Here is a 72089-nt window from a genome sequence, read left to right on the forward strand (position 1 = left end):
ATCAATCTCGATAATTTCAAACACCAATAATTCATATCCCGTTACTCTATAATTCCTGGTAACACTCTAATCATTAAAATCACCCCGAGACTCCTCTCGAGCCTCGAACTTAAACCTGTTATAACCAGACTTCTAATTAACATACCATGGTCGTCTCATGCCGAATGGCTCAAACAAACCCACATTATAATGTGGTCTCAACATATATCAGCGACATGCATACAAATATACAATTTACCCTCAACGGGCCAAATTACCATCACACCCCTGTAATTAGAAATATGGACTCACATGCATGCATTTCACATCATATTATAATATAATCCACTTATACATGCATTTTATCAATTAATGACATAATTAAACAAGTATGGCCCTTCCGGCCTACTATTCCCGTCATTAAACCATAACGGAGAATTCGGGGCATTACACTGTGACTGCTAAGTAAACAAAGAGGTCTTCCCCATAAACTGGCTTCAAAAGAATAGGAGGTTGAGCCAAGTGTTCCTTTATGGATTGAAAAGCTTGCTCACATTCTTCCGTCCATTCAAACTTCTTGCTTCCTCTAAGCAAGTTAAAAAACGGGACACATTTGTCCGTTGATTTAGAGATGAACCTGCTTAGAGCAGCAATCCGCCCAGTCAAGCTTTGCACATCCTTAATTCTGGCTGGAGACTTCATTTCTGCGAGCGCCTTTATCTTCTCTGGATTTGCTTCTAGTCCTCGCGAGTTAACAATAAACCCAAGAAATTTTCCAGAACTTACTCCAAACGAGCATTTGAGGGGATTCAACTTCATGCTGTACTTTCTCAGTACTGCAAAGCATTCCTCCAAATCTCGTACATGTCCTTCAGCTTCCTTTGACTTCACCAGCATGTCGTCTGCGTACACCTCCATGTTCTTGCCGATTAATTCACGGAACATGCCATTCACTAAACGCTGGTAGGTGGCTCCCGCGTTCTTCAAGCCGAATGGCATGACCTTATAACAGTAAAACCCTATGTCTGTTCGGAAACTGGTATGCTCCTCATCGGGAGGATGCATAATAATCTGGTTATACCCTGAGTAAGTGTCCATAAAGGACAAAGTTTCATGACCAGAGGTCTCGTCCACCAACTAGTCAATTCTTGGCAAAGGAAAACAGTCCTTTGGACATGCTTTGTTCAGGTCGGTAAAGTCCACACAAGTCCTCCACTTTCCATTGGACTTGGGCACTAATACTGGGTTTGAAACCCAGGCAGGGTAATATGCCTCCCTTATAAACCCGTTTTCCTTTAGCCATTCCACCTCCTCCTTGAGAGCCTTTGCTCGATCCTTGTCAAGCAACCTTCTCTTCTGCTGCATTGCTGGATATCTTTCATCCACGTTGAGCACGTGGCTACTCATAGTTGGTGAGATACCCACCATATCCTTGTGAGACCAGGCGAAGACATCTTGATTCCTCCGCAAAAATTCTACCAGCTATGCTTTTACTTCTAACTTCAGCTTTCTTCCAACCTTGACTCCTCTGGTCGGGTCATTCTCATCTATTGGAACCTCCTCTAACTCTTCCGTAGGTCCCACCTCACTTTCATAATCCCCAAAGCGAGGATCAAAGTCCATTCCCTCGCTTTGGGCAACGCCCTATTTGGTGACTTCATCACCGGATGGGGCTTGTTGTTCACTTAAACCAAGAGTGCTTTCTTGGCCAAACTCTTCAAACATTCCTTCCTGATCGGCTACGACTGTAAAGCTTTGGTCGACATCCATCTCCTCTACCTCCTCTCTATCTGCACATACAATCATGTTGTCTTCTTTAGCCCCCTTTCGTGCTTTAGCCACCGAGGCATTATAACATTCTCTAGCTTCTCTCTGGTCTCCTCGGACACAACCTATGCCTGCACTAGTCAGGAACTTCATAGAAAGGTGCCATATAGAGACTGCCGCATGCAAGGTTGTGAGTAGTGGTCGACCAATGACCATATTATAGGCGGACGGGCAGTCGACTATCAAAAACTCTGTCATAACTGTCTCATGCTTAGGAGCATCCCCTGTTGTGACTGGTAACTTGATCGTTCCAGCCGGTGACAACCCTTCTCCAGTAAATCCATAAATGACTTGAGAGTATGGCTTCAAGTCATTGATAGATAGTTTCATCCTTTCAAAGGATGATTTGTAGATGATGTTCACAGAGCTCCCCGTGTCGACCAGGCATCTCTTCACCTTCATGTTTGCTATTTGGACTGTCACGACAAGAGGGTCATTATGAGGATATCTCACGTGTTGTGCATCATCTTCATTGAAAGTGAGGGACTCACTTTCATACCGTGGGTTCTTCGGAGGCTGCTCCTCTACAGTCATGACTTTGGACGTTGATGCTGCGTCCAATTCATGCCGAAGTGTTCGAGCATATCTCTCCCTTGCTTTGTTGCTATCCCCAGCCAGATGTGGACCTCCACATATGGTGTCAAGAGTGAAGTCCACAGGCTCGGGTTGTAAGGGTGGAGACCGCTGTCGCTTAAACCCGAGATTATTATTACTTCCCTCTCCTTGGGTCTTTTCTGCTCAATATTTTTTCAATTTCCCCGACTGGAGGAGAAATTCTATCTCGTCCTTGAGATGATTGCATTCATTCGTGTCGTGACCATAGTCTCCATGGAAACGACAGAACTTATTCAAATCTCTCTTACTCATCTCCTTCTTGATGGGTGGGGGTTTCCAGTAGGGGACCTCCTGATGACTCGCGAGATATATCTCTGCTCGGCTGGCCGAAAGAGTGGTGTAATTGGTGAACTGAGGTTCATACTTAGTTGGCTTGTCGTTTAGTCCCGACTTAGCCTTCTTTTCATTGTGGCGGTCAGACCCGTTATTTCCACGTTTCTTACCACCACTTTGTTCATTTCCACCATTCTTGGGAGGATCAGTTGATCCGCTCAGATTGTTCAGGCCATTCTCTCCCTTCTCAATCGCGTCATCCAATTTTATATATTTGTCCGCCCGGTCAAGAAATTGATGTAACGTTGAAATTGGGTTGCGATGAATATTGTCCCATAAAGGACTCCAATAGATTATGCCAGAAGAAATGGCCACCATCTTCCCCTCATCTCCAACTGCAGTTGCTCGATTGGCTTCTCTCATGAACCTTTGTATGTAGTTCTTGAGAGATTCATCTTTCCCTTGTTTAATATCCGCCAAGTGATTGGCGTAAACTGGAGGGGTCCGAGCAGCACTGAACTGCCTGCAAAACTCTTTCCTAAAACTTTCCCAAGAAGTGATGGAGTTTGGCTTAAATTTCCAATACCACTCTTGGGCAGTGTCGGATAATGTAGTGGGGAAAACTCTGCACCGATAGTCATCACTCACTCCGAGCAGCTCCACTTGGTCTTCGAATTTCCCCACATGCCTTATCGAATCTGCCTTTTCTGTATAAACTGGCAGTACCAGTGCTTTATACTTCGCTGGTGGCTGGGCTGCTCTAATTCGAGCACAGAATGGGCTGCCACTCCTGTGGTCTACTGGATCAATTGCAGAAGGTCGTTTTGACAGACCTTGAACTGTTGCCGTCAGCGCATCAAGCTAGGCTTGGATGCCTGGGGCCACTGCCATGGACTAAAGTTCTGGACCATTTGGTCGGGCGCTCCTATCCGGCGCACCATCATCAAGTATTTCAACTTGACTGGTAGGCCGGTTCGGATCTCGCCCTTCGACCAGGACGGTCCTTCTTCTGTCGGCAATGACATCTCTTAGATCCTTCTGAGAGGTATGCCTCCCTAACCGATCGAACACCGTGCTCCGAGTTTTTTCGGAAGGCCTGACGTGCGGGACATGCTCCTTACCACTGCGCTGCTGGTTGGGATGCAGTGGTGGCCTTCCTATCTGTGATGGGCGGTCTTTTCCTCCTCGCTGGTTGTTGTCATTCTTTTCCTTCGACTGGTCAGTGTGATGACTATCAGCTTCATCACGACCATGCCTGTAACGACCCAAATTTGCTAATAAGGCTTAAGGGCCTTGATTAGTGTGCCTGGAGGGCATAATGGGAATTATGTGTGACTTTAATGAGTAAAATGCATGATTATGATTTAAAGCACGTTATATGACTATCTGAATATTTGAGATGCATGACTATGTGTATTAGTTTGCATGTAGGCCTTGATTAGGTTAGAAGGGCATAATCATAATTTTGGCCATTATGGGCGTAACTGTATTGATATATGTGATAATTGTCAAGACCACATTATTATGTGGATATATATCTGTGATCTGTGACTCGAGACGATCCTGGTGAGCAAAGTAGCGAAAAAGTCATGGCGGGGTTTTATACCCGGCTCGGGGTGAGCCTAGGGGTATAAATGGGAATTTAGTGAGTATATTGGAGTCTATTTTGACATCGAGGAATATTATTGGTGAATAATTAGGTATTGGGAATTAAGCGGTAAATATTAGCGACACTCGAGGAATTAGCAGGAATTGGGTAAAATGACTAAAATTCCCTTAAGTGGATTAAAGGGTTAGAAATAAAGGGGAGGGCATTAAGTTCATTTGGCTTATTAAAGATGGGAATTACTGAGGCTTTATGTTAGTGGAAGTTCTAGAAAATTATAGAAGTCTGAAAGAGAGAAAAGAAGGAAAAGGAAGAAAAGAGAAAAGGAAGGGAAAACAGAGTTGTATTCTCTTGGGTCGGTTTGTGGTTCTCTCACCACTTTTCTGGGGTTTTCTTGGAGCAAAGCTCAAAGGAGAGCTGGGTTAGGCTAAGCATTAAGAATCCTAAGCTAGGCTTGGAGAATTGGCAGAGGTTTAGCAGGAACACCCTAACACTTGAGGTAAGGTTCTATAGTTTCTTCAGTTTCTGGTTTTGGTTTTTGAACTGTGGTGCATAAACTGAGTTTGATGGGAAATTTAGGGAATTCAGGGCAAAGGTTGAGGAAGAGAAAGCTAAGGTGGTGTAGAGGTTGTCTTGAAATCGAAATCCCATTAAAGGTATGAATTCTAAGCTTCTAACTATGATGTTTTGACTGGTTTTGCTGAGTTTTTGAACTTAGGGTCAGCTATGGTAAATTTTGGGATTAGGGATGCATGTGTTTGGGTTTTGAGTATTTAGGGTTCTTGGGATGAGTGGAGTATGTTCATAAGGTTGTTTTTGAGTTTGGTGAAGGTTTGGAGAAGTTTTGGTTGAGTTTGGCTTGAGGGAATCGCAGGAGGGAAAACTGTGGTGGTGCCTGTCTGTGACTAGCGCTATAGCGCTAGCCTTTGGGCGCTGTAGCGCTAGGCCATGTATGCTGAGGGGATTTTGCTTCTGTTTGTAGCGTTGTAGCGCCCTCCTAAGAGCGCTGTAGCGCTGCCCCACTTTCAAAAAGGGATTTTAGGGTTATTTTCAAGAGTTTTTGACCAAGGGTTTGGGGTTTGATTCCACCACCTTGTTTGGTGGAACTAGGACTTCTCGGGGGCTCGGGATTGGCCCCGAGACTAGGTTTTGGACTTAAGGATTTATGATGACTTTGGCCTATGGTTGTGTTTAGGGGAGCGCTAGGGCTCGAGGGGGATCGTGCTCAAGGAGTCGAGAGATCAAAGTTAGCGAATCGAAAGGTAAGAAAACTGCACCTGGTTATATGATTGTGATGGGATTAAGTGCTCCCGATATTTTTATTATGTCAATGATGGTATCATTCCATGGGACATGTGATAGCGGCCTAAGGGTGCCGTACACAATATTTGCGCACAGGGCGCGGCTTGGCCACTGGTAGCCGAGGACAGCTTAATATTCACTGAGCTCGGTTTAAGCGGGCCGGAGTCAGTGGGATAACGGAGGGAGCGGCCTGAGGGTGCTAGCCCTATGTAACGACCCCAAATTCACTATTTAGGCTTAAGGGCCTGGAGTAGTGTGCCTGGAGGGCATAATGGGATTCTGTGTGTGACTTTTATGAATTTAATGCATGATTATGACTTATTGCACGTTATATGACTATCTGATTATTTGAGATGCATGACTATGTGAATTAGTATGCATGTAGACCTGATTGTCTTAGAATGAGCATGATTGTAATTTGGCCATTTTAGAGCACAACTGTGATAATTGTATTATGTAATCGTGCCATGTGAGTGTGATGTTATTATCAGGATGCACGCATCGAGACGGTCCTAGTGAGCCAGTTAGTCTAAAAGTCACAACGGGATGTTGTACCCGGCTCGGGAGGAGCCTAGGGGTACTTCGGGAATCTTATAAGTGAGTTGAGAATGAGTGGTTAGTTATTGGTAATTGGGTAACCTGGGTAACCATTTGTAACTGCTGTGAGTAACAAGTTTTAGATAGAAAATGGTAGAAATGAAATAGAAGTGAAAGGACTTAAGTGCCCTTGAAGGTTTAGCTAAGAAGGATTATTAGGAAGGGGTAATTTGGTCTTTTGGCAAGGGGATTATGAAACTCTCAGCTGGGATATAGGGGGTACGGTTTGGGCATTTGGGTTCACTTGTGGCTTTGATAGAAATTGAAGAGAAGAAAGAGAAGGAGAAAGAAGAGTTAGGGCAAGCAAAAAGAAAAGAAGAAGAAGGGTAGAAGGGCTGAAGTGGGAGCTTAGGAGGAGTTCAAGGAAGCTTGTTGGGGTGGATTCTTCACTTGAGGTATGGATTTATTACACTTAAGTTTGGTTTCTGTGTTGATTTGAGGAATTTAATGCTTGAGTTAAGATTTTCATGGGTTTTGGTTTGAGTTGCTGAATTTGAGATCAAAGGTGTGGATCTTGGGTGTGTTGATGTTTTGATCTTGATTCTAGTGTCTATAGGTTGATAGATTGTTCATATGAAGTTTGGATTTGAGTTTTGGGGTTTAGGTATTGGTTTGGGGTGATTTGGAGAGGTTGAAGCTCGGGAAAACGCGAAGGAAAAACCCAGAATTCTGGGCTGCAAAGGCGTGCCGCGGCACAGGTTTTTCGTGCCGCGGCGGGGGAGCCCCTGACTTGCTGGGTGCCGTGGGACAAGAAAGTTATGCCGCGGCACAAGGCCAATTTCAGGATGTCATTTTTGGCAATTTTAGGCCTTTGCTCCGGGGGTTCGGGGGATGTCTTCGGTGTGTTGTTTTAAGGTTTTAGAGGTCCCGGGAGTACGGGATTGGTCCCGGGAAGTGGTTTTGGGCTTGGTTAGTATTAAAAGTGTTTTTTTGTGTGTTATGACTAGGATTTCGGGGAGGCTCGTGCTAGTGGACCGTGCTCGTGATCGTGGTGCATCGGAAAGCAAGGGATACAGGTAAGAAAACCGTAACACCCGAGATTAGGGCATGGCCCCACTGTGTGATTGCAGGGCATGGCCCCAGATTGTATTATGTGCAAATGCTTAACCTTAAACGAATCATGATGTGTGTTAATGATTATTTCGAATGTACTATATGTGTGATTATAATGAAATGAACGGCAAGGGCCGAGTGCGGCGTAGGCCGGGTACGGCCGTGGGGCCGAAAGTAACACACAGCACATGGGATGCTTATATTCAGGGTGGGACCCAAGGGATACATGAGTTATCCTCGCGGTGAGAACCGAAACCCCAGGCTTTGGTAAGGCCTCTGGGGCGGCATGGCCGTGCTTGTTTATTATGATGGTTTTCCTATTTATCAGTGAATTATGCCAGCTATATGAATTGCATACGTTATGTATTATTTGGGTTTTCTTGCTGGGTTTCGGCTTACGGGTGCTCCGTGTGGCAGGTAGAAGCAAGGAGTCAGTCAACCGGCCATGAGTATGGAGAGCGTGGGGGTGGCGCGTACATGTTCGGCCTGCCCGACTGCTTTGGTTGGGGGCATTTTGTAAATGGCTGTATTGATCCATTCTTTTGATAGTTAACCTGGTGTAAATCTATTTTTGAGTTGTAAATATTTTGTAAACCTTATTTTGGGATCCCAGATGTTTTATACTTACGTTTTCAATGAAGTTAAACATTTTTAAAGAGTACAGCCTTAAATTCTGATTTATCCACACTTTTGGTTTTTGAGACCACTTAGAGTCAGTCAAAAGCACGATTTCTATTTTAAACTCACTTAGTAACGGCTCTAAGGTAGTAGGGCGTTACACCCTAGTTATCATCTGTGAACTTGATAAGGTCATTTTTGTATTAATATTTGTTAAGTTTTTCTATGCTTGGATGGTGTTATGATAGCATTTTTTATAGTTTTAACTAAGTTTCGTGATTCTACAACATATTTTCTACGTTGCGTTTTATGATGATAAATCTGACATTTTTGATGGCAAGTGTAGTTAAAATAAAGTTTTAGGAGTATTCAAAGCTTTCGAGATTGAAATGTAGAAGTGGTGGCAACATGGAAGCTTTCTAAGATCAAGAATTGAAGAATTTTGAGGTAGGCCGCGACACTTTAAATGGAAATTGCAATGTCATAATTTTTCTTCCAGACAGGCCGCTGCGCATAAAATTCAGGCCGCTGCCTATGGTGCTAGGCCGCTGCGCGAAAATTTCAGGCCGCTGTCTGAGGGACAGATTTAGGCACAGTTTTGTTCTAGGCCGCGACTCGCATTTTTCAGGCCGCGGCTCGCGACGTCGTTTTCAGATTTTTTATTTCTTTTTAATTAGAATTTAATTGAGACTATAAATAATTATTAGGGTTAATTTTAGATTAAGTTTTGATTACGGTTTAGAGAGAAAAAGAGACTCTGAAGGGGCTGGAGAGAAGACTACAACGCGACAACAATCTTGTTCATCCATCTAGTTTCTTTTCTTTCCTTAACCTCTATAATTTTAATTATAATTATGTTTGTGATTATGATTACAATTATGGAGTAGATTCGTTTTAGGTTAAGGGTTAATTCAAAACCCAAGACATGAATTCTTGATTATTGATAATGAATATTGTTCTTCAATTTCTCTCAATATTAGATTGTTTCTATTTTTCCAATTGAATGTTATGAATTTTGTGATTTCTTGTTAGGTGGCCAACTAATTAAGGTTTTACATTGTTCAATTGTCATCTTAGAATTACTACTCACCTAATAGTTTAGGATTCTAAGTGTGTGTGATAAATTGCAATTGATAGTTAAGTAAAAAGAATTGTTGATTGTGATGAAAAATAGAACCTAGGTTAAATGAATTATATGCTTCATTAATTTATTGCCTAGATTAACTTGTTTCCATAGAACTTAATGCTTTATCTAAGTTAAATATATTGTATGCTTCATAGATTTATTGCTTAGATAAAAGAGTTAATTATTGAGCGCTTCGCCTTGATTACTTATAATAGGGAGACTGGGATAATTGTTTGCTTTAGCGTTATCTGCGGGGTTAATAGTTTAATTGAGAAATTTGAATAATATTTATTATTAGTGATTAGGAATGATTGTTGAGGGTGGAGATTAACCTTTAACTGCTTCTTAATATCGTAATATCCATCTTTAATTGCTTTCTAGTTTATGCTATTTAATTTTGAGTTAAAAATCAAAATCCCCTTTTAAGTTTTAGTGTTAATTCTTGAATAATAAAGTGAACGATAGTCCTCGTGGGTTCGACCTGTGCTTGCTATTATACTGAAATAATTGGAAGTATTGAAAGAAAAATCATTGTTAAATTTGTGTGGTATACGACAGAACTGATATATGATATGAGTTGATATGTTTAGTATGTTGAATACTTGATTATACTGAATGATTATATGGTTGAGAATATGTGATGCAATATGAGACATTGATTTGTCTGTTGATTGCTTATGCTCTGCTGTTGTGTTTTCTCGCTGGGCCTTGGCTCACGGGTGCTATGTGGTGCAGGTAAAGGCAAAGGAAAGTTGGACCAATCCTGAGATGGAGAGCTGCGGGGTTGAATGTACATAGCCAGCTGTTCGATCACCATGGTCGAGGAGTGGATCAGGACAGGGATTGCTTAACTGTTTGTTTTGCCTTAATATGGCTTGATATTGCACTTAAACCTTATGACTTTTGTAAACGGTCTTTAAACTTATTATTTTTTGGATCCCGTGTAAACAGACAATGTTTCTTAATGAAAAATGTGACTTTTGGGACCAAAACATTTAAACCTTAGTTCCTTTATAGTTTCAATGGCACGTTTTCAATTAAATGACTTGATTAGCAAGTCCTACACTTTATAAACACACAGTGTAACGGTCTTGCCTATCCAGGGCGTTACAATGCCCGTCTTTGAAGTGCAAAGTTTCTTTACCTCGAGGAGCTCTATTTTGCTCTTGTTCAGGTGGAGTTTTCTTACTACCTGACTTGTGACTTCCAAATCTGGAAGTCTTTTATCGGTGGCTCCTTGAGGGGGTTCTAGAGTTCCCCTTTTGGGTTGAGGCAATGCTCGATCGAATCCAATCTTCTTCCTGACCAGGTGGGTTACTACCGCTTCTATTTGCTCCTCGAGAATTGGGTCTGCCAGTGTTTTTTCGACCAGCTTCTGTGGTCCTTGCTCCTTGGGTGGCTGCTCCTCGTGTTGCAGCTTGGGCATTGACTTGGGCCAGCTGCATAGCTGCCTCCAGAGCGAGTGCAGCCTCGTGATATCACCTATCGACCTCCTCCTGCTGTCGCCTGATCTCTTCGCTCCTAGCGTCCATCTCCCGTCTTTGCTGCTCAAATACAGCCTTCTGTCTAGCCATTTCTTCAGCGAATGACTCCTGTTGGGCGTTGAATTGTGCCATTTCCTCCTGGAAATCCCCCATGGCTTCCTGGAGTTGTTCAACCTCTGGAGTCACGTCCTCGAGCAAGACTCTAGGCTCAGTCTCATGGTCTTGAGGACCAGGACCTTCTGATCTAGCAGGCTCTTTAGAGGAACCTGGCTTCTTGGAGGTCGCATTGGTGTTCTTAGGCGCCATAATGCTACGGTAATTGTCTGTTTTTCTCTTCAGGCTCTCAATGAAAGCACCAAAATGTTGACCGCAGTTTTGGCCAACGACGTGTAGACGTCAAAACGACAATAAACCTTCAATAGAAGAATACGACACAGACAATTTTTATAGTGGTTCAGCCCCAATGTGTTGGTAATAGCTTAGTCCACTTAGAGTTATGATTATGAATCTACACTCAAGATCAGATGAACTTGAGTCAACTGAATTTCTTCAGTGCAGATGAAAAGAATACAATATTTCTCTCAAGATACAAATGCTCTCTTAGGAAAATTAGAATCCGACCCCTCAATGATGCCATGAGCTTTGTATTTATAAGCCCAGGATCGTACAAATGCAGTCCCTCATAATCGGGATCTTTCTGTTATTCTTTCAATATTTAATTAATAATAACATCTAAAATACAATAATATGCGATTCTTTGGGATAATATGAGAGATTCCCGCGCAGGTATGACTGATTCTAGCTGAAGCCGTTACTAGGATCTTTTATGTAGCAATGATTTGTTTAGTTTGTCCACACCACGCCCAGAAGGAAAACTGGAGGGCCAAAACACTTCACCGGTCGCCCAAACCCTCACTGGTCGGCCAATACAAATGACTGGTCGGCCAAACACTTGACTGGTCGGACAAACACCTGACTGATTGGACAAGCACACCTGATTGGTCGGACAAGCACCTGACTGGTCAGACAAGCACATGACTGGTCAGCCAAAAATCTTCACCGGTCTACCGGATCACTCCTAAGCCAGATTACCCAACCATTCCTTGCCATTTGTCACTTCTTATTGCCACACTTCCATAAGTTCATTCTAAGTTCTTATCTAAATATCTCCATACTTACCTTTGAGTTTTCCAATCTAATTTTGTTGACGAGATTTCACCGTCAACAATCATATCTCTATTTCTTTAGGTTTTTAACTAATCTATGATATCTTTGTCTCGTTTGGCGAGAGTAAAAAATACTACTAGTTAAATAAAGTTGTAAACTTAGATAATAATGGACACCATTATTAACAACATATTATTCGATCAAAATAAGAAAACAAAATCTCTTATTTTATGAGCTAGACCACGGTTTCGATAATCAATAGATTTAGTCCTAGTAGTCACCGTATGAGTGAGTCTAGTAGAATTTGACCTATAATTATCTATCTTTCGAAATTTAACATTGTCAAAATAACTAATGAACACATTCCATAGGGGGACGAATCAAAGCGTCTCGAGGCCCCCATTAAGTTATTGACTTTGTTAAACCAACGGTGGAGATCGAATATAATTCTTAAAATAAGTTCATTATAAAATAATATTTTTATTATTTATTTTTAGAAAATTAATGACTATGGTTCTCCAAAAAATTGAAAATATTAAATTATTAAAACTAAAGTCCTATAATTTCCTATTAATTATAAAGTGTCACATTGAAACAAATTCAATAAACTTAGAATTAATTTGTTGCTAGTTAATATTTAGGTATAACTAATATAATGAACATATACAATTAAGTTCAACTCAGATAAATGGGCCTTAATAGTTGGACTTGTATGGAGGAGGGCTGAGTCCAATATGTCATTCCCACTACAAAAGCTCTCATACTTCCATACAAGGTCCAAAAGACAGGAATTTAAACATTCATTTTATTAATTGATTATACCCATTATAGTCATGCAAAGCAAATGAGCATTCACAAGTGGAATCACCCATAAGAGAGGAATTCAAACTTTACATTTTCTAATGGGCCCAAATAAAACCTATAATTTTATGAATATTTTATTTGGCAAAATCCATATATCTAACAAACATATGAGTCACTATATGCATATAAGCCCAATTGTAAAATACCACATATAGTGCAAACAGACATGTAATAATTGGATGGGCCTAATCATGTTACTATATGAGCAAGTCTATGAATTTATGCAAAAATACCACAAATTATTTTATTTGCAAAAATATCACAATTAATTATCTAGAATTTATCAAAAAAAATTCGAATTAATTAAATTTTACAAAAAATAAGTCAATTTAAATGAACAATTAATAATAGTTAATTTAAATTTTATTTATCAACAATCAATTTGGTTTAGGTTAATTTGAAAAACAATATCAATTTAATTTAAATAGGATTTATCAACAATTAACCAAAGTTAATTTAAATCTCATTTATTAAAAAAATATTTTATTAATTGGCTGAAAAAATTGATATTTTTCAAAATTTAACCAATTTTAAACTTTAAAATCAATATCTTAACTGTTTTTAAAAAAATATCTTGCGTTGTTACAACTATAAGCTAATATTTTAGCCATAAAAAACAAAATATTAATAGTTTTAACAACCCTAAAATATCTCAAAACAGTTAAACAATTTCAAATATCCATGAAAATATCTAACTAACAAATTTCAAATAATTTAAATATTAAAAACTATAGAATAAACAGATATTTGTATTTTCAAATAAAGATTTAATAAAAAAATAAGTATTTACAAGAAAATATCTCATATCTTAATTCTAATATTTTAATATATTAAAATATTTTAAATTAAGTTGTTAGTCTATTTTTAAATTTGAATTTGAATCTTTGTAAAAATATCTAATTATTTAAATCTCAACCAACAAAAATATCTTATTTTAAAAAACATTTTTAAATACAAAAATAAATATGATATTTTTTGCTTTGATTATAAATAATTAATTTTCACTTTTTTTTTTAAAAAAAATTAATTTTTTTTGGATAAATGGGGCAAAAAATTTTTGTGTGTAATTTTTCAAACAAAAAACGTTTTCTAATTAATTTTTAACATGTTTTACACAAAGTAAAGCATACATAAAAATCAATTGCATAGAAAACACAACAAAATAACCTAAAAATTAATAATAATCACATAAAATCAATATGTTTCATAAGAACATGAAAATCTATTCAATTATTCAAACACATCAAATAATTCAATTTTTAACATGTTTATGCATGAAAATAAAGATTACAAAAGGCTCTGATACCAGTTGTTGGGAAACTTATACATGATATTTATTTATTTCATGTAGATCTAATATTAAACAAGTTAATATGAGACAACCTAGAACATGTTTATAAAATTGAATTCAAAGAGAAATAATGATAAGAATACTTACATTATATGCAGCAGAATGAATGAGTCATTCCTTCAGTTTCTCTAATCCTTGTTTCCTTTCTGTCACTGAGTATTACTGTAACGCCCCACGTCACTATGGCTATTTCCTGGAATGACGACTGGCCCTACAAACCAACACGAGTCTTTCCAGCGTGCTTTGTCCTCACTCGCACGCTTCCTGGGAAAACTTCCCAAGAGGTCACCCATCTTGAGATTACTCCAGGTCAAGCACGCTTAACTTTAGAGTTCTCAAGTAATGGGCTACCGAAAAGAAGATGCATCTTGTTGGTATAGGTAGTACCCCTCAATCCATTTATGCCATCTTCAACTGTGTAGTCCCATACCTACACAATCTTAGAATCATCACACATGACCTTGCCCATGCGGTGTGGGATTGCACAGCTTTCACCCAGTCTTTCCCCCTGCGGATCACGAGATTCTGACTGTCACAATTACCAAGAAACTAAACCGATCTTTAATTTTCTTCACAGTGTTCCAAAGTATCCTTAGGATCACCTAGACTAGAGTGGGCAATTTTCAACACACGAGATAAATACAGAGAGAGTAAGAGAAAAGAACAATAAGGCTTATAAAATGACTTGTGTTTAGAGAGAATCTAAAATCTATCAGACACTTGTGTTTCAAAAATCTGACTTGTCAAAACTTTAGTTTTCAACTCTCTCTTAACATTCCTTTTATAAACTTAATTAGGTCATTTATTTAATTAAAAAATCAATAAAATAATAGCTAATTAACAACCTTAGGTCGAAATTATCATGGGCTTTAGGCCGGTGAAATTTCTCATTTGATTATAAGCCCATTGGACTTAAAATCAAGACTTGTATTATTTTCTATTGATTAAATAATTATTTAAATCCTTTATCAAATTAATTATTTATAATTTGAACATTGATTTAAACTGATTTATTAATTTAGATACCAATTTATCTTAATTAACAAATCTGCCATAATTTCTCTTTTCTTCTCTAAATTACATAATCATGTAAAACTATCCAAAATTGACCTGGTCAACTTTGATAATTCTAATTTATAATTAAATCAATTAATTGAGACTATCTAGATGATTTTATCTAAGGTACGGTGGAGACCATGAGCTTATGAAATCAAGCTCCAATAAGTTATCATAAATTTACTAACTTATTAATTCCTCATGACTCAACTAAAGACTCAGAATTGCACTCTTGAATTCATAGAACGCTCTATAAGAAATATAGATACGCTATTAATTATCCATTGTTACAACCATACTTGTCACTCAATCCTCTATAGACGGTCTACAATGAGATGGGACTAAAATACCGTTTTACCATTCATTGTATTTTATCTTTAAAACACTTAGATCCTTGAAAATGATATTTAAGTAAACTAATATTAATTACTGAAATGAGATTTTTATCATTTAGCACCTTGAACCAAACTAAAAGGAAACCATCGTTTCACTTCTTCATTAGAAGCTATAGATGTTCATATCTATGATTAACACTCCCACTCAATTATACTACCGAGTTCCCAAGATGTAAGTATGGGCTAGTCCGTAGGGTAAACTGGTAATGAACAAGTCAAAGAACTCAAATAATACAATCACTTAGAATGCTAACCACTCAGAATTGAGATTGAATTGACCTATGGTCAACTATATGATATGACTAGAATAGATAATAACGGTATGTTTACTTATCCTATCAACTGTCAATATCGGTCATGTTCGATGTAACAAATACATTCGATCTTATCTACTTTGCTAATGTTCTGGAAAGAACATAACACTACAATGTGTAAGTAGATCATATCGTAGATTGGCAAGTCAGTGTAAATCCTGTGCACTGACTAATTTTAGGACTAATTTATTTTGAACATATAATCTTATTGATATTCCACTGTGATTACGTCACTATAAATACGATTAGCTATATGCTCGGGATTTAATAGAAGTTTATATTAAACAAATAATCATGAAAATAAAATATGTGAGCAAAATGATTGACCAAGTCAAAAAATGATTTCTATTCTTTTATTGATAATAAATGAGATTACAAAGAAATTGAGTTTTAATTAGGGCATAAAACCCTAACACCAACACCATGCGTAAGAACACCTTCAGACATTGATGACAGTAGCCAAGAGTATAACAATTGATCTTGTTTTACCTATTGTTTATACAAAGGATTAATGGTGTCAGTTTGTTCATCTGAATCTGTGAGGAACTTCTTGGGTGGAAGCACTGTGGGATCGATGTAATCGTTGAGATCATGGCCTTTAATGGCAGACCATACTTGCGGATGCCATAGGAGGAAGTTGTTGCCGTCTAACTTCATGGAGATCTAGTGAGTGAAGACTACTGGTGAGAACGACAGACTGGTGAAGGAGGTAGCATTAGTCGCTACTGCCAGAGCTGACAGAGATATTGTTGGAGAAGAGAAGCAACAGAAAAAGGAAAATCACAGAGAAAGAACGAGAGGATCTGAAAAGAAAAAAAAAACTCTGATACCATGTGAGGGCTTAAAACAGATAACAAAGTGTGAAAAATGGTCTCAGTTTATCATTGAAGAAATGGATGCCTTATATATATGAGTACACTCTCAATCAAGCAGGTTGTTACAACATAATAACAGAACTAGCCAAGATGAGTTACTACATACAATTGATTTAAAAGAATGAAAAGATTCTAAAGAAGAGAGTCTAACTGAATTAACTAAGGCACCAAGTAGCATCTCTAACATCTATGCATAATAATAGTGAATTTTTTTAATATGCCAACATAAAGATTCCTCCAAGTAATGTGCCCCTACCATATTTTGGACAAAAATACTCATTTCATTTTAAAATAGGCCTAATTCAACATCACACGCATCTCTCTCTCCCTTCTCCATCACCCAGGGCCACCACAACCTCCCCGCGGCGACAGAGCACCACCTCCCCACACTATTGCTAACATTACCACCGTCCTCTCCATTGACGCTACCACCTTCCATCACCATTGAAGTACCCCATCGAATATTTCTCTTCATTTTTTTTATGTTTTAATGATTCAAAATGCAATTATCAAAATTGTATGATCTACATACAAATTTTGAGATTTTACATTATTTAATATTGTAGATCTCGAAAAAAATCATATGAAACAAACATTTGAGTAAAAAGATATGAACCTCCAAAGTTTTTGTCAAATTTTAGTGCAGAGCATTGAAAAAGCATCGTTTTGGCCAAAAATCAAGTTTTCATGATTGCATCGCAAAAGTATCAAAACACCATCGATTTTTCTTTGAAAAGCATCGATTTTGTATCGAAAAAGCATCGTTTTGGCCAAAAATCAAAATTTCATGATTGAATCGCAAAAACATTAAAACATCATCGATTTTGCATCGAAAAAATATTCTTTTAGCCAAAAATCAAGTTTTCATGATTGCATAGCAAAAGTATTGATTTTGCATCAATGATGTTTCGATGCTCTTACGATGCAATCATGAAAACTTAATTATTTTTTTTGCCAAAACAATGTTTTTCGATGCAAAATATTAATTAAAATTAGTATATATAAATAAGTACTTTGAGCGCATCTTTTTTGTGATAACTTAATATAAATGTAGAACAATATTAATGTAAAATTTTTAATTTGAAAATAATACATTATTATAAAATGTGAAAATAATACATAATAAAATATGTAGCGTTAAAAAGAAACGTTAAAATAAGAGAAAATAATACAAATTAATTGGATTTTTTTTCAAATTTAAAAATACAAACAAATATATTAAGCACATAATAAACTTCTTTAATGATTAACTAACTTAAAAAGTAACAAGATTAAGTACGGCAAAGTAGTAGTAGTAGTAATAATAATAATAAGAGAAATTGGTAATAATAATAATAATAATAATAAAAAAACTAAATTAATATATTAATAAATAAAATGTGCCTATAATAACATTAAAGTCAATAAAGTTACTAACAATTATAAGATAAAAACGGTAATGCAGTTTTTTTTTTTTACCAAAAAATAAAGTAATGCAGTTAGTATAGTAACAATTATAAGAAAAAAATTGGCAAGAAAGAAGAAATCCAAATAACCAACTTAAATAACTACCAATACAAATTGAAAATGGTATAACAATCTAATCAAACCATGAGAAGAAAATAATAATAATAATTTTCGAGAGATCTTCTATGTTTAAAATTTTGAATCTTTGAAAAAACTTATACGATCCCATTTAATTTTCTATAAGCAGAGCAATATTTTTTAAGAAAAAAAAGCCCTCTGCTTCACAATGAAGGGTTTATAAAAATTGGAGAGCCTTCTTTAATGGTGGATTTTTTGATATGTTGCTTAATTTTTGTATTGATTGATTTGGGAATATCTTTAACTGCAAAAAGAGTAAAAAACAACAGTATCTTCAATAATTACAAAGCAATGAGTAGACTTAAGCACTAGATTCATCCAATATTCAACATTTCGAACAGCAGGCTTTGAAAAATAACTCTCATTTCATCCCAACTCTCTCAATCTCTCCCATTTCATTCTCTGTCAAGCACTCTTAAAACCTCAGTCACTCTCACTCACTCCAGCTCCACCACCGCATACGACACCAGCTGAAGCGGTCACGGCCACGGTGGCGGCAGCTCACGCAATCGCTGGACAAGTAGCTCACTGCACCACATATCTATACTAATACTACTATGTCATGTGTTCCTTCCATGATTTTTTAAAATGTTTGTTATATATATTTTCAATATGATACAATGTGTAAAAAAAAGAGTCAAGCAAAATATATTAGCAACTTAAATAAACAACAGAGCATATTCAATGTAACATAATGTATTATTTTTATTTTTGAAGAAAGCAAGATTCCAAAATTAAATATACTAGAAAATATCAATAATAATATTTAAAATAACAATGAAAAACAGCAATGGAGCTCGTCCACCGTTGCCGACTCTCTTAGGTTCGTTCTGGCGGATTCTCTGCTCGCAAATCAACCCACGTATTTGCGATGAATAAAAATGGTTAAGACTGAAATTTTGAAGAAAAGGTAAACTGTAGCTACTCCCACATAAACGACGCATCGTTTTTTTATTCTAAAGCTTAAATGTTTGTTCTGTCAAGTCCACTTATTTTTACTAATGACTATAAATTATGATGGTTTTATCAATTGCTCCTTAATTTACAATGTTTTTTAGGGGAATTTACAACTTACGCAGACAATATTATATATTTTTAATTTTGAGGACCAAAATAATAATATTTACAACCTTCTTTTTTTTCCTTTTCTAAAGTTAAAAATGACCACGATATTTGAACAATATATTGCAACACAACCATATATGGGATTGAGATAATAAGGGTAAATCCTATAATTAACATTTTTATAGAAATATTTTTTTTCTTAAAAGAGAAATTGGTTGATTTAATTGTTTCATTTTATTATAATTTTCGGAAATATTTGTTTTCCTTTTATTATAATTTTCGGAAATACTTGTTTTCCTTTTATTATAATTTTCGAAAAATAGATGTTTTCCTTTATTATATTGTTCGGATTTGTTTGGAAATATTTGGTTTCCTTTATTCCAATTTTCGGAAACCCTCTTTCTTTTTGTGTGATTTTTAGTCAATAATATGCTTCTTTATTTAGCATATATTGTCTCATTTTGATTATAAAGGAAACAAAGTTTATTGCAAATATTCGGTACTTACCCAAAGTTATTTTTGGTTTATTTGCTGATATATTTTTGTGCAGCTCAAGGATTGAAATCAGGAAACTGGTTCTTAATGTCATTAATTATTGTTTCCGTTTTGAGCTTGTTTTGATCCGACACAGGTCTGAGCTGTCTCCACCAATATCGCATCTGTCGGATCAGCATTTTCTAAAAAAGGCAACTCTTCATCAATCAAGATTAACTACTGTGATTCTTGCCTTTATTAGAAGAATTCTTTCTCTGCCTTTGTGAGCACGAAAAAGACTCTATAAATAGGGCTCTAAAGGCAGTGAGAAAAGAGAAATCTTTGGTGCATTGTTCGTGAGCTTTATTGTAATATTTGAGAGTTCCTCTTTGTATTCAAGATCATAAGTATTAACGTGATCTTGTAGAATTATGTGTGTTTAGTTTTTAGTGGTGAGCTTATACCATGTTCATGAGTGAATACACATTGTAATTTGAACACAGCGTCTGTAGTCTTCGGGAGAAGATTTTTTACAAGCCTTGCGTCGGGAGGATGCAAGCACTCGCTGACCATTGAAGGGAGTTCAAGTAGTTGAGCGTTTCAATCAAGATCAGATTAGTGAAGAGAAGTACAACAAGTTGCGGCAAATCTCAAGAGGGAGTCTTGTTTTGTTTAAGTCAATGTTTTTGTACTTGTGATTCTTTATTAATTGGTTTTATTCTCTGGGCGTGGCCCCAAGGAGTAGGTTATCCGAAATGGTTTCTGAACCTTGTAAAAATTCGTTGTGTTCTTTATTGTTTTGCATTGTCTTTTTATTGTGTTCAGTTTCTGTCGTGACAGGTTTGGTTTCTGTCCCGATAAAACTGTATTCTGTGTAAACAGTTAATTACCATTCCGCACTTTAATTAATTCACTTGGTTTAATTAATTTGGTAATTACTAAAAACGAAATTTCAATTGGTATCAGAGAGGGTCACTCATTTCTGAGTGTGATCTTGGTTTATTCCGTTTGTTGTTCTTGTTCTTGCAATGTCTTTTTTCACAGAAGGAGGTTCCATAACTCGCCCCCCTTTACTCAACGATTCAAACTATCCATATTGGAAAGTTCGAATGAGAGCCTTTATCAAATCTCAAGATGAAAAGGCTTGGAGAGCTGTTTTAAGTGGTTGGACTCCTCCAGCAGAAAGCGATGATATAACTAAGGTAAAATCTGAACTTGAATGGACTGATGCTGAAGATAAACTGTCCAGTTACAACAATAAAGCATTACATGCTATTTTTAATGGTGTTGGTGAAGGGTACATTAAATTGATTTCTTCATGTGTTTCGGCCAAAGATGCTTGGCAAATTCTTCAAACTCAATTTGAAGGAACTGCTGATGTCAAGCGTTCTAGGCTTGTTATGCTCACAACAAAATTTGAAAATTTGAAAATGAATGAAAATGAAACCCTCACTGAATTTTATGAGAAATTGTCAGATATTGCTAACGAATATTTTGCTCTTGGTGAAAAACTTGAAGAAAATGTTTTGGTTCGAAAAATTGTTAGAGTTCTCCCTGACAGGTTTCAGACAAAGCTAACTACAATTGAAGAAGCAAAAGATCTGGACAAAATGAAAGTAGAGGAACTGATGGGTTCACTTCGAACTTTTGAACTAAACCAAAAAATTAGACAAAAAGGTAAGACAGAGGAAATCAAGGAAAAATCTATTGCCTTGAAATCCTCTAAAGAAAAGAAGGAAAGTTCGGATGATGAGGATGATGAGATGGCTCTGTTGACAAAAAATTTCCAAAAATACATAAAGAAATTGGGAAACAAAAAGGCCATATCCAAAAACCCAAAAGGTAATTTTTCTAAACCCTTTGAGACTAATAAAAAGGGTATTCAGTGCAGGGAATATGAAGGATTTGGACATATTCAATCTGAGTGTGCCAATACCTTAAAGAAAAAGAAAGTCATGACAGCCACATGGAGTGATCAAGACTCTGAACAGAGTGATGAGGAGGAAAATAATGTTGCCTTAACCTCTGTTCACAAAGGTATTGTTTTTTCTTCAGTCGATTACAAGGATGTATTATGCCTTAATAATTCTGTTCAGAACAATAAGAATTCAGACAGTGATTCTGATGATTCTGATTTAGATGAGGAGTCATTGAAAGAGTCTTATAAAATAATGTATGATCAATAGCTGAAAGTGTGTTATGAGAATCGTCTAATGGCTGGCAATAATAAAAAAAATTTTGAAAAACTTGAGATGATTATTGCTTCCAAAAATGATGAAATTGTTTCTTTGAATAAAGAAATTGAGTTTTTGCAAAAAGGTGTCAAAATGCTTAATCCTAGATCTGGAATTTTGGATGATATTCTTTCTGTAGGAAAAAAGGTTGGTGACTACAGTGGATTAGGATCTAATGGATCTGAGTTCTCAAGAAAAACGGTTTTTGTAAAATCTATGAATTATCCGTCTGTTGTGTCAACTAACCGTGTTGCAGGAACAAGTCACGCTGTTGAGAGGACAGAGTTGCCATCTGTTGCAACAGATCTACAACTAAAGAAAATTTCTCCAAAAAGAAACATTAAACATTTTGTACCAATTTGTCATTTTTGTGGGATGAAAGGTCACATAAGACCTAAGTGTTTTTCTCTGTTAAACTTGTTCAAAAAGAATTATGATAAACACTTTGGTGGTATGAATCAATTCTTGACCAAAAGAAATTCAAAATAAAAAACAGTATGGGTCAAGAAAGTTAACTCTGTTTGCTTGGCTACTTTTACCTGTCACAAAATGCATGCATCTAGTTCATGGTACTTTGATAGCGGTTGTTCGAGACATATGACAGGTAATGCCAACATACTTACCAACTTCAAATCCTTGAAGTGTGGAGTAGTAACTTTTGGGGATGGAATGACAGAAAATATTCTGGGTAAAGGTACTCTAAACATTGAAGGGTTGCCGAAACTGAAAAATGTGCTTCTTGTTGATGGGCTGAAAGCCAACTTAATTAGCATAAGTCAAATTTGTGACCAAGGTTTTTATGTTAATTTTTCACATGATGAGTGTAATGTTTTAAATCAAAATGGTGATATTATTCTCAAAGGCTCTCGTTCTTTGGATAATTGTTACACTCTCACACAAAAATTCACATGTCATGCATCTTCATCAAGTTTTAATATTACTGACTTGTGGCATGAAAAACTTGGTCATATAAATTTCAAAAACTTGAAAAAGATTGCTAATGCAGGTCTCATCCGTGGTATACCCAAGTTGGGTAAAGAATCGCTTGGTAAGTGTGAATCATGCCAATTGGGAAAACAGTTGAAAATTTCCCATAAAGCATTGTCTGATGTTAATACTTCAAATGTGTTAGAATTATTGCATATGGATCTCATGGGTCCTATACAAGTTGAAAGTATTAATGGCAAGAGATACATTTTTGTTTGTGTGGATGATTTTTCTAGATTTACTTGGGTAGATTTTCTAAGAGAGAAATCAGATACTTTTGAAGCTTTTCAAACTCTATGTACAAGATTGAGAGTTGAAAAAAAATTGTAACATTGGAAAGATTGTACGAATAAGGAGTGATCATGGTAAGGAGTTTGAAAATTCTGTTTATGATGAATATTGTAAATCGTTTGGAATTGTGCATGAATTTTCTGCTCCCAAAACCCCTGAACAAAATGGGGTAGTGGAACGAAAAAATCGTACCTTGCAGGAAATGGCCAAAGTTATGCTTAACAGCAAAAAACTCACAAAGAAATTGTGGGCAGAAGCTATTAATACAGCTTGTTACACAATTAATCGTGTTTTTCTACGTCCAGGTACAAACAAAAGTCCTTATGAAATCTGGAAAGGTAGAAAACCCAATGTTAACTACTTTCATGTTTTTGGGTATCTATGTTATATTCTTAGAGATCGTGAGAATCTAGGCAAATTTGATGCTAAGAGTGATATGAGAGTTTTTCTTGGTTATTCCACTAATAGTAGGGCTTATCGTGTCTATAATATGAGAACCCAAACTATTACGGAATCAGCTAATGTGGTTGTAGATGATTTAAAAGATTTCTCTGAGTACTCCCATGAGGAGGAAATTGACAGGCTCATAGATGTTCAACATCATAAAGAAATGGCGGATCCGATAGCACAGCCTTCGGAGGGGACAACAGCCACTGCTGACATATCACATGCCAATTCTGTCGAAACAACAACTGGGCAAACAGAGAAGGAAAATCCAGTTACTTCCTCTGACTCCGTTCAAAAAGAACCATCAACCAGAGTAAAAAAGAATCACCCTTCTAACCTTATTCTGGGAAATCTTGAAGAGAGTATGGTCACTCGAAAGAGGTATGTAAATTTGGTTCAATTTGTTTGTTTTACTTCCACTTTGGAACCTAAAAATGTGAAGGAGGCCTTAAATGATGAATCATGGATCAATGCTATGCAAGAAGAGTTAGATCAATTCACAAGGAATGAGGTATGGATTCTTGTCCCTAGACCGAGTCATACCAATGTTATAGGTACAAAGTGGATATTTAAAAACAAAACTGATGAATTTGGGACCATAATAAGAAATAAAGCTAGACTAGTTGCACAGGGGTACCCTCAAGTTGAAGGAATTGATTTTGATGAGACATTTTCCCCTGTTGCAAGACTTGAATCCATAAGATTATTACTAGCTATTTCCTGTGTTCTTGGTTTTAAATTGTTCCAAATGGATGTAAAATCCGCATTTTTAAATGGATTTTTGAATGAGGAAGCTTATGTGGAACAGCCCAAAGGGTTTGAGGATCCTTACAATCATAATCATGTTTTTAAATTGCAAAAAGCTTTGTATGGACTGAAACAAGCGCCACGGGCTTGGTATGAGAGACTAACTCAATTTTTGGTCTCAAAGGGGTACAAGAGAGGGGGAGTAGACAAAACACTGTTTATAAAAAATGTTGATGAAAATATTATGATTGCACAAATCTATGTTGATGATATAGTGTTCGGTTCTACTAATGATTCTCTAGTGCAGGAATTTGTGAAACAAATGCAGGAAGAGTTTGGGATGAGCATGGTAGGAGAACTCAATCTCTTCCTAGGACTTCAAGTAAAGTAGTCTGATGAAGGAATTTTCATTTCACAAAGTAAGTATGCAAGAAGTCTTGTGAAAAGATTTGGACTCGATGCATATAAACCTGCTAAAACTCCCATGGGTACCACGGTCAAATTGTCTAAAGATGAAAATGGGAAGAAAGTTGATCCAACTCTTTACAGGAGTATGATTGGGAGTCTCCTTTACTTAACTGCAAGTCGCCCTGACATAAGTTATAGTGTTGGAGTGTGTGCTCGTTTCCAAGGGAACCCCATGGAGTCTCATGTGACTGCTGTAAAAAGAATTATTCGTTACATCAATAATACTCTTGATTTAGGCATTTGGTACTCCAAAGAAACAAATTCTAACCTTGTGTGTTATAGTGATGCAGATTGGGCAGGAAACACTGATGATCGAAAAAGCACAAGTGGTGGTTGTTTTTACTTAGGAAACAATTTGGTCTCCTGGCATAGTAAAAAACAAAACTCCATCTCCTTGTCAACAGCCGAAGCTGAGTACATTGCTGCTGGAAGCTGTTGTACTCAACTTTTGTGGATGAAACAAATGTTGGCAGACTATGGGTTTGATGTTAAAACTTTAACCATTTTTTGTGATAATACAAGTGCTATTAATATCTCCAAAAATCCTGTTCAACACTCTCGCACCAAACATATTGACATTCGTCATCATTTTATTAGGGAACTTGTTGAAAACAAAACATAGATTTTAGAATATGTTGAGACTAACAAACAAAGTGCAGATATCTTTACTAAAGCCTTAGACACGGTCAGATTTGATTCCCTCAGGAAGTCCTTGGGGGTTTGTTTTATTTGAAATTGCCAATAAATTGATTATCTTGCCTTGCATATGTGTTTTTGTAAATCTCTTGTCCTGATTGGAAGAAATTTGATGAGCATATTTTTTGTATTTTAGAGAATGTTCATTATAAGTCCTATACTTTGTTGGAATAAACAACCATATTTGAAAAATTATAGACCATCCAATTTATATTTGATCAAATAATTATCATTGTATGAGCATTCCTATTCCAGTTTCTTTTTCAGGCTCCATTTTGGAAAAGAGCTACCTATATTGATGTGTGAAAGCCGACACTGAGTAAGTTGGTACCAGGTAATTAGCAATTATATTGGAGGATACTCTACCAGCGTAAAGGGCTACCATCAGTATAAGAGTTATAGCCTCCATTATGGTTACAATTGGAAAAAGGCTAAAAATCGCCAAATATGGGCAATGACCCTAGCTTTAAAAGGCCAAAAAGAAACGCCAAATTGCTTACACATGCACACACATATGCCTGTTCTAGATTGTGTAAGATGGTTGTAAGACTCATACATATAGTGAATTGACTCAAATATGTTTTGTGATTGGTATGTTTTTCGAATTATGGTCTCTTAGTATTTGAATTATAACTCATTTCTCTAATTTGTGAAAAATATGGTTATCTTGTTTCTTCTGAACAGGACTTGGGATTTACATGGACACATATGGTATGGCAATCTACACTCTATTTTCGGCAATTTTGTAATAAAAAATAATAAAAATTGAAAAATAAAATCTGTTATCTACCGTGTACTCAAAAAAAAAAAAAAGGTTTGAAAAAATTAATTGATGCAATTTATTTGTTTTATCTCAATATATTCTAAAAATATTCAAAAGTTTCCAATTTTGAGGTGTGACAGAATTTGTTTTAAAAAGGGAGATATTTTGGCATTTATCACTAAAAATCCGGTTACCCATTTTTGGTTACCCTTTCTTGAACTTGCCTCATTTGTGTTCCGAATACTTTATATATTTGGAGTCCCTTTGGTTGTTTTATAATCAGTGTTTTCTTGTTAAATCTTTCACATATAACCGAAGTGTTTAGGGTTTCTTTCTTTGTGTGTTTCACTTGTTTCTCTCTTAGCAGCCATGAAGACTCGAGGCCGTGGTTCATCTTCCAAGCCTGTGAAATCTCAACAGGAGACACTTCCTGAATCTGTTCCCACTGCCACTCCTTCGGTCCCAGCCTTAATCCCTGCTGTCTCTCCTACTCCAGGTCGTCGTTTTAAAACCACAGCAAGAAAGAAGGTTCTTGCTCTTTCGGGTCCTATAAGTTCGTCTGTTCTTGGTGCTTCTAGCAAAGGAGTTACGTTCCCGAATTTGGATGCTAAGCCAATTCCAGCCTCGGCGGTTTCACTCGCCTCTCCTGAAGGTCAAATAAAAGCCAAACCGGCCTTGGGAACTAGTCAGTCCAAATCAATTTCCACTAAAGATGTGTCTGTTCCATCTGATCATGACTCTGAATCCTCACTATCACCTGATGTGTTGACACCCAAGGCAAAGGGCAAACGTAAGTCCAAAGCTGTTGGGTCGAAGAAAGGGAAAAAGGCCAAAGTGGCTAAATCTAAAGGTACCAGCTCCATCTCTGATTCATCTCCTTTATCTCGTTTTAAATTAAAGGCCAAAATCAATCCTCCCCCATGCACCTCATCGGAGGATGTCTCTCCCGAGACGGAAGACTCTTAGCCTGAGTTGGTCCCTTCTTTGACCGAGCCCAATCCTGAAGTTCCTCTTGATAATTTGGCTGAGGAGACTGACTCTGAAGAGGACCCATCTGAAGCCTCTCCAGTTGCATCGGACCCAAAAGGCACCACTCCTTTGGCATTTCCTGAATTGTCGTCCAAACTTGCAAAGCAAAAAGGTGCTCCTGCCCGTAACTCAGGTTCTTTCAAAGCCCACTCTCTTACATTCTGTTTTAATGATAATGAGAAGAACATGCAATTCTATGACCATCACCATTTTATTAGTGAGCGAAATTTTCTTTTTGCTCCTCATCGTGTTTTTGGGGTATTGCTTACTTTAGAGGAAAGAGGTTGGTTGCGATCCTTGTCTGGGTTTGATGGGTTTGTGCCTCGGGTTGTTAAAGAATTTTATGCAAATTTGAATGATGAGTTATTAGACCAATCTTCTTTCATGTTCCATAAAGTTTATGTTAGGGGTCATTGGTATAATTTTAGCCCGTCCGAAATTGCTAAGGCTCTCAATCTCGTCCCTGTGGAGATTGATGATTCTATTGAGTTTGCAAAGGATCAAGTTTTGTCTGAACTGGTTGGTCAGGCTATGGTGTGGGAACCAAGCACCTCTCTTCGAGTCACCGATCTCACTCATTTCTATGGTGCTCTTTTCAAATTTGCTATGTTTAATTGGATGCCTACCACACATTCCTCCACCATCACACAAGATATGGCCTTCCTATTGTTCAAAATTGGTACTGGAGTCGCCATAGATCTTGGAGCTGTTATTTTTGACCAAATCATGTCTCTAAGTGGTGCCAAACGTAAGGGGCAACACTTGATGTTTCCTCAGGTCATTTACAAGCTTTTGGACTCTCAACGTCCTTTGAAGACGTCTCATGAGACCTTGACTTCTCCTTTGGTTGGTCCCACCTATACTGTCAAAGATGATCATGCTCCGTCCACCGCTCGAAAAGTCAAAGGAATTAATCTGGCTAGTCCTGCTTCTGGCAATGTTGTGTCTGACACTCCTGCTGTCCCGACTGATCTTGGTGCTGTCCAGACAGGACTTACCAGTCTTTCTGTCCGGTTCTCTCTCATGGAGGAAACTTAGCGCCAAACTCTTGCTTCATTAGCCACTCTTAATGCATCCAGCTCTCCTGCCCCATGATGATCTCAGTACCTTTGATCTATTTTTCTTTTGTTATTTGTAAAAGAACACTTAATGTGTCTTTCTTTTGTTTCATTTACTTGTTCTTTGGCATTTTTTTTTCAGACAATGAGGGGGAGAGAGTGACTCTATTTTTAGTACTTTGATTATGTTAACCTGCTGGTTATTATTGGTTTCTTTTGTTAACTGTGCTTTGGTTATCTTTCGCAGGGGGAGTCATTTTTTGATTATTTTGTGACTCTTATGATTTTAAGCACTTACTTGTGTTTTGCAAGGATCTTTTAAAAATAGATATTCCTTGTCTATAAAATTGCCAAAGGGGGAGATTGTAAATCCTATAATTGGCATTTTTATAGAAATATCTTTTTTCTTAAAAGAGAAATGGGTTGATTTAATTGTTTCCTTTTATTATAATTTTCGGAAATATTTGTTTTCCTTTTATTATAATTTTCGGAAATACTTGTTTACCTTTTATTATAATTTTCGAAAAATAGATGTTTTCCTTTATTATATTGTTCGTATTTGTTTGGAAATATTTGGTTTCCTTTATTCCAATTTTCGGAAACCCTCTTTCCTTTTGTGTGATTTTTAGTCAATAATATGCTTCCTTATTTAGCATATATTGTCTCATTTTGATTATAAAGGAAACAAAGTTTATTGCAAATATTCGGTACTTACCCAAAGTTATTTTTGGTTTATTTGCTGATATATTTTCGTGCAGCTCAAGGATTGAAATCAGGAAACTGGTTCTTAATGTCATTAATTATTGTTTCCGTTTTGAGCTTGTTTTGATCCGACACAGGTCTGAGCTGTCTCCACCAATATCGCATCTGTCGGATCAGCATTTTCTAAAAAAGGCAATTCTTCATCAATCAAGATTAACTACTGTGATTCTTGCCTTTATTAGAAGAATTCTTTCTCTACCTTTGTGAGCACGAAAAAGACTCTATAAATAGGGCTCTAAAGGCAGTGAGAAAAGGGAACTCTTTGGTGCATTGTTCGTGAGCTTTATTGTAATATTTGAGAGTTCCTCTTTGTATTCAAGATCATAAGTATTCACGTGATCTTGTAGAATTATGTGTGTTTAGTTTTTAGTGGCGAGCTTATACCATGTTCATGAGTGAATACACATTGTAATTTGAACACAGCGTCTGTAGTCTTCGGGAGAAGATTTTTTACAAGCCTTGCGTCGGGAGGATGCAAGCACTCGCTGACCATTGAAGGGAGTTCAAGTGGTTGAGCGTTTCAATCAAGATCAGATTAGTGAAGAGAAGTACAACAAGTTGCGGCAAATCTCAAGAGGGAGTCTTGTTTTGTTTAAGTCAATGTTTTTGTACTTGTGATTCTTTATTAATTGGTTTTATTCTCTGGTCGTAGCCCCAAGGAGTAGGTTATCCGAAAGGGTTTCTGAACCTTGTAAAAATTCGCTGTGTTCTTTATTGTTTTGCACTGTCTTTTTATTGTGTTCAGTTTCTGTCGTGACAAGTTTGGTTTCTGTCCCGACAAAACTGTATTCTGTGTAAACAGTTAATTACCATTCCGCACTTTAATTAATTCAATTGGTTTAATTAATTTGGTAATTACTAAAAACGGAATTTCAATAAGTATGGATGATTCCTAAGTATAAGATAATAAGTCATAAATAGGGCTATTTACTTCATGCTCAACAAGATTTTCTCAAGCCTTTTTGAGAGTTTCTTACATTTCTGTTTTGGATTTCTTGAAAGTTAATAGTTAATACAGACTTACAAATAGAAGTAATTACTCAAGCTCACTCCACTGGTTAATGTTTTTTTAAATAATTTGCTTGATAGTTATTATTAGTTAATATGTGTAAATTACACATTAAAATATCATGTTCTGCTCTCTTTTTTTTTTTGTTTGCAAAGAATTTATCATGTTGCTCTTGTTTTGTTTGTGTTTGGTGGTGAAGAATGTTTGAATCTGTCTTTTTGTTTTGTTTGCAGTTTCCTAAAGGATTTCAATGGAGTTCTCTTCTCTAATGGGAACAGCTTGATTATATTGTTATTTATTTTGTGTTAATTATATTTTTTTTAAAAACAATTTACATTTAATTAAACAGAGTTATTTTATGAAAATCTATTGCTTTTGGAACTTTCAAGTTGGCTTTGAATTAATTTCATCCTCTACTTAAGTTTGAAAGTGATTTAAGTATTGTGAACTTAAGGAATTTGTAAGTCAATATTCAATGAGAGCTTAAAGAATATGTAAAAAGAATCACAATAATTTTTACAAGATTCACCACTGCACAAAGTAATGACTAATCTTTGGAACCTAGTCCAGAGAAAGAAATCCACTAAGATCGAAAATGCAAATTCTACAAAGTATCTCTGATTTTACATTAACAACAAGAAAATTTTCTATACTTGTCTCTCTTGCAAATTTCCTTAGAATGAACACTTCAAGTCTTCTCACTTGAACTTTCATAGATTTGACATTCTTTCAATACCTCATTTGAAGAACATTACTGTCTGCCATGAATGAACATTCTTCAAAGCTTAGAGTTCTTCAGCTTATCGAAACAACAAATCACAAAGAAACCAAAAATACAAACCCTAGCAAAACTAAGTTTTTCACAAAAACATCAATAATAATTCTGCCGACACGCCAAATCAAAACGACCTATATATCTTCATAGACCTTACTAACAGAAAAACGCACAGCATAAAACCTCAAAACAAAATAAAGTCAATTAATCATAATAGAAATTTTAATACAAATCACGTAAGCAACATTAGGATTACACCGAACTTTCAGATATAACTCGCAAAATAACATATAAATCATAATATTGCCAAAATACAAACACTAGAAAAAACTAGGACGCTTACAAAATTTGTATAATTTTTGGACTTTTCATGAAATTTTTTAATTTATTAGACTTTTTTAGATTTTATTATGGAATTTTTAGATGATATTTCTTACGAGGCTTTTACACTTTTTTGATTTAAATTGTCTCTTGACCATATCATTAGGATAACTCATCATCAGTAACCAAACCAAAACCCACAAAGAACAAAACTGAAAAGAAAAATGGAAGTAGCATCCTTGCTTCCAAGGCCAAAATTATCAACGAATCTAACTTGGTCTAGAACTCAAATCAATTCAACTGTCAAACCACTACACCAACCAATTGGGAGCAACAAAGAGAGTCTTGAATCCACTACACCAACCATGGCGGAAATCCTAGAGGTCTCACGAGCCCAAAAACTGGACCTTCGACTACAAACTCTAGGACCCTTTTTCAGAATCACAGCCAAGAGCTTAGAAACGAATAATGAGCTAGGTAGAGCAGAAGGAATCATAAGGGTGTGGCTGGGAGGGAGAGTTCTTCACTTGGATTCCATTAGACTCCGAAAAGAGACTCTGGGAATGGAGAAGTCAATCTTTGGAATTGGTCTGTTCATTGGAGCTGTTGCCATTCGATATGGGTATGACTGTGGTTGTAGGACGGCTGAGTTGCTGGCTATCAATGATTCTGAGCTTTACCACCAAAAGGTTTTACTTTTCTCTTCCCTTCATTAATGTTTGTTTTCTTTTTCTGGGTATTGAGTGGCTGAGACTGAGAGGAGACTTGTTTTGTTGTTCTGTTTTGGGTGGTTTTCAGCTTGTGAAATTCTACAGAAGAATCGGTTTCAAAGTGGTGCGTGAAGTGAGTGGTTCGACATTGGGTGACTTTGGCCACATGTTGGTGTGGGGTGGAGTTGGGACCCGAATGGATGCCCTTATCGAAGAGCTTCTTGTGAAATGGTGCACCAGGTTCAAGCCACTCAAGTCTGATGGCAAAGCACCCACCTAGTAAAAAAAAAACTACCGAATTGTCTAATAAAATTTGTAACATTGTATTCTCTATCCTCTCTTTTTGATTGTGTTTATATTACTAGTTATTCTAGATAAATATTTTTATTATGAAATATTTTTTTCAAAAAATCATGTAAAATGGATAATATATTGTCTCCATTCATCTCTTTTAGACGTCTTGTGTTTTATTAGTTTGTCACTTCTTTATAAATGGGAAAGATTGAATTTTGTCGGTAAACAATAAAAATCATTTGGAGAGAGGCAGGAGAGAGACCCAGAGAGAGTGTGGAGGAGGGATTGATTTTGAAGGGGGCGATTGATGTGGGGTTCCATTGCCTGCGTCAGTACACGACTTCTTCGCCACTTTCCTCCTCTCCTTCCCCGAGTTTCTTCTTCTCCCACCACACTTCTCACAGACGACGACACCATCACCGCCCGCTCTTCTTTCGCATCCTTTGCTTCTCGTTCCAACCCAAACCCAAGGTTAGCTACCTTTCCTTTCTTTCTTTTTTCTCAATTGATGAAACAAAGTAAGTAAACCTTTTCTATACTCGTGTGTTTTGATGCCCTTTATTGCTTTTCTGTTTGTTTTGTTCCATTTTCCAATCAATTTGTCATTTTTCTTTTTTGGGCAATTTTTCAATCTGGGATTAATATATATATATATATATATATTTGTAGTGGTGGCAGAGGAAGAGATATGGAGATGAAGAGTGATCGAGAAAGATCGAGAGGTCGTGGAGGAGGAAGAGGTGGTGGCGGTGGCTCTGGTAAAGATAAGATTGATGCACTTGGGAGATTAATGTAAGAACCACATTACTTGCTTAGTATATTCTTTTGCTTACTTTTGTTTTCATCATTATTGATCATTATCATGGATTTCATGCTATGGAGTGTACAAACATTAAATTTTGTCCTATTAAAAGAAAAGGAACAAAACCAGGAGTTAGATGTAATAGATAGGCAAAGCAATTAAATTTTATGGGGTTCAATGCAAAATGGTTAGCGATAAAAAAGTAAAGTTCCACTGAAGAGGGAGAGCATACAGATAGCTGGTTTAGTCTCTCTCTCTCTCTTTGTTTTCTTTTTCTCTTATGCAATTGAAGGGCAATTGTTCTCTTACACTTTCTGGCCTCCAATTCATATTGCTTAATGCTATAATTCCTTCCAGGACACGTATTTTGCGCCATATGGCATCTGAATTAAATTTGAGTATGCGAAGTGATGGGTTTGTGAAGGTCAATGATATCTTACAACTGAATATGAAGACATTTGCCCATATCCCTTTAAGATCACATACGATTGATGATGTTAGGGAGGTCAGTGATCAGGGATTTCTTTTTCTTATTTACTATTTTAATGTACTTCATAATAGACCCTTATATTGTGTTGCACCCTGTGGTTCTCTGTTAGCTTTCTGCTTGGAAATGCAGGAATGGACACCTTGTTCATCATGTTTAATTGTATTACGTTTATGTTAATTCATAAACATAAACTGTTTTGATAGGTTACAATGTTTCATGTTATTATCCATTTAAAATGCATAAAATGTCTGAAGGAAGAACTTAATCTGTTTTAGGCCGTTCGGAAGGATAATAAGCAGCGGTTTAGCCTCCTAGAAGAAAACGGAGAGCTTTTCATACGTGCAAACCAAGGCCACACTGTTACGGTAATATATCCTCCTTTGCATTGTGTTTTAACTCGTATTAATTTCACTTAATGTAGATGCCAAACTGTTGAAGGAATAGTTCTAGATCATCTTCTGCTTCTTCTTGAGTATTCTTAATGGAGAACATGTCAACTACATCATTTCCTATTGAATTATTCAACTACTGTTTTGTTCTTAGCTAGTGCTGAAACTGCATATTTGCATTACAGAACTTAAGAATAACAGTCTGAATTGCCCAAATTTGCACGCAATATTAAGCTTTTCTTATCCACAGTACTAACAAATCTTTCCAAAAATGCAAAACAGTAATTTGCACTAACAGTTTTGTTTGATTGTTCATTTGTAACTTGCAGACAGTTGAGACTGAAAGATTATTACAAGCCATAGTTTCAGCTGAAGAAGTTCCAGGTTTCTTTCTTTCTTTCTTTTTTTTTACACGTTTTATTAAGCCACCCTATTACCAAAGGAGAAATTCCCTTGGTCAATATTTTTGAATTGACCTTTTTGTTTGGCTGACTGTTTTCTTTGCTCCTGATTTGCAGTGTGTGTACATGGAACTTACAGGAAGAATTTGGAATCTATTTTACAGTCAGGCCTCAAACAAATGAAAAGATTACATGTCCATTTCTCTCGTGGCTTGCCAACAGATGGCGAAGTCGTTAGTGGTAATATATAATTGACATTTCCATTTGTGTGTATTATTTACAACAATTCTAAACTTTCTGACAGCAAATTGTGAACCAGAGCATGAAACTCTGACATTTAGAATTTTAAAGGTGTTATGTGTGACCATCTATCAGTTCACATGAGTCAGTTTTTCTTAGTATGAGGCTCCAAGAAGCATTATTATCGTTATAAATACCAACATGATTTCGATTGTCAGGTATTAGGCGAAATGTAGAAGTCTTGATCTATCTTGATGTGAAGAAAGCTTTGGAAGGTAAGACAGTGATCCATGATGAAGTTGTTCTAGATTTAAGTTGATCATATTGATTGATTGATCTCTAATTGTTTATCTTCATTTTGGGCAGAGGGCATGAAGCTCTACATCTCAGACAACAAGGTGATCTTGAGTGAAGGTATAGATGGTGTTATACCTGTCAAGTACTTTGAAAAGATAGAATCATGGCCAGATAGAAAACCCATTCCTTTTTTGTCTTATGGATCAGATCAAAAACAAGATTTTTAATATTATTATTATTTTCCTTTTTGACCCATCAAATGGTTACTTTGAGAAAATCAATTGTGATACTTTTTTGCTCTTTTAATTGGTACATGTAACAATAGCTTCACATTTGAGCTACATGGTTAGTTTGGCTCACTTAGTAGAAATTTGACTTTTAATGCATTAAGTGGTACTGTATAACAAAATGACACTAAGCTAAAAAAACATCACATTTTTATTCTAGTATTCCTTGGATTCTCAAAAATGTCCCTATCATAAATTTTCCTCTTTTTTTTCTCCAATTGTCTTCTCCCTCCCTTTCTCTCACGTTTTCCCTCTCTATCTCTCAAGCTCTCGTACACAAAAAAAACAAGGCAACTTAATCTATACAAATTTTCGAGCTTGGATTTCATGGGCAAGTTGTGAATCCTTTCAAGATAAGAGCTTTATTTTGGATTTTGGATAAAAATCGTATAGGTAAATATATATTTGTTATATGTAGTGAGGAAATCTATTTATCAACATTGTTTTTGCTATCTGTGTATGCTTTCATGTTTTATTGTAATTTTTCACTGTCGAAATGGATTTTTGTTCATTTATTGGTTTTTTTTCTAGGGTTTTTGTCTGCCTCGATGAGACTTGATGGACCTTGATAAAATCCTCATATGCTTTTATTATTTGTCTACCTCGATATGCCTCGATGAGACTCGATGATCCTCGATGGACCTCAATAAAACTCTCATATGTTTATATTATTTGTCTACCTCAAAAGGCCTCGATGGGACTCGATGGTCCTTGATAAAACCTTCTCACATTAGGGAAATGACTACCTCGATGAGACTCGATGGACCTCGATAAAACTTAATGTATGTAGTATATGCCTCAATGGGACTCGATGGGCTTTGATGGGTTAATAAGAAATTTGTTGGGTAGTCTGCCTAGATGTACCTCGATGAGCCTCGATTTTTTGCTGTTTGCTGTTATAGTTTTAATTTTTGACCTATTTTTTTATTTTTTTTATACAGATTCGTCTGTTTTCATATTTGTTGCATTCAATGGTGTTTGAGAACAAGAAAATAAGGATTAGATTTTCAGGGATGCTGAAAATCAAGTTCTGCCTTTGGAGAAGGGTGTGCGTATGAGCAACTGCTTGACATTATGTACGATGAGCTTGAAATGGATAAATGTGTGCATGACTTGAAAATTGAGGTCTCGTACACATGCCTATCACAATCTGTCAAATCCACCGTTATAAACAATGATAGGCATGTGCGTGCATTCATTGGGTTAGCATCGAAATATGTAGAGAAGTTGATTCCTCTATGTGTGACATTGGTTAAGAAGGGAGGTAGGGGTGCACATGGGTTGGGTTGGCCGGATTGAAGACAATTTAATGAGCCAATCCAACTACATCGGCCTAAAGAAATCATAGCCCATTCAAGATGATTTTATTCTATAAACCAACCCTACTATCTATTGCATTGTCCATGTTGGGTTTGGTTGGGTTGAACTAATTTGTAAACTTCAAAATTTTAAAATTTATGTCAAATTTAATTTTAAAAATCAATAAATTATATTCTCCAACCTAATAAAGAAATTTGAAAAAAAAAACCATCAAAAGATAAAACATGCCAACAAAATAATAATATCTTAGTACTTAACCACTTAAAATTAATAGCTTATAAAACTGTAAACAAAACAAGTCTTGAAATATTACAGTCATCCTCCAAACATAGTTCTTCAATAATTCTTGGAATCTTCTCTTTTGCTCCTTGCCTTAGTTGGATTGTCTATAATTCAATAAACAAAAGTTACGCAATTTAGTGAAAACAAATAAACATAAAAGAATTATATTATTAACAAATCAAAATCAACAAATAACTAAGTATAGTTAGACATAGAACTTTACAAATAAGAATAAAAAGAACAAACAAAATAAACTAAAAACTCAAGCACTCTTAGATTAACAAGCTCGTGTCAGAATAAGGTAAGAAGCTATACAAAACTCACAACAGAATCAACAACAAGAAAATTTCAATGCTAGCAACAGGAGATATGGCTATAATTGATTTTCTGGTGTGATACTAATTAACTCCCTCATTTTTTCCACAACATGAATGGAGCAAGCTCTCAGTTCAACTTCCTCCTCACTATCTGTACCTATTTCACTATCAACCTCAATTTTGTTAGCAAGGATTGAACTATATTTGAGCACACCAATCTACACCAATATGTCCTATAACAGCTGGAACAATATAATTCGTTATTATAGTGATAGAGCCAATGTCATTGAATTATCCATATCCTTGACCTTGGAATGCACCCCATAAATCTGCAGCAAACATCTGGGCTCTTTTAGACAAACATCACTCAAGAATTGAAAATATTAGTACCAAATTATTAATCTAGAAAAATTACTAAAAGAACCAATAGATTTAATAATCAAGAACTTATTAATTGAAAATAACAACTTGCAGTACATGAAAAATCAATCAAATATAATATTATTAATAACCCAAAATTAGTATACGAAAAAACATAACAATGTATGATTAATAAACCAGAATCAGTGCTCAAAGAAATAGCATTGTGCAATATAATATTGAAAGTGAATGTAGTCTTTAGGTCCCTAAATAATCTTTGCTTAAAGAAATATACACCAAATACAGTATATGTATCATTACTTGTCGCAGAGCCTAAAAAAGTATACACCAAACACCAACAAGCGCAGAAATAATATAGAATAACACATATGCAGAATCAAACATTGATTCAAAAAATAAATTATAGAGCTGAGTTCAGATAAAATATTCAGAAAAAACTTGATCAAATCATAGAATAAATTAGTGAAAAAAATACATTTCTCCCAATCAAGAAAAATAATAAATGCTTCCCTCTGAAAGCTCCAATATTTGTTTTAAATCTGATTTCAAAAATAAAAATAACATAAACAATTTTAACCTCAATTCAGAACACAAAAATAACATACACAATAAATAGCAATTATAGACATAGAAATCAAACCAAAAATATGGAGGAGGAAGGAAATTGATTTGTTGGTGCCGCTGTGGTGAAGAAAGAAGATAGCTATGTGGTGGTGGTGTCGTGGGAACGAAGAAGACTATTGTGGTGGTGGTGTCATATTGCGTGCGACTGAGAAGAGTTTGACGACATGAGTGAGATGTGGGGAAGATAGCTGGTTGTGGCTGATGGTGGTGGACGGTGGACAGTGAGTGACAGAGTGAGAGTTGAGCTTGTGAGACAGAGAGTGTAGTGAGGAGTGTGAAATGTCGGCAATCAAAATTTAGGGTTAGAACTTAGGAGGATAAGCTTTTATATTTAGGGTTTTTAGTGTGTATACAAAATTAAAATATATGTATAATTATTAATAGATAGTCAGGTATATTGGGTTGGGTTGGGTTAATAATTGTTAGGACCATTTCTGAACCGTGGACTATCGGCCTGCTTATTTTGTCACCGAATGGGCTTCGACCTAATAACACTCGGCCCATTTCGACCCATTTTCAGTGTGGGTTGGGTTGGGTAGTTGGCCCACTAGCATTTTTGGGCAGCCCTAAAGAGAGGTATAAGAAATGCATCGGCCTCTCCCAGCGTTAATAAAGAAGTTCGATTTGAAGAGAACATTTCTTCCCCATGTCATGGTTTCAAAAGAACTCAAAGTGAGGTTGGAACTTTTGTTCCCGAGACAAATCCAGACGTTATAGTCCATGATGGAATCCCTGTTAGAGATCCGCCATATTTGCATGACACAGCGGAGTACGATCCATATGGCTACGATCCTTATGTCAACAACGATCTTGTTGCATGGTGGGACAGATATTAGGGCATATTTGCCAACACAAAGTTCAGATGTTATGGTAGCTGAAGAGCGCAGAATAGAAGATCGGCAAACACCTGGGACTAGTAATAGTCGTCCAGGTCCAAGTAGAATCGATGATTGTTTTAGATGGAGTTCTCCATTGGACTTAGGTGAAGATCATAGAACATGGAGTGCTCCCATGTTCACCAAAGAGGATATAGAGGCCTCACATCAATATCATTCCTCAACCAGCAAAGCTTCAGGAGAATTGCACCGTGGCAAGTTATTTCAGAACAAGCTTGAATTGAAAACCAAGGCATCCATATTTGCGATGAAGAATAATTTTGAGTTTATGGTGAAGAAATCTGGGACTGATGTGTGGAACATTACCTGCAAGGATCCTGATTGTGGTTGGAGATTGAGGGGAAAAAATGCTATCTGAAATGTTTGAGATTACTGTATACAACGATGTACACACTTGCTCACAAGAAATTCGAGATAAGGACCACCGTCAAGCATCACCGTTGGTTGTTGAGCACCTAATTAAGAGGAAATTTGTAACGACCCAAATTCACTAATAAGGCTTAAGGGCCTTGATTAGTGTGCCAGGAGGGCATGATGGGAATTATGTGTGATTATTATGACTTAAGCATGTTATATGATTACTTGAGTACTTGAGATGCATGACTATGTGTGTTAGTGTGCATATAGGCCCAGATTAGGTTAGAAGGGCATAATCGTAATTTTGGCCATTATGGGCATAACTGCTTTGATATACGTGATAATTGTTGAGACCACATTATTATGTGGATATATCTGTAATCTGTGACTCGAGACGATCCTAGTGAGCAAAGTAGCGTAAAAGTCATAGCGGGGATTTATACCCGGCTCGGGGTGAGCTCAGGGGTGTAAATGGGAATTTAGTGGATAAGCTGGAGATTATTATGATATTGAGGAAGGCTATTGGTGATTAGTAAGGTATTGGGAACTAAGCGGGAAATAATAGGGACACTCGAGGAAGTAGCGGGAATTGGGCAAAATGACTAAAATACCCTTAAGAGGACTAAAGGATTAGAGTTAGCTGTGAGGGCATAAAGGTCATTTGACTTTTAAGGAAGGGTATTACTGAGGTTTTAAGATAGTGGGATTTATAGAATATCAAAAGGGTCTGAAAAAGAAGGGAAAAGAAGGAGGGAAAACAGAGAGAGTTTCTTGGGTCGGTTTACACTTTCCTTCATCTATTTCTGGAGAATTTCTGGAGTAAAGCTTAGAGGAGAGCTGGGATAACTAAACCTCAAGGACTTTGATCTAGGGCTAAGGAATTGACAGAGGTTTAACAGGGTTTCACCAATACTTGAGGTAAGATTCTAGAGTTCATCCATTTCTGTTTCTGGTTTTTAAGTTGTGGTACTTGTGTTGAATTGAATGGAATTGAATGGAACTTTAGGGAATTCAGGCTTAGGGCTGAGGAGCAGCAAGCCAAGGGAGCCTAGGGTTAGCTTGTGGGCGAAATTCTATCAAAGGTATGAATTCTAAGCTTTAGTTTTGATGTTCAGCTGGTTTATGTTGGGTTCTGAAGTTTGGAGGTGGCTATGGTGAATTTTGAGTTTGTGATTGCATGTGCTTGGAGTTTAGATGTTTAGGGTGCTTGGGATGAGTGGAGTGTGGTCATGAGGTTTTTTTTAAGTTTGGGTAAGAGTTGGAAGAGGTTTGGTTGAGGTTGGCTCGAGAGAAATCGCACAAAGGAAATTTTGGTGTTGGGCTGCCTGTGACTAGCGCTACAGCGCTAGCCTTTGGGCGCTGTAGCGCTAGGCCCATATGCTGGAAGGGTTTTGGTTCTGTCTGTAGCGCTATAGCGCCCTCCCAAGAGCGATGTAGCGCTACCCTGCCTTCTGAAGGGGATTTTGGGGTATTTTGCAAGGGTTTTTGACCTAAGGTTTGGGGTTTGGTTCCACCACCTTGTTTGGTGGAACTAGGACATCCCGGGGGCTCGGGATTAGCCCTGGGGCTAGGTTTTGAACTTGAGGGTTGATGTTGACTTTGACCATGATTGTGTTTAGGTAAGCGCTAGGGCTCGAGTGGGATCGTGCTCAAGGTGTCGTGACATCGAAAACTAGTGAATTGAAAGGTAATAACACTGCACCCGAATGTATGATTGTGATGGGACTAAGTGCTCCCGAGAATTGTTTTGTGTCATCGTTGGTATTATGCCAAGGGATACGTATAAGCGGTCTAAGAGTACCGTTCATGAATTTAGCGCATGGGACGCGATTTGGCCACTGGGAGCCAGAAATGAAAGGATAACAGAGGGAGCAGCTTGTGAGCGCTAGCCCTGGTTATCATCTGTGCATTGTGTTATATGAGCTGATATGCTTTGTAAATGAAATACCTGATTATTGATATGCTTTGTATATGAAATACCTGACTGTTGCTATGCTTGAAGTTTATGAGATGTCATATGTGAGATTGACCTGACAGCTAAATGTGCATGCTCTATTATTGATGTATGTTCTTGCTGGGCCTTGGCTCACGGGTGCTACGTGGTGCAGGTAAGGGCAAGGGCAAGTTGGACCAGACCTGAGGTGGAGAGCTCCGAGGTGAAATGTACATAGCCAGCCGTTCGATCACCATGATCGAGGAGTGTGTCAGGACAGAGATCACCTAACTGCTCATTTTGCCTTAGTATGGCTGTTAATGTATTTAGGCTTTGTAACTTTTGTAAATGGCTTTTAAACTGTCAATTTTGGGATCCCATGTTCGTAAACAATGTTTAGTAATGAAAACGTACTTTTGAGACCAAAACACTTTTAATCCTAGTTCCTCTACTATTTCAGTACACGCTTTTACTTTAATGACTTGATTAGCAAGTCTGGCACTTTATAAACACACAGTGTAGCGGTCTTGGCTATCCAGGGCGTTACAAAATTTGTTACCGATGGTACTCGGTACATGACAAACAACATAAGGGAGGACATGAAGCACCATTTTGGGGTCGAAATGAGCTATGAGAAGGCGTGGAGATGCAGAGAAAATGCTCTTATGTATGTCAGAGGGACACCTGAGGAATCATACTCCAAGTTACCTGGATACCTGTGTCAGTTGGAGCATAAGAACCCAGGTACAATTACTGATTTTGTAGCAGAAGATGGTCGTTTCTTGTATTGTTTCTTTTCCCTCGGTGTTTCTAGGCGTTGTTTCCAGTACTGTTGTCCTGTAATTTGTGTGGACGGTACATTCTTGAAGAATAAGTATGGTGGCCACATGCTCTGTACTGTTGCGTTGGATGCAAACAACCAGTTGTTTCCAATTGTGTTTGCATTGGTTGATAGTGAGAACCATAACTCTTGAACTTATCTCATGAGAAAATTGAAGGAAGCCGTAGGGGACGTTGATAACCTAGCTTTTGTATCGGACAGACATAAAAGCATTAATCATGCTTTGGAGCTTGTGTTCCCATATGTCTATCACCGTGGATGTAACCATTACATCTGTATGAATGTGGTGGCAAAATTCAAAACTGACCACTGTCAAGACATCATGGGGTTTGCAGCGTACGCGTTTCGAAGAACGAAATTTCACAAGTTCTTTGACAAGATTAAGGTAATCGATCCGCCCATTGCTCAATATCTTGAGGGAATTGGTTTTGAAAGGTGGAGTCACGCTTATTTTCCTAGTAACCGATATAATCGATTTTGTGTCAATACAAGATAAAAATAACTTTAATATTCAGATTTCAAAATACACTAATTAAACAGGGGAATACATTGTCTTAGTTTGAGGACACTCCTCAGGAGAAATACGACAATACGAAAAAGGCTTTGCGTTCTGCCCAGGATATGTCTGGAGGTCGTCATGGTCGTCAAACATGCCATAACACCACAACAACAAATGCAACAATAAGCACCAAGGCTTGATCACTTCCTCCAATAGAGTCGGACTTAGCACGCTATGGTTGGAATCATAAATGTTGATGCACCACGTTGGAATGGAGACTTCAATGGCGATCCAATGTGCGACTTTCTCAACGTGCAAGGCAAAATATACTTCACTCACATTTTGTCAGGATATGAGAAATTGATTATCATCGCCCTTCAGAATTTTCAGCACATCGTCGTCCCATGTATACTTAGTGTCGGTCTCTCTGAAATGATTCCAACGACCTAGGCACACTTGGGGGAAGGTAGTGTTCATGATCGCAGCATCCTGCCGAAATGCGGCATGATAAAAGTGGGGTCGGTGGCGTAGCATGTGCAGAGCGACATCAATATGCTGAAAAAACATGAAATTCGTTAGTACCATCAATACATTTTAAGATTGAATTGAAAACATAAATGTAATTTACATATCGAATCCCAAAGCCAAGTCTAGATTGTGTGCAACTGCAAGAACCATGCCACACCGTGTCTCCCAGTATGGACGTTCCGATTTCTCTTGTTGTCGATTCTCCTGATGATCTACTTATGGAAGCTCATCTTCTGCTGCGATCACACTTCCTCAAAGGTTCAGTAACTAGCCCCTGTTTATCTACTCTCATCCTCTTCGTTGGGTCGGTGAAGTCATCAAAATGCTTGGGCCTGCGTTTCTTCCTGACAACTTCAAGGCCAGCTGCCTCCTCAGGCTGTAGTACTCGTACACTGGGACTGTCGGCGTCACTAGAAACTACAGATGTTTGGGCCTGTGGAGTGGAGGGTGGATCACCGGGCTCGTAGTCCTCAGGCAAGATATCATACTCTGTATCTGATTTTACGTGGGTGGATCGACCTGAGACCACTGAAAGCAGCTGCGCCAACTGAGCCATGATCGTAGTCTGATTCTGAAGTAAGGTTGCATGGCCCTCCTCAACCCTCTTGAGCCTCTGCATCAACTGCTCATAATCAAGCTGGGCAACCTGATTAGAGGAAGGTGCACAGGCCTGTGAAGTGCCCTCCTCAACCCTTGGGACATCCTCGTAAAAAATGGAAGCTTCCTTTGCAACCTCTGCCAGCTTCTCTGCCTCCTTCTCAGGCACTACTTCCTCTACTGCAGTCCCAACCTCCCCCATAGTTGATTCCAACTCAGGGAATAACCTGGAATCAATGTCTGGGAGGCTATTGTAGTAGACTACATCACTGAGACGTGGTTTCAACATGGAAAATACCACTAACTGCATGGTTGAATAACATGTGTCATAAAAAATTTAATAAAATAAACTGTTAATCAATTAATTTGTGACATTTAACTTGAAGTGGAACTTACTCGATGGTTGCCGAATATAGGAACCAACTGAGCTGTCGAAATAGTGATATCAGTCTTCGTAGCCTAGCTAAGCATCCTGGGAATCTGGTTCCCACTGTTCTCACCGAACTTACTCCCAATAGTTGGCATGGCCTCAAAAGCCCAGTACAGAACTGCGGGGGCATAGCCATAGAAACTATACTTCGACTCCTGTTTTTTGCTCGAACCCTCTTCCTTGTTCTCCTCGTAATGCTTCAATTGCTTCTTCATGTCCTTGTGAACTCCTCTAATAATCTTCTTGAAGGAAAAATTCCCCCACGGATACTTGAAAAAGTAGTCAAGATGCTCAATCATCTTCAGGGAATCACCCCATATCGTCGTTGTCTTCTCTGGGGCATTCAGTACCCCCTCTATCAAATAGCACAAACCCAGCTTAAATGCATCTTCTGGGTTTGTCGAGGCCTTCAAAGCATCTTTCAACTGGCCGAAACTAACCTTCGAATCACCATTAAAGTATTCCTGGATGATCCGATCACTTGAAAGATGCTATCTCAACTCGTCTGGGGACGGGGTGTTCCCAAAATTCAGCTCAATGACTAGGGCAAACTCCACAATCCCAAATTTGAAAAGACTGTTGCCTAAGTAGAATTGGTCCTATTTAACCTTCTTGCTTTCCACCTTCCACAACATAAGGTGATGCAGCAAAACCCCAGAAAAACTAAATGACATAGCCTTGAAGAACTGTCCCAACGGGCATGCCTGTGCCCGTGCCTCTTAAACTGCTCTATAAGGGTTTCCAAGTAATCACTACCCCTATAGGTGACACGACCAGGAAAGTGCTTCTCCAATGGCACAATCAATTCAGGCATCTGAAAAAAAAAGAGTTAAAAATACAATTTTATACAATCTGAAAACTATCGAGGCCTATCGAGGACTATTGAGGCCCATGTAAAATCAGAAAATGCATAGTTTTATCGAGGCTTATTGAGGCAATGCAAAATCATAATATATCTACCTCTATCGAGGCCTATCAAGTCCTATCGAGGCAGGTGCTAAGTCAGCCATAAGTCTTATTCTATCGAGGCATATCGAGGCCTATCGAGGTAGGTGCTAAATCAGCCATATGTCTAATATCATTGATGCCTATCGAGGCAGGTGCTAAATCAGTCATATGTCTACTATCATCGAGGCCTATCGAGGTCTATCGAGGCAGATGCTAAATCAGCCATAAGTCTCATTCTATCGAGGCACCCTAAAAGTTAATATATCTAATAGCATCGAGTCATATCGAGGCCTATCAAGGCACATTAAAAAACAGAACCTAATTGTAATGCCCTGGTTACTCCAAGACCGTTACTGTGAGCTTTAAACCGTGCTTAACACGCTAAACTAGTCATTTGGTTATAAATGTGCATCTAGATGTTATTAATAGGCTAAGGTGAAAAGTCTCGATAAAAAAGAAATTATATATTTTATTTAAAAACGTAAAACTGTACATGGACCCATAAAAACGTTTACAAGTTATTTACAATCCAAAATGATCATTACAATGTAAAAATTACAATCTGCCGACCTAAGCGGCAAAAATAGGGTTAACCCCTAGTTCCCCTGAGAAACACCTTGGTCGTGGTGGTCAAGCAGCCGCATATGCACACATCACCACCTAAGCTTTCCACTCAAGGTTGGGTGAGCTTTTCTTTCCTTTACCTGCGCCACATAGCACCCGTGAGCCAAGGCTCAGGAAGAAAACTCATTACTGCATGTATACAATATCAAATAATGATTATGATAATCATACTGGGCTTGTAGCCTTAATCAGATAATATCGAGATTCTAATAATCATGCTGGGGCGTGTAGCCCTAATCAGATAAGTGACTATTAAGTCATACTCTGAATAGATGACTAATAAGTCTATCTCTAGCGCTCTGAACCCTAATCAGATGAGTGACTATGGAGTCACAACCTTGGGTAGGTGACTAATAAGTCAACCTTGAAGGGTTTGTTCCCTGTATAGATGGCTCATAAGTCCATCTCTAGGGTTCTGCTCCTTAAATAGATGGTTAATAAGTCCATCTCTGGGGATCCGCTCCCTAAGCCCGGTGACATGTCGGTCACCTTAGCCTTTTGACTTTGGCTCTAAGTAACTAGCCTTTATACTAGACAAGTGCTTTTGTTTTCATCGAACTTAAGTTCGGTCAAGCATTTCATGCTTATGACAACAATGCTTATGTCGATTAGATCTAATTTTTTTTGGCTTGCGTTAAACACGCTAATACTGTTCTTGACTCATAAGTCAATACTATACTGTTGGGTTTTATGCCCTTATAAAACCATGTCGGACATGTAGCACGATTTCATATTATCAATAAAAGTAGTAGAAATCATTTAGTTTGACAACCGTGTTGCTTGCTTGTTTTATTACATGATTATTGAAATAATACAAACATTTATAAAATCCCGAACATATGGATAGTTACAATTATAGTGACTAGGTCATAGTGGATTATAGTTGTAATTATATGTTCAAAAGAACGAGTCCTAAGATTAGATCAGTGCATTGGATTTTCACTGATTAGGAAATCTACGATATGATCTACTTACACATTCAGGGTGTGATGTCTTGTCCAAGGCATCGACCAAGTAGATAAGATCGGACGTATTTAGTTACATCGGACTAGGACCGATATTGATTATTGATTGATAAATAAGTATCGTTGTTATCAAATCTAATCAATGTCACAACGTTGACCATATATTAAGTCGATCTTAATTTTGAGTGATAATATTCTGCTAATTATATTATTTAAATCTTTTGACTTGTTCGTTACCAGCTTACCCTACGGTCTAGCCCATACTTACATCTTGGAGATTTATTAGTGTAATTGAGTGGGAGTATTATTCATAGATACGAAATCTATAACTTCTGTATGAGAAGTGAAAAGATGATTTCCTTAATTGCTTTATTCAAAAGGTTAAATGATTGAGATCTCATTTCTGTGATTAAGTTCACGGAAATATCATTTATAAGGAACTTAGTGGGAGTTAAGGATAAAATACTGATGAGGGGTAAAACGGTAATTTGCACCCAGCTCGTTAGTAAGTCATCGATAGAGGATTGACTGATTGTAATGGTTATAACAATGGATAATGTATTTATGGTTTTGAAAATACGTTCTATGAATTCCAGAGTTCAATTCCGAGTCTATAGTGGAGTCACGAGGAATTAATAAGGTAGTGAAATTATTCGTAAATAAATTCACGGTAACTTGTTGGAGCTTGATTTCATGGATCTATGGTCCCCGCATCACCTTTGAGTAAATCATCTAGAATGTCTCAATTAATTGATTTAATTATCAATTAGGATTTTTAAAGTTGACTAGGTCAATTTTGGAAAATTTACAGAGATATGAGATTTAGAGAATAAAAGAGAATCTTTGGGTAAATTTATTAATATTGATAAATTTGTATCAATATAAATAAATAAAATTAAATCAAGTTTCATATTATAATTAGTTAATTTGAATAAGGATTTAATTAATTAACTTAAAAAAAAATAAAAGGTTTTGAATTTAGGCCCAGTTGAGATTTAAATTCAAAACAAAGAGATTGGGCTCAAGTCCATTTATGGCAGCCCAAGGCTTTTATTTTTAATTAATTTAAATTTAAATAAATCCCATTAAGTTGCCTATATAAGGAATATGATATCTAGGGTTTTCATAAGCAAGTCAGTCTCAGTTGATTTGGATAAGTGAAAAACTAGACACTCTAATCCTTTCTTAGCCACAATCTCTTCTTCTTTTCTAGATCTCTATCTCATGTGTTGAGAACGAGCCCACACTAGTTCTAGGTTGATCAAAGGCTTGGTGAGGAAGACTGTGTTGCTGATCTTGTTCAATCTCTTGATAATACTCTGCTACAGAAAGGAATCAAGGGTTAGAGAGATTGAAGGATGGAGTTGTTCCAGTTCCGCTGTGTAATGTAAGTTTTTACTTTACTTTGTATTTGTATCAATTTCATAGGAGCATGTTCTAGGAATTTGCATGTTTGTTTGATAATATGTAAATTGCATGAAAATACATAAAGATCCTGCAATGAGTTTTTCCAACACATACGACCAGTGCTCAGTACTACTGCCGAACTTGACTAATGAGTTACAGCTTCACAGTTAATACTGACACCATTGCCAATTATGACTAATAAGTCAGCACCATTCACAGATAAGCAAGATTGTTAAGCATTTAATCTGCAATCAATGTCCACATATAAAGCACTCAACACGCTTCATTAAAAACCATGCATGTCACATACTGGGTACAATTTTCTTACCTCTGGGGTTCGAGCGTGAAATAATAAAAGAACGACCCTTGAGAACGATCGATCCTTTGATCCCTTAGCAGTCACTTAGTCATAACCAAATATGGAACTCCAATTAATGAAGTCAATCATAAAAGGTTCATGATCTAAACCTCACTCCCGGGACCTCGAATCGTACTCAAACGGTTAGTAGGTTCGATCCCGAGCCTTAGGAATTGAAACCTCGAGCCAAAAACCCTCAAAAGTGCCCAAAATAGACCCTGGAAAAACAAGGTAGCTCTACAGCGCTGCCCCCTTGACGCTGTAGCGCTAGAACCAGGGTGATTCATCCTAGGTTTTTCCCCTTCGACTTCTCCACTTTCCAAACTTCAAAACCTGATTCCAAACTTCAACCAAATTCACAAATGAACCCAAATACCCATTCTACAAGTCCTAGGCATCAAAACCCAATCAATCTTCGCTAAAAACTTCCTTGAATTCTCAACTATCAACTTCAAAATTCCAGCTGAAAATCAAATGAAAACAGAGTAAAAACCAGAGTTTCTATGGCTGAATTCTTACCTCAAGCTCAAGATGGAACCCTCTTCAATGGTAGAACACAATCCTAGACCCTCAAGGCTTGATTCCCTAGCTTGAATCTTCAATTGGGCTTCAAAAACTCAAAGGAAAAAGGAGAAGAAAATGATCGGGAGAAGAAGAAGAAGAAGCTCTGTTTTTGGTTAAGCTTTCTACAGCTTTCTAGTTGATATATAACCTTAGGTTAAATGACCAAAATGCCCCAGGTCATTAAATTCCCTCTTAAGGCTACCAAGGGTAAAACCGTCCTTTCTCGCCTATCTCGTTAATTATAATTAACGTCATCCAATTCCCGTTATTCCCAATATTCTCAAATGCTAATAAATTATATTCCACTACCCTTTAATTCACGGTAATGTACTAATCATCAAATTACCCCAAGACTCACTCCGAGCCCCGAAATTAACCCTGTTATGACCAAACCGCTAACTTGCATTAAAAGATCATCTCATGTCGAATAGCTCGAACACATTCACATTATAATGTGGCCTCATTAATAATTTATCAACATGTATGAAAATATACAATTATGCCCTCAACGGGCCAAATTACCAAAATGTCCTTATAATAAAAAGTGGACCCACATACATGCATTTATCACCGTATAATAATATAATTCACATAAACATGCATATAATCATTCAATGACATAATAAATCAATTATGGCCCTCCCGGCCTTCTAATCCGACCATTAAGCCTCATTAGGGATTTTGGGGCATTACACTAACATATACTATCGAGGCCTACGAGGGGGGGTCAAATTTTTTGATAAAAACCCAGATTTCTCAATTACCCAGCCCCGATCTATCCTATGAACAAAACATCAACAAAAAACTAGACATTGCAGATTAAAAGAAAACCCTCACCTTCGCGTACTTGGGAGTTGTTTCGCCTACTTCGGAGCTGTTTGGTTGCCTCCAGGTGCTTCTGGTCCGATGTTCAAGTGCTGGTTCCGAAGACCTTCTCCGATAATGCTTCTCTTCTCCGATTTCGTTGGGTTGCGACGGATTCAAATGTAGGTTTTGAGAGTTTTTTTTTGTTCGGGACCGAGAGTGAGAGGGAATATAGAGAGACCAAGAGAGAAGAGAGAGAGAGAGTCAGAGAAAATGGCAGGGGTATTTTGGAAACTAAGGTAAATAATAGGACCAAAATGAGACTCGTATAGTGATAGTATATATATTTTTTAAATACAATCCCCTTATATGTATTTAAAGTCAAAATTCCCATTGAAATCAGCAAATTGTGAACCAGAGCATGAAGCTCCGAAATTATTTCTTTCTTTTGATTCTCTTATTCTATTTTAAATATATCAAAAGATGAGATATAAAATTTGACTACCAAGTAGGGAAAACAACAAAAAGATATCTATATATTTTTTTCTCTTTCAAAATACGAATGATTCCTTTTCTTAGTTTATTAAAAAAAAAAAAGGAACGAGTTCAAACTGAGAAAGATGTAGAAACCCATATGTAATGATTTCCACAACAGCAAACTAAATATGAAATCTTGATTAAGAGTTCACTAAATAGATCAAGAATTAAACAAGAGCCCGCACCCTAAATCATCCCTAATTGAACAACTAACCCAAAGTTAAACCAAGGAAAAACCAAAATTATCAAGATCTAGTAAATAACCAAAACTCAAATCAAGAAAAAGGGGAAAAGAAAAAAAAACCTTGTGATGTACCCGTAAGTAATGCACAAAGAATCATTGCCAATGCACATCTCCATTTGGTTCTATTGATTACACGTTATTTTTTTATTTATTAACAAGTATTGATTCATAGATTGTTTTAATCTTTTTAATATGGAATTAAATGGTGGGTTTTTAATCCATCGTGGATTGTCTGTTTGCTAGGGCCCCACAGTGGGTGCCAAATTGTAGAAGTGATTTTCTACAATTGATTAAATTGGCACTAATAATTTATCAAGAATAAAAAAAGAGGCAAGAGTTCAATTGGAAACACCGGTGGGGTGTCAGCCAAAAAGACTTCGATGCTCAAGTCAGTTGGATCGTAGCAAAAGATAATCGAAACAAGTAGAACAAAAAAATGCAAGTAACAGTGGATAAATGGTGGGTGATGAAAGGATGGAGGGATGGATGAATAAAAGACGGTGATGAGGCTTGAGGGCAAGGTCAAGGATGATTGGATCGACTGTCAGATCAAAATTTTATTTACAAAAATATATTGGTACGTCATCAAAAAATATCGGATTCTAAAAGTAATAATTTGAAATTTTCCCGAAATCTCAGTTGCCCTGTGTTTTCTGGGTTTAAAAAAGTAACATTTTGGTTACTTAAATGTTAATAAGTTACCAATTAATTACTTTTTTCATGAAAAAATTTATTTTCATAGCATATTATTTTATATGCATTTTGGTTACCTCCAATACTTATTTTTTGAAACTTTTTTATCTTAAGACACTAATTAGTCATTTTGAAATTATATTATGGTGTATTATTACTTAAGATACTTTTATATTGCCGATTAGTCATATTTTAGAAATTAATAAGTTACAATAAAATATAACAAATTACTATATAACAAATTACTATATAACTTATTATTAAAAGTTACTTTTAGTATACTGTACAGTAATTTTTTTAATAAAAAATTTTAATTCACTTTTTAGTCACTAATGTAATTTATATGAGAGTAATAGTGTTTTTTTTTATTAATCAAACAAAAAATAAACTTTAAAGTTACTTTCGAATTATAATAATCAATACATATTTCAGTATTTTATTATTAAGTTTTCTTTGATCAAAATAAAAAGCAACTACATAGTTACTTTTTAAATACAACACATAAATTACTTATTCCAATTTTTAAGAAACTTTTCCATTTTTTTTAATAAATAAAGCTAAAAAGAAACTTAAACGTTATTTTTTAAACACAACACAAAAATTACCCCATCCCCATTATCTTCTCCGGCGACGTCAAGAAACTCTTGCTTGTCATATACCAAAATGACTACCTTTAAGAGTAAGTCGCGATGGTAAAATTGTAAATAAAATGAATAAAAATCAATACTAGATGTATTTTTCACTTTTATAAATCATTTAAGATACTAATTGATTTCCGTTGGATATATGACTCAATTTTTTAGTATGCCACAAATTTAAAGTAACCAACAAACTTAGTGAGTTATCAAAAAGAATATTTTTTATATTTTATTTAAAAGTTACCCAACAATATCCTAAAGAATCTATTTTAAAAAAGTTACTTGGAATATTTTTAAATAAATTTAAGTTGTTTAAAATACAATATAGTATCTTTTAAATGTAAAATAAGAATACACATTTTAGTATATTAAATTTTGAGCAAGTTTAAAATTTAGTTATTTTTTCGTCAACACAATATAAAAAAGAAACTAAAATGTTGCTTTTTATTCTGGTCATCTTCTCTGGCGACAGCCAAAAAACGTATGCTTCCCACATATCAAGATGATCACCTTGAAGAGTTGGTCACGATGGTACCACTTTTGAGCCCAACTGACTAACGATGTGTTCGGAAAAGATTTTTGAAATTAAAGATAATAGAGAATGTATAAATTAATTAAAAAAAAGAGTATAGTGGAGAAAGAAGTGTCCGTACCGTGACAAAAAACAAAAAAATATAATAAAAAAATTGAAAAAAGTTGTTTAAAAAATGGTAGTATTGTAAATTAAATTAGGAAATATATTTTTGTAGTTAAATTATAAAACACAATAAGGATTGTAAATTTCTAAATAATTAATTATATTTTTGTAAATTTCTCTAGTAATTAACTCTATTTTATTTTTATTTTAGTTTCTAAATATATATTTATATATAATAATAAAATAATTATTATTAACACTTTTTTTCTATTTTAGTTTCTAAATATCTATCTATATATAATAATAAATTAATTACTATTAACTTTATTTTATTTATTTTACAAACATGATGTCCAAAAGTTAATTTTTTTAAAATAAAGGGTCCAAATGGGTAATTGGCTAAAATAGATGGTTCAAAATGGTGTGATCACTTACACAAAACATATTATATATACTTTAATTTTTATAAAGAATTTTTAACCTTTTGAATACATACATGGTTCAAATGTTAATTTTTAAAAATAAAATGTCAAAATGGTATTGATCGATCTAATCCTATTTTTAACTTTTTGACAAAACACGAGATCTAAAAGTTAATTTTAAAAAATAAAGGGTAATCGATCAAAATAACCCTTACACAAAATATAAATTTATTTATACACAATTTAGAATTTTTTTAAAAAACCATACAAAGTGCATTATAATAATAATAATAATAATAATAATAATAATAATAATAATAATAATAATAATAATAAATAAATAAATATATATAAAAAAAAAGAACGCCTACAATAAGTTGTTTGAACTTTGTTTTCGACCCTTTAATTATCCGTTATACAAAAAACACCATCATAAAAAATAAAAAATAAAAACTGGGGTCAAGTTGCGCCCATGTGTCCATATAAGGAGCATGTTGTAATGGTATGGTGGAAATGACTCATTACAATACAATCTCTCCAAACAAATTGTAAAAAAAAAATACTTTTTAATCATCTGTGCAAAGTGTGATTATGTTTTCTAGTTTTAAACTAATAAACAACATTGATCCTGGTCTTTTTATTATGCATATGAACCATGTTCTGAACAAAGGAAAGTTTGAGCTATTTGTCATCATTTCTTGGCAAATCTGGTTTTTGAGAAACAGGGCTCGGCTGGGAGAGAGGGGTCCGAAACCCAGTGATGTGGTTGAGTGGTGTTCCTCTTTCTGGGTTAATTTTGGGGCTGTGAATGGGAAATCCAGGAAGCTTTCGGTGAAGAGGGAGATCATCAAGTGGAAGCCTCCTGACATGGAGTGGCTCAAGGTGAATGTGGATGCTGGAGTTCAGAAGGAAGATGGATCTTGGAAACTTGCTGCTGTTGCTAGGAACTGGCGTGGGCAGGTCCAGGGAGTCCGGTTGAAGGTGCTTCGAAGTCGGGTGGAGCCGATGGTGGCTGAAATGTGGGCGATTTTGGAAGGGATGAAGCTCGGTGGGGATCTGAACGGGGCGTGTTTTGGAGTGGAGTCCGATTGTTTAGGGGCTGTTGGTGCGATCTCTAAGCCGTCCCCTGGGATTTTTGACTGGGATGGTGTTCTTGATTCCATCTCCTCGCTGGCCCATGTTTCCAATCTCAGGGGGGTTTCTTTTGTCTGTCGTGAAGCTAATCGTTTGGCTCACTGTTTGGCCAAGTCGTCCCAAGTGCTGGGTTCTAATGCCGATTGGAATGAGGCTCTGCCTCTTGATGCATCTGCTGTGGCCATTGCAAAGATGCCTATTCCGTGATTGCTGTTTTTTCTGGCTTTTGTTCCTGTAGTTTTCTGGGTTGCTGTTTCTGGTTTGCCTGTATCTTTGTTTTCAAAAAAAAAAAAAAACTAATAAACAACATTAAATAATTTATTTTAAAACTAGAATGCACCATATTTTTGTATATAAAAAGTGTATCTCTAACTGATTCTTGATTTAACAATTTTTTTTCAATTATAATATTTTTTTTTTAAACTATAGACAATATTTTGGCTTAGTTTTTTATAATATATTATGTCATTATTTTATAATATATGACATTATTTATTTATTTAAAATTTAAATGACAATTAAAAATTATAATAAAAATAAATTATTACATCTATAGATATATATATATATATATATAAATGAGAGCACCAAGGAGATGCTGTGACACTCTAAAAACTCTTCAAACCACTCTATCTATTTTCTACTTTAATCTAATTTTTATTTATTTTATAGATTACTATATATATATATATAAAGTAGAGATTTTCAAACCAGTTTTTTGCTGGTCTCGTGAGCGATGCTGGGAGCAACATGCATCTGAGCTCATAACCCACATTACTGGCTCGCATGATTGTGTTGAACGTGCTTAAATGACTGTATGGATCCGAATTCCCATCAAATGGTGGGACATGAGGAATTCTAAATCCCTGAGGAAACAGGGTGCTAGAAATATGCGAGGCGAAGGGCTCGAGCTCTTCATCGAACTCTTCGTCCCGTTCCTGACCTCGTTCATTTTGTAAGAGCCTGAATGCTCTTTGTAACTGTTCGATCCTTTCTTGGACTGGATCTACCGGGGGTCTGACTTGAACCTGCGGGAATTGGATATCGTTGATCACAACTCCATTTTTGCGCCTTGGTGCAGGTTGTTTATGCCCATTGAGATGATCTCTCAAATCTGGGTTCGACGGATTACCCCGCTCCCGATTATGGTTCAGATGTTCTCGTAAATTTGGGTGATTTCCTCGCTTTTCGGTGTTTCTACGCCCCTGATCGTACAAGCTTTTAGACCTGGTGTTGTCCGAGCTTTCACTGTCATGGCTCGTTGCATAGTTATTTTGAGACGAGTTTCTCGTAGGTCGCCTTGTCTCCACGGTTTGGGACCGAGACATTTGGCTTCTCGCGGGATTATGACCCCTATGCTCCCTAGCAATCTCCTGGTTTCTACGCCCTCTCCCAGTTCGCCTTTCTTTATCACCATGGGTCGGTTGTGCATTCCTTCGAATTGGCGAGGGGTTCCTTATTGGTGATGGTGGGTGCCTTATTGGTGATGGAGGCTGCCATCCATTACGAGGCCTAGAAGGCCCTGAGTTTGCTCGATCGGGCTCTGTCACATTCTGTGGGGCCCTAGGATTTCAGGTCCGAGCCTCCGTGGGGACTCGGTTATTCCCTACTCCGGTCGGTGCCTCCGCAGTTGGGTTGGCAGGACCCTTGGTCCAGCTACTTCTCCGGGGTCTCGGCAGAGCAGGCTGTTCCGCTGGTGGTGGGGGTTGCTCTGCTCTTTGGGTAGCTACGTTTTTGCGCGGCCTTCCCCGAGGCCTATGCGACGGAACGTGAACGTCCCGTGAAGGCGAAGCCTGGGTATCTTGAGGAGGTGGGGCCTGAGCCGTCTGTGCCTCAGCAGCTATCTTGGCTGCTCTTCATTGTGCTTCCTAGCTTCTGCCAACTGCTTTTTTAGTTGACAATTTTCGAGTTCCACTATTGGAATTTACCGTTCAGGATTGTAGTACAGGTGCTCATCGTCCTAGGGGCAGGTGGTCCCCAAGAATCCGTCGAACCACTCCTCTCGTCGGTGTCAGAATTCACCATAGGCTGCTTCCCAGGGCGTCGCGGGTACTCTTCCTCAGGAACATTGGGATCATTTGCTGCCATTGTTGATTCGAGAGGCTCTTTGATTGAACAGGCTCATGTACGTACTGTTTAATGGATCTCAATGAAATCACCAAACTGTTGACGCCACTTTTTGTAAACGTAAATAGTAGAGCAATTAAACAATAAAATACTGGTGCAAATGAACCACAAGGAGAACAAGAGGATTTTTACATGGTTCAGCAGTTAATTCTGCCTGGTCCATGAGTCTGTGTTATTAAGACTTGGGAGTTTTCTGGAAACTTTTCAGAGAAGAGTTGCCTAGAGTTTTCTCTCAAGAAATCAGAATTCGATCCCTTACAAATGGTGATTCCTTCTCTATTTATAGAGAAGGTTGCAGAATTCATTCCCATATATTTCAAGAAGATATTCCATAAATCAATTGAAATAATGATATAAAATGCATTATCTCCTATATACACGGAAACGTCCCATGAGGATCGGGAACAGAGAACAGATTAAATGGTATCCCTTAAATATTGGGATTTTACAATAATCAACATGTTCACACGTAATGGATTATCCCAGATGATTCATCAAATCTTTCGAGATCAGCAATTGGCATTGAGTTTGTCGAGACCATGAGCAATCACGAGCTTGCCACCTAACCTGTGCTATGCTCGGAACAAATAGATGATGACGAGGCTATCACATCCGAGCTTGCACTTCCCGAGCTCGAGCTATCTCGCTTGAAGGCAATCGGTGAAAAATATACATTTAAGTGTCACGCCATTGCGAGCTCAAAGAAATCTCGAGGCTACACATCCTCGAGATCGTTGTTTGCTTCAAAGAGGTTTAACGGTTGGACCATATGATAACCACATGTATTTCGAGCTCACACCTGATGAGCCCAGTTTTCGGGATCATAACTTCTCATCTCGAAATCTGGGTGTAACATAATCAATCATCAACATTAATAATCGTATTTTTCTCTCATTTGATATTTTCTTAAGCTTGTGACAACGATATCACTAATGGTATTGTTTGGATTTGTGATCTGTTTTCATTAAAGTAAATAAATATTTTCTAGATTGTAATTTAGTGGACATTCCAGCAGCAACAAAAGATAAAGAGGTTGATGTGAAAGCACAAAAATCTTTTTTAGAAATAAGGAATATATTATGAATTAAAAAGAATATTATTATGACAATTGATATTAATATTGTTTGTTTATTAAATCTATATCTACATATTTATATAAAGGTCGGCATCAATGAGATGTTGTGACACTCTAAAATTGCCCAAAGTCACTCTTTCTATGTTCTAAACTTTTCACATTTTTTAATTCTTCTTTTTCAAACTTATGATTATTAGTTAATAATTAAAAAAGAAAAAACTATAATATCTAAACTATCTAAATATCTATAAATATTTAAAATTAAAATCTTTTCATGCGTTATTTTTTAAATGTAATTACACTAACAAATTACCATACACATTATAATAATAAAAATGTAATTTTTTCTAATTTTTTTCTAATTTTTTCACATTTTTTAATTCTTCTTTTTCAAATTTATAAAACTATAATATCTAAATATCTATAAATATCTAAAATTAAAAACTCTTCACACATTATTATTTTTAATAACAGTGATGGATAAATAATAACAAATATAAAAGTAATTAATATAGTCATAACCGAATTATTAAATTCTAAATAGTTATATTCAAATTGGCATTATTATGATAATTTATTCCTGAAGAGATATATAATATATTGATGTCTTGAAAAAGTATAATCATTTTCATTAAAAAAAAAAATCTTTTGAATGAAATAAAATGAAACAACTTCATAACAAACTTACTAAATTGATGGACAATTCATAACCACCAAGACCAAATTGATGGAGAAAATATTGTCATAAAAAATAGTTTATTCATATTATTTATGCTTTTTATTTAAATGTAAATAATTTTATAAAAATATATGTTAACAACATATATAAATTATAATATTAAACATCATTTTTTAATCTATTTTTCTAATTTATGGCTATTAATTAATCAACAATTTTTTTTTATCTATTTTCTCTTTTTTATTTCAATAATAATTATAATATATATCAATTAAAAATATATATATATAATAATACTAAATTATCTAACTATTTTTATTTTTAACATTTTGATAAAACATAAAATCATAAAGTTAGCTTTTAATAGTGAATGGTCTAAACGAATAATTGACAAAAATATATACGTGGTTCAAATAATCTATCTATTTATTCATATTTTTAACATTTTGACAAAACACGAGGTGTGCAAGTTAATTTTTAAAAATAAAGAGTCCAAACGGGTAATCGACTAAAATACAAGGTTCAAAATGATGTTAACCCTTACAAAAAATATAAATTTATATAATTTGATTTTTATAAAGAATTTTTAACTTTTTGAACAAATACATGGTTCAGAGGTTAATTTTAAAAAATAAAGTGTCAAAATGGGAAATCAGCCAATATATAGTGTTAAAATAATAGATCTTTATATTTTTTTAATATTTTGACAAAATACAAGGTCTAAAAGTAAATTTTTAAAAATAAAAGATCCAAATGGGTAATCGGCGAAAATAATCCTTATTGTTATCCCCAAAATTTCAGTTGGATGACATGACAATCAGAAGTGACAAGTGGCAATGCATGGTCAGTAAATCACACATTAATAGTCAATAAATGTATTGGCCAAGGAGGGAAAGGTTTGAGATTAATCTTCGGAGTTGTGATATTATTGGTCATGAAAATTATTTATCTGGTTTGGAAGTGATTTGACCGACCAGGTAGAATTTTTGTCCGACCGGTAAAGATTTTTTACTGACCAGTAAAATGTTCTGGCCGACCAGTGGAGTATTTTGGCCGACTAGTCATTTGTTTTGCTAGACCAGTAAAGTGTTTTGCTAGACCAGCAAAGTGTTTTGCCCGATCAGTAAAGTGTTTTGCTAGACCAGTAAAGTGTTTTGCTAGACCAGAGATGTGTCATGTTAGACCAGAGGTGTGCTAGAGGAGTGCTTTTCCTATGCCGACCGGTGAGTTGTCTTGGCTGACCATTCGCTTCGGGGATGGATTTGGTCGGTCCACGGATCAAAATCTCAGAAGTTACCGTCTAGTGACTCTTCAGAAAAGCCTCAGTAATAGCTTCAACCCGAACCATTCTCAACTGCCGCAGGAATCTCTCAAATATCCCAGAATAATAGTTATATTATTGTAATTTAAATTCATTTATACTTTATTAATTAAAGTATGTTGGAAGAACCAAGGACCCGGTCAAAGGGATATATCTGATGTACGATCCATGAGCCTATAAATAAATGGCTCATGGCATCATTTAGGGGGATCTGATCTTTTTAGACTGAGAAAAACTCTCTAGTTTTAAGACTTTGGGATTGTTACTTGGGGCATTTTCTGAGAGAGTTTAGAGAGAGAAACTCTGTATTTTTCTACTTGCACTTAAGAAACTCAGTTGACTCAAGTTCATTTGATCTTAAGTGTAGGATATATATATATATATAGATCATAACTCCAAGTGGATTAGGCTATTACCAATAAATTGGGGCTGAAGCACTATAAAATTATTGGTGTCGTATTTTCTATTAAAGGCTTATTGTCATTTTGACGTCTACTCGTCGTTGGCCAAAATCGTGGTCAACATTTTGGTGCTTTCATTGAGAGCCTGAAGAGAAGAAACACATGACTATCATATCAAGATGGCACCCAAGAATACCAATTTGGCATCCAAAAAGTCAGGCACGTCAAAAGAGCGTGCTAGGTCAGAAGGTCCTGGACCACAGAACCCAAAGACTGAGCCCAGGGTCTCTCTCGAGGAGACCACTCCAGAAGTTGAACAACTCCAGGAAGCAATAGGTGCTTTCCAAGAGGAGATGATGCTATTCAATGCTCGGCAGGAGTCTTTCGCTGAAGAGATGGTCAGGCAGAGAGCTGCGTTAGAGCAGCAAAGGTGCGATATGGAGGCCAGAAGCGAAGAGATCAGACAACGACATGAGGAAGTCGACCGGAGATATCGTGAAGCAGCACTTGCTATAGAAGCGGCTACCCAATTGGCCCAAGACAATGCTCAAGCCGTGGCACAAGCAGCCACCCAGGGAGCAAGAAATAATAATGTTGGTCGGAGGACCACTAACAGAGCCAATTCTCGGGGATCGGACAGAAGCAGGAGTAACCCCCCTGGTCGGGAAGATGAGGGGGTCCAATCCAAAACTGCCTCGACGCAAAGGGAGAACTCTAGAACCCCCTCTAGGAGCCACCGATCAAAAACTTCTAGATCCAGGAGCCACCGATCAAAAACTTCTAGATCAGGGAGTCACCGATCAGGCAGTAAAAAGACTTCACCCAGGCAGGATCAGACCAGGACTCCTCGAGATAAGAGGACTTCACAGTTCAAAGATGGGCATGGTCGTGATGAGGCTAATAGTCATCACACCGACCAGTCAAAGGATAAAGAAGATAACAACCCACAAGGAGGAAAAAACTGCCCAGGACGTACCGAAAAGCCTCCACTGCACCCTGGCCAGCAGCGTAGTGGGAGAGAGAAAGTCCCGCGTAGTAAGCCCTTTGAAAAATCGAAAAGTATGGTGTTCGATCGGGCAGGATAGCATGCTTCCCAGAAGGATCTAAGGGACATTATCACCAACAAGAGGAGGACCGTCCCAGTCGAAGGGCAAAATCTGAACCGCCCTGCCAGTCAAGTAGAAATTCTTGACGATAGTGCACCAGATGGTAATGCCCGACCAGGCGGTCAGGACCTTAGAACTTCGTCAGTTGCACCAGCCATCCAAGCCCAGCTTGACGTGCTAACGGCTGCAGTGCAAGGTTTGTCAAAATGACCTTCCGGGATGGATGCGATAGACCACTAGAGTGGCAGCCCATTTTGTACCTGGATTAGAGCAACCCAGCCCCCGGCAAAATATAAAGCACCGGTGTTGCGAGTATATACAGAAAAGGTAGATCCCATTAGACATGTTGGGAAATTCGAGGACCAGATGGAACTGCTCGGGGTAAGTGACGATTATCGGTGTAGAGTTTTCCCGACCACATTGTTGGATACTGCCCAGGAATGGTATTGGAAGTTTAAGCCGAACTCCATTACCTCTTGGGAAGCATTCAGGAAGGAGTTTTGTAAACAATTCAGTGTTGCTCGGATTCCACCAGTTTCTGCCAACCACTTGGCTGATATCAAACAAGGGAAGGATGAATCTATAAAGAATTATATACAAAGATTCATGAGAGAAGCCAATAGAGCAACTGTTGTCAGAGACAAGGGGAAGATGGTTGCCATATCCTCCGAAATCACTTATCGGAGCCCTTTGTGGGATAGTATACATAGAAATCCAATTTCAACACTTCAACAATTTCTTGACCGAGCAGACAAGTATATGACATTGGATGATGCAATTGAGAAATATGAGAATGGCATATACAATCCGGGGGGATCAGCTGACCCTCCTAAGAATAGTGGAAACGGTCAAAATGGTGGAAAGAAACGTGGGAATTACGGGTCTGACCACCATGAAGAAAATAAGGCTAAGTCGAGTTCAAACGAAAGGCCAACCAAGTATGAGCCTCAGTTCACTAATTACACCACTCTCTCGGCCAGCCGGGCGGAAATATATCTTGCTAGTCATGAAGAGGTTCCCTACAAGAAACCTCCACCCATCAGGAAAGAGATGAGTAAGAGAGACATGAATAAGTTTTGTCGTTTCCATGGAGATTATGGTCACGACACGAATGAATGCAATCACCTCAAAGACGAGATAGAATTTCTTCTCAAGTCGGGTCAGTTGAAAAAGTACCGGGCAGAGACACCCCAAGGAGAAAGAGGTAGCAGCAATCCTGGGTTCAAACGACAAAGATCTCCACCCTTGCAACCTGGGCCTGTGAACTTTACCTTAGACACTATATGTGGAGGTCCACACTTGGTTAAGGATAGAAACAAAGCAAGGGAGAGGTATGCCCAGACACTTCAACATGAGTGGGAGTGCTAGGATCAGATTTGGTGAACGGAGCCTGATCAAGAACCATTGGAATGGCGAGCATTTGAGGATATATTATCACTAAAATACCGCTTTCAGAGTGGTAGCTTAATTTCAAGTTGTTTAACTTGTTATTTGAGTTTGGTTAATGAGCTGGTTATTTGCTAACCAGTCATTTATTTATTTTTGAACAATTTTGTTGTTTAAGACTCCTTATTAGACACGTTTTGTCCTTTTTTTTACGAGAAATAAAAGAGATTACGCGCAACGTGGTCGATTCTTGCTACAAATGTGCATGTGTGTTAATTATCCGAACAATGTTCAACTGGTCAGTAAAATCGAATAGTGTTCAATTGGTCGGTACGTTCAAGCAGTGTTCAACTGCTCGAATATTTTCAATATATTCTATGTGTTTCACGAGCAATTAACTGCTCGAACAGATTCAGTCAAGTAGCAAGTGACCAAGGATCTTTCAACCCTCGATCACTTGGGGGGCACATGGGGTATACTGGTATATAATTTAACACAGGCAATAAGAGCGCGAGTTAAGATATCTGTTTTTAGGCTGACTTGTAAATTTTTGAAGTCAAAAAAGGCCATTAAGCTAACTTGTTCGACAAAGCTTAAGTAACTTGGAATTAAAAAAAAAAAAAAATCAAGTTAGAAGAAGATATTTGTGTGACAATAAACATTATGCTCATAAATTGTTAGAGCGATAAGAGTGTGAGAAAGTATACTTAGTAGGGACTTATGAAATGTCTAGAATTTCTAAGTTAAAAAACTAAGTACTCATGCGAAAATATAAGGCATACATCAGAGTGACTTTACTATTCACAAAAAACTTATAATGTTTTAAGTCTAAAAAGACTTAGAATGTTTCAAGTTAGCAAAGAAAAGTAAAGTATAAATGCCAACAGCTCGTCTGTACGAGAAAAATATCAAAGCTGCTAAGCAACAATTGTCTTCACAAGAAAAAAGAGTAAACTACTGGCCAGGTACAAAGTTTAGCTGATCAGGTGCAAAGTTTTCCTGGTCGGGAGAGCAGATACAACTTCCCTGGTCGGCTGAGCATATATCACCAATCGAGTAGGAAACTCTGTTGTTGAGCATGACTAATAGCAATGAGTCCCTGGAGTGAACCAAACAAACACAAACAAATGAATGCAAAGTAAAAATATTTACTACATAGTGAAAAAATTTCTTTGAAAAGAGAAATCAATTTTCCCCAACATTGATTGAGAGAAATCAATCTCTCAAAATACTTTTGAGAGATTTGAACAAGGATTTTTAATGGTGTTCGAAGGGATAATTTTTAGGCATATGCTTAAGTAGCTCTGCCATATGCCTGAGCGGCTGTGCCACATGTCCGAATGACTCGATAGGCACACCGAGGAGCTGCTAGCGCATCCGCATTCGACGAGCTCCATGTCCGAGCAGCTGCGTGTGTCTGAGTAGCTGAGTGCGCGTTCGAGTGGGCAGGTGTGCATCCGAGGAGACAGGCGCACCGAGAGGAGCTTGGCACATTCGAGGCTACATGTCCGAGAGGCTGGCATGTCCGAGCGGCTGAGGTGCGTACGAGGAGCAGCATGTCCGAATAGGCATGGGTGTCCGAGCGGCTGGGGTAGTGTCTGAGCGGCTGGGGTGCGTCCAAGGAGTAGCATGTCTGAATAGGCATGGGTGTCCAATCGGCTGGGCGCTGGTTTGAGTAGATGGCGTGCGTCCGAGCTGTTCTTGTGGTGTCCAAACCGATGGAAGAGTGTCCGATCAACTAGGCTTTGGTCCGAGAAGATGGCGTGGTCCGAGCAGATGGTGTGGTACCCGAGCAGATGCGTGGTGTCTGAGTGATGGTGCTCTGATGTCCGAGTGATGGAGCCTTACATCCAAGCAGACGGTGGCATACCCGAGCGGCTTGGGGGGCATGTTTATGCTGCCCTTGGTGATTCTCAAAGAAGATGACTGATCAACCATATACATGCTTTCCACAAATCTCAAGGGCATGGGACACAAACATGTTTTTCTTACTCATGGGGTACTACAACAAGATCAAAAAATGAAATTTGAAGAATTCAAAAGAAAAGTTCAATCGTGGGTTTAGTACAAAAGTGAAAGTTACTGACCGGATGGAAGCTTTTGGATGACCTCAAAAACATTTTGCTAGAGAAAAAGTTTATCATATGAGTAAATCATATAATAAACTTGGGGGGCAAATGTTATCCCCAAAATTTCAGTTCGATGACATGGAAATCAGAAGTGACAAGTGGCAATGCATGGTCAGTAATTGACACATTAATAGTTAATAAATGTATTGGCCAAGGAGGGAAATGTTTGAGATTAATCTTCGGAGTTGTGATATTACTGGCCCTGAAAATTATTTATCTGGTTTGGAAGTGATTTGACTGACCAGGTAGAATTTTTTTCTGATCGGTAAAGATTTTTGACTGACCAGTAAAATGTTCTGGCCAACCAGTGGAGTATTTTGGCCGACCAGTCATTTGTTTTGCTAGACCAATAAAGTGTTTTGCTAGACCAGCAAAGTGTTTTGCCCGACCAGTAAAGTGTTTTGCTAGACCAGAGATGTATCATGTTAGACTAGAGGTGTGCTAAAGGAGTGGTTTGCCTATGCCGACCAGTGAGTTGTCTTGGCCGACCAGTCACTTCAGGGATGCCACGGATTAGAATCTCAGAAGTTACCGTCTAGTGACTCTTCAGAAAAGCCTCAGTAATAGCTTCAACCCGAACCATTCTTAACTGTTGCGGGAATCTCTCAGATATCCCAGAATAATAGCTATATTATTGTAATTTAAATTCATTTATACTTTATTAATTAAAGTTTTTTGGAAGAACCAAGGACCCGGTCAAAGGGATATATCTGATGTACGATCCATGAGCCTATAAATAAATGGCTCATGGCATCATTTAGGGGGATTTGATCTTTTTAGACTGAGAAAAACTCTCTAGTTTTGAGACTTTGGGACTGTTACTTAGGGCATTCTTGGGGCATTTTATGAGAGAGTTTAGAGAGAGAAACTCTGTATTTTTCTACTTGCACTTAAGAAGCTCAGTTGACTCAAGTTCATCTGATCTTAAGTGTAGGATATATATATCCTAACTCCAAGTGGATTAGACTATTACCAATAAATTGGGGCTGAACCACTATAAAATTATTGGTGTCGTATTTTCTATTCAAGGCTTATTGTCATTTTGACGTCTACTCGTCGTTGGCCAAAATTGTGGTCAACACTTATTATTCAGAATTTTTTGAAAACCTACAAGAGATCTGCTATACAATGAACACCATCATTACAAAACTATGGTCAAGACATCCTCACGTGTCCATGCAAGAAGCATGTTGTACGCGTATGATAAAAAATAATCTCTACTATACAATTTCAAAACAAAAAAAATAATTTTTTTTTAATAATTACAAAAGACTACACAAAGCGCGGTTATGTTTTCTAGTTTTCTAAATAAAATTAAGCAAACATGTATTACTCGTTGCTTGCAACTAGTAATATAATATACATGCACGTATAAATATTGTTGTCTATGTTTTCACCCAAGAACACGTGATCTCTCTAGTAAGACACATGTCTCTTTTATGAGGCAATGCTCAAAGGATATGTCCTCGGGAGGTCAGCCCCACAGTTGGAGGCCGTCCTCCTCGGATAATGAGAAGGCGTCGACATCTTTCCTGGGCCATGTCTCGAGAGTTGTGAATGTATTCATAAGGTTACCTCCCGTGGATGCTTGGTAGTCCACGTCTTTCCTTGCCCTCAGCTATATTCTAGGCCGAGGACCTAGTCCTCAGAATCTTAGGGAAAGGCCAGGTGTCAGCCAATGCGGATTAGCTGCCTCAGAGGAAGACCTGACAACCTTTAGGGCGATCTGCCTACAGTGTTATCGATGGTACAACTCGAAAACTCACACTCCCACTACGACGCCTGACACAGAAGTATGTACAACATGCCCTAATAGTCTCATGGGCATGTTCCCCGTAAAGTGGTTACCTTTTTGCAGTGGGCCCCGCAAATCTCGCTTGGGTCGTGGTCTTTATTCAATGCAGCCCAATGCATTGAAGTATCTTAATCCCCAAATTATGGGAAGAATGTGTATTGATTACTTATGATTAATATTAATGACCCCAACCTCTATAAATAGGGATAGGAGTCTCATTGTAAGAGGTCCGGTTTTTTAGAGAGAAAACTATTTGTACTCAGAGCAATCTAAACACTGCCTGAGAATACACTACTAGAACTTGCAATCACATGCTTACAACCATCTTAATACCAGAGACTCGTGGACTAGGGTTCTTTTATAACCTGAACCACATAAAAATCCTTGCATTCTTATAGTTTATTTCTTTAATCTCTCTTATTAAGGTTGATAGCAAAAAAGACAGTCAACATTTTGGTGCTTTGATTGAGAGCTTTAAGTAAGCATTTGACATTCACGATCATGGTGACTACACAAAGAAAAATTACAGATGAAGTGTCCCCTCCTACCAGAGTTGAAGGAGGAGAACCCAGTAGGCAACAACCTTAGGACGTACCTAAGATGATGGAGGACTACGATGAGTATGCTGAGTATGACGGCAAAGATAATGATGCCGACCAAGGGTATAATGAGGATGAATATCCTCAGCCCATGGATGCAGAAGAGACATCGGAGGTGGTGGTGCTCCGCGAGCAAGTGGTTACCCAATAAAAACTTGATACTCAATAAGGTAACATCACTGCCCTTCAGGAGATGGTGCTTGCCATGAAGGCCACTCTTGTAGCCCAAGGGTTGTGAGTGGACCCCAACGACAGCGCGCCAGCTGAGCACCCAACAGGCGTGCCACCTGCGCACCCTGTTGGAGTGCCACATGTCAACACAGCTGATGTGCCTCCTGAGCACCCGCCTGCCAAGGCACGGGATTTGCCAACCGGGATGCCCACTGAGCACCCAGCAGGAGTTGGAGCCTCAATGCCACTGCAATACCATGGTAAAGGAAAGTCCAATTATGACCCTACTTTGAAGCATAAGAGGGCCCGTCAAGAGCCCGAAGGCCACCAGGCTCTACAGCAAACTGATAAGGGTAATGAAGCAAGGGCCTGAGGACACCGCCAAGCCGGCAGCGCCCGTGGAGCTTGGGGCCCTCTGCCCCGACGCGCTCATACGGACCACGCGAGGGCTGGAGCTGGTGTCCCTTCGGGACCTAACCAATCCCACATGAATAATCGCCCGAGGAGTGCCCCACCATATTAAAAATGGGGCATCAGTATCTCGATAAACAAAAATGAGTTTGATGGAAAAACTGAGGTGGCCTGCCCAAAAGATAATGGTGTGTTCTGAGGACAAGCCGACCTACGAGATAACCTCAATGCTTAGAGGTTTAATAAGGTTGGAGTACGTGAGCCTGCTTGTAGAGGCTCGTTAGATCTCCGAGACAATCTCAACGCTCGGAGAAGAGATTGCCTGGCACAGAGCATCAATCGAGATCACGATCCACTCCGAGCAGAATTAGAAAGTTTGAAGCGAATAATGCTCAGAATGGCAAGGCAATAAGGTCACGAGTGTGACTCAGAAGATGAGGAGGTAGAGCCATGTACTCCTCACTTTGTTGAGGCCCCGCTACCTCCGGGATTCAAGATGTAGTCCATACTAGCTTATGATGGTGGTTGGGATCCCACTGACCATTTTTCCAAGTTCAATAGGCTAATGTCGATGCATCATGTCTTCGACGACACAAAATTTCACGTGTTCCCCCTCACCTTGATAGGACCAGCAGACAAATGGTTTAAGAAGCTCCGACCAGGGTCCATTCAGACGTGGCAACAGTTATCATCCGCCTTCCGAAGACAGTTCATAGGGGTCCGGATGGTAAGCTTTGAGGTCAACGCCTTGGCCAACATCAAGCAAGGACCGTTTGAGACCCTCAAGGCCTACACCAAATGCTTCAAAGAATAAGCGGCAAGAACTAAGAGGGTCGATGATGACCAACAACTGATGGCATTGCAGGCTGGCATCTACGCGGGATCCCCACTTTGGAATGATTTCCAGTGAAGGGGATGTCGGTGTCTCGACGACTTCATTCGTCGGACTCAAGAATACATCAGCTTGGAAGATGCCCAGATCGGGGTGTTCGAAGCATCCACCCTTTTCCCTGCCTCGGCCATTCCTATCCCCATGGCCTCGAGGATCCAAAACTCCCCCTATGTTCACATTCAATAGAGGTCGTTGGGAGCCCAGCCAAGCCAAAGTGCCACCCCTTCCAATTGTAGCGCCATTTCTGCTCCTGGATTTGGTATGCCTCTAGCAGGGTTCAGGGCAGCGCCCACTGGATGCAGCGTGTTTCAATCTGCATTCAGTGCTGGATTTGTCGCCCCATCCTATCTGGCTAAATCCAATCGAGATCTTAGTGGCACAAGGCACGGAGGGAAGGGTAAGGGTCGCAAACCCAGGGGAAGCTAAATCACACAGCCAGAGAAGGGAGTCGCATTAGGCGAGAAGTACATCTCGTAGTATTCAGAGTATACTAACTTGGTGGACTCCTGAGAGAACATCTTCGTGGCCATGGCACAACACATGCACTACAGGAAGCCACAACCCATCCGAAGAGACATGGATCGACGGGACCTTGACAATTTTTTTCATTTCCACAACGACATAGGGCATCACACTAACGAATGTCGCCAACTCAACGATGAGATTGAGAAGCTTATCAAGCTGGACACCTCCATCAATATGTTAAGGATGGACCGCGTCAAGCACATCCACTCGTGGCCAGACCGATGGTCCTGCCTGCCACACCTCAGGCCCCGATAGCAACTCATGTATGTCCCTAGCATCTAGCAGCCCAAGGGCTTCCTCCAGTAAATGGGCGGGTAGGAACCATCTCATGAGGACCTCACATGGGGGGCACCTCACGAAGCTCACAGAATAGGTATGCACGAGCTTTGAACCACGATGATGAGGTAATGGCTTTGACCTAATTACCTGCCCAAATGTCGCGAATGACTGACCAAGTCATAACATTCTCCGAAGATGATGCTAGAAAGTGCATTTCCCGCATCACGATCCGTTGGTGATTGAGAGCCAAATATCCAACAAAATGGTGGCGCAGATTCTAGTAGACAACGGGAGTTCGGTGAATATCCTATTTAAGTCAGCCTTCGTAAAGATAGGGCTGACTACAGCAGACTTGTCCCCGTGCGCCCCGACACTCTATGGATTCTCGGGAGAAGCCTTCATCCCAATGGGGTAGATAAAGCTCCCAGTTACGCTTGGAGAGGTACCTCGCCAGGCCTTTAAGTACTGCACCTTCGTGGTGGTGGATTGTCTCTCAGCATACAATGCCATTTTGGGATGGCCAGCACTGGTGAAGTTTGGGGCAGTCACCTCCATTTGTCATATGTGCATGAAATTCCCCACGGATGCAGGAATCGACACAGTCCGCAGTGACCAAAAAGAGGCGAGACAATGCTACAATGTCTCCCTCAAGGGTCCCATGATGATGGTAAGGGAGGAAGTCTCCGAGAACTTCGAGACCCCGGAGGTACGAGCTGTGCAAGACTTGGGGCCTGACGAGTTAGACCCAAGGGTTCAAGATGAGAGGTCCATCAAACTAATAGAGGAAATATAGGAGGTAGTTCTAGATACCTCCACCCCCGATAAGAAGTTGAAAGTCGGGGGAGGCTTGAAAACAGAGGTCTGTGAAGCGTTAGTGGTCTTCCTCCGAAAGAACCAAGATGTGTTCGCGTGGTCACATTCTGACATGACTAGCATTGATCCAAATATCATATTCCATGCCTTTAATGTCAACTCTAGCTTTGCTCCCATCCAACAGAAGCAACAGACGTTTGACCAAACTCAGAAAGAGGCCCTCAAGGTCGAGGTTGACAAGCTCCTCTTCAATGGGTTTATCCGAAAAGCCCAATATCCCAGGTGAATGTCCAATCTTGTCCTCATGCCAAAGCCGAATGGTACTTGGAGGACATGCATAGATTTTTCGGACCTTAACAAGGCTTGTCCGAAGGACTGTTTTTGTAACGTCCTCCTAATCCAGGACCGTTACACCGTGTACTTAAAATTTTGTCAGACCTGCTAGTCAGGTCATTTGGCTTAAATCGTGTAACTAAGGTTAATGAAGGACCCAAAACGGGTATGTTTTAAATATTTATAACTCGCAAGCACACGAATCGTATATGAAGTATAGTGTTCGTGTAAGCACGATGTCGAACCCAAAGGAGTTGTCTAAAATTAAAAAGAAAAATATTTTAAACCAAAATTAATAAATTCTAACCTAGCTCCAAAGATTGATGAGATTTAATGTCATGAACATAAAATAAAATATAATAATAAAGAAATTAAAGGCAATATATAAAAATAAATTAATGGTAGAAATCAAGATGGTAAAAGAAGATTATTAAGGTATTAGAATCCACAAAATATAAGTTCAATAATATTTATAAGTACATTGATTCCCAAGTTTCATTAATAGTATAAATTAATCAACTTTCACTTATTCAAATTAGATATTATATTTAAGCACAAATGATCATGGAATTGTAGGATTTATCTTCACTTTAAAAATTATAATTTCAAAGTATTTAATGTAAATCATTCTAATGAAATAACAAATAAATCAATGAATATTATTTATAAGGCAAAACATAATATTTTTGTTCTAAGCATTTGATGTGCACAATTTAATGGCACACCTTAATCAAAGAATATTATGATTTTGCACTAATGAAGAACAACATGTAAATATGTTCTAATAATAAAAAATACAAGATATTTAAGATGAAAGAAAATATTTGAAGAAGAAAATCCATAAACTTTATTGCACAAAATGGGAAATCAACATACAACATAAATACTATCTAGTTACATATTGTTTCATCATCACCTTAATAATCTTAAAAAGATTAGAAACTCATAACTAGAATAGAAATTACAAACATAAATAGAAAAATTTGGATGAGGAACCCCCAAATTTTTCCTCTAAAAACTCATAGAAAAAAAATGACCAAAAAGAAGAAAAAAGATGAAGAGAATGGAGTGATCTTGAAAGTGTAGAATTTTTGTAGTGTAACCTCCCCCCAAAATAAGCACCCCAAATCCCTTATTTATAGCTAAAAAAGTGTTTAAAATAATCAATTTCAATTAATTGAATTGATTAAATTAAATTTGAAATGAAGAATAATATGGCATATAGGGGGTAAATTTTAGGTGTAACGATGATTTTGGGGTAAAATGTGTAGAAAAGTTTAGGTAAAAAAAATTGGTATTTTAGGGACAAAGGGACAAGGGGACAAAATGCATTTGTTAGGCTCAAAAAAAGGTGGCTTTGTGCTTGGTGGCTGGTGGCATAGGCTGGAGGCAGGGGAACTGTGGGCTTGTGGGCAGGCCCAGGCGTGATGGGGAAGGAGGCTGTTGGCAGAGATGGGCCGAAAAGGGGTTGCAGGCCCGTGGGGGTTGGAGGCTGGGAGGGGAAGCTGGTTGGGCTCTGGTGGGCCTGGCGTGGAGCAGCAGGGTTGGCTGGGAAGAGGCGGGCCTGGGCCATGGTCTGGGGAAACTGAAGGCAGGCAGGTGGGCTGGGCTTCGGTCTAGGCTGGGCTGGTGAGCCAGGTGGGCTGGTGAGCCATTGTTTTTAGTTTTGCCATTTTTTTTCTTCTTTCTTTTCTTTACTTTTCAAAGCTCAAAAAAATACAACATACTCCCTAAAAAATAAACATAAATTAAATCATAATCAAATATAAAATAAATTATATTAATTCATTGAAAATATTAATTAAAACTTAATTTAATTTAACATTAAAGATCAACAAAAGTGCATTTTTTTTTAGTTCTAACTAAACTCAATAATTCAATTAATTAAACTACAACATTTTACAATAATATAACTATAAAAATACACAAAAATCTATAAAATTAA

General features: G+C 37.5%; 3 protein-coding genes across 4 annotated transcripts; all 3 read left to right on the forward strand.

Moving 5' to 3' along the window:
* The first annotated feature begins 26627 nt into the window (after window positions 1-26627).
* LOC133815569 (uncharacterized) lies at window positions 26628-28325 on the forward strand. The gene is made up of 3 exons (XM_062248390.1): window positions 26628-27108; window positions 27265-27420; window positions 27658-28325. The coding sequence occupies exons 1-3, from the start codon at window positions 26628-26630 to the stop codon at window positions 28323-28325; spliced, it is 1305 nt and encodes a 434-aa protein (XP_062104374.1).
* Window positions 28326-31260: 2935 nt separating this feature from the next.
* LOC133819527 (uncharacterized) lies at window positions 31261-32372 on the forward strand. The gene is made up of 2 exons (XM_062252798.1): window positions 31261-31901; window positions 32011-32372. Exons 1-2 carry the CDS (start codon window positions 31437-31439, stop codon window positions 32200-32202), a joined length of 657 nt encoding a protein of 218 aa, XP_062108782.1. The 5' UTR covers window positions 31261-31436; the 3' UTR covers window positions 32203-32372.
* Window positions 32353-35284, forward strand: LOC133819526 (uncharacterized). 2 transcript variants are annotated; one of them, XM_062252796.1, is made up of 8 exons: window positions 32353-32687; window positions 32886-33008; window positions 33376-33523; window positions 33784-33873; window positions 34227-34281; window positions 34416-34538; window positions 34757-34813; window positions 34905-35284. In XM_062252796.1, the coding sequence occupies exons 1-8, from the start codon at window positions 32524-32526 to the stop codon at window positions 35060-35062; spliced, it is 918 nt and encodes a 305-aa protein (XP_062108780.1). In that variant the 5' UTR covers window positions 32353-32523; the 3' UTR covers window positions 35063-35284. The 2 variants fall into 2 exon arrangements, with proteins under 2 accessions (XP_062108780.1, XP_062108781.1); XM_062252797.1 differs by having other exon boundaries at window positions 32895-33008.
* Window positions 35285-72089: the final 36805 nt, after the last annotated feature.

This window comes from Humulus lupulus, chromosome 2 (assembly GCF_963169125.1).
Source record: "Humulus lupulus chromosome 2, drHumLupu1.1, whole genome shotgun sequence".
Taxonomy (NCBI): Eukaryota; Viridiplantae; Streptophyta; class Magnoliopsida; order Rosales; family Cannabaceae; genus Humulus; species Humulus lupulus.

Bases quoted from the DNA above. Each gene is read 5' to 3' on its own strand.
- LOC133819526 (XM_062252796.1), top strand. From the start codon at position 32,524: ATGTGGGGTTCCATTGCCTGCGTCAGTACACGACTTCTTCGCCACTTT. The intron at 33,524-33,783 runs GTCAGTGATCAG...AATCTGTTTTAG, and splicing joins CGATTGATGATGTTAGGGAG to GCCGTTCGGAAGGATAATAA. The intron at 34,539-34,756 runs GTAATATATAAT...TTCGATTGTCAG, and splicing joins AGATGGCGAAGTCGTTAGTG to GTATTAGGCGAAATGTAGAA.
- LOC133815569 (XM_062248390.1), top strand. From the start codon at position 26,628: ATGAAGACTCGAGGCCGTGGTTCATCTTCCAAGCCTGTGAAATCTCAA. The intron at 27,109-27,264 runs GTACCAGCTCCA...CCAATCCTGAAG, and splicing joins CAAAGTGGCTAAATCTAAAG to TTCCTCTTGATAATTTGGCT. The intron at 27,421-27,657 runs GTTCTTTCAAAG...ATGAGTTATTAG, and splicing joins TGCTCCTGCCCGTAACTCAG to ACCAATCTTCTTTCATGTTC.
- LOC133819527 (XM_062252798.1), top strand. From the start codon at position 31,437: ATGGAAGTAGCATCCTTGCTTCCAAGGCCAAAATTATCAACGAATCTA. The intron at 31,902-32,010 runs GTTTTACTTTTC...GGTGGTTTTCAG, and splicing joins CTGAGCTTTACCACCAAAAG to CTTGTGAAATTCTACAGAAG.